This window comes from Triticum dicoccoides, chromosome 6A (assembly GCF_002162155.2).
Source record: "Triticum dicoccoides isolate Atlit2015 ecotype Zavitan chromosome 6A, WEW_v2.0, whole genome shotgun sequence".
In the NCBI taxonomy this organism is placed as follows: Eukaryota; Viridiplantae; Streptophyta; class Magnoliopsida; order Poales; family Poaceae; genus Triticum; species Triticum dicoccoides.
This window is the reverse complement of record NC_041390.1, coordinates 627,615,506-627,669,043: the sequence shown is the minus strand read 5'-3', so window position 1 is coordinate 627,669,043 and position 53,538 is coordinate 627,615,506. Positions and strand designations below refer to the sequence as shown.

The window sequence follows — 53,538 nt, the reverse complement described above, 5'->3', positions numbered from 1 at the left end:
CCCCCAACCTCAACGCCTCCCCGGAGCCCCGACCACGACCTCGACGCCGCCTGCCCCTCCCTCGTCGCAGGCACCCGAGGTGAGCACGCTTGCTCCTCCCTCTCCCCTACCTCTGCCTAGGGTTTCTACCTCCATCAAATTAGTTAGGGTGGAAACGAATCGGATGCGGATGCGGCTCAAATGAGTTAGGGTTCATGTAAGGGTGGAAACGAATCAAATTTCTAAGATGAATCATAAAACGAGTAAAATTTGACCACTTATTTGACTTTATAGTTGGATAATTGGAATATCCGCTACCACTTTCCACCCCTATAGGTTCATCAAATTAGATGGTAATTAGGGCAGTAGTTCTTAGGTACTAATTAGTTAGTAAGAACTAGGTACTAATTAGGTACTAGAATATTTTTATTTATAGTAAGTTTATTTTTAGTAAGAACTAGTTGAATTAATAGAACTAGTTAGTAAGAACTTGTTGCTATTTTTTAGTTAAAGCAATTTTCCCGCATGGACGTGGACGATGCCTATCCCGCATCCTCGTCGTCGAGTCGGCGGAGGACCACACCTGCTTGACCAGATGGGCCATGTCCGGGACTGGGCTCTGCCGGGGTGGTACTGGGAGGCGCTACCTAACGGGGGGCGCAGGTTGGTGAGGAGCCAGCCTGTCGTTGACCCGAACCTTCTTTGGTGGCGGTCGCGTGGGCCAGTGATGGTCCAGAGGCTCGAGGACTCCGCGGAGGTGGTGTGTCACCGTGTCAGTGAGGAGGACGCGCACGTCCGTTGCTACTTGTTTGCGTTGGAGCACAGGTTCTCCAATACCTGACAGGTTCTCCAGGGATCTCACTGGAGATATGATCCCGTGATGGTTCCTTCTCTATGGGTGTCCACCGCCCGCGCCGATACCCATCGTGTGCTAGGGTTTTAGTTGTACTAGTGATGTTATATGTATGACACTATTCGGGATGTATTAGTGATAATATTCGACGATGTACGGACGCATGAGATGATTTACTTTTGCTTATTGAATGCATGCTAATTTGAGTCTTATAAGATATTTTGAAATGTATATCTTGTGTTGCTCAATATCCAAGTGGCCGGTCATGTTTGCAGGTTACACCTCCGAGTGGCCTATGTTTTGCCGGAGTGTCGATTCATTTCCGTTCCGGCAAATTTCAGGCGCTCGATATATCCTATTTTAGCAAAGGTCATGCCGGATTTTTCCGTGAATTTTGGCATTGACTTTTGCCAGAATATGTAGGAAATATCGAGTGCCCCGGATTTGTGTGTTGAGTATCCTGGTAGTTGTCTTCTATCGATTTTCAATTAATGTTTTAACTATGAACATAGGAAATGTCTGATGACAAAAAGGATTTCGGTATTTGCAAATACTGCAAAGATGAGCGCGACCTGTGCGACCGAATCTTCCTAGATGATGATAGGCGCTTCAGCATCAAGCTGGACGAGAACTTCAAAGTGGATACAGTAAGTCTTCTATCGATTTTCAATTAATGTTTTATGTTGTTTTACCTAAGAGAGAGCAGCAGGAGTGATTAGCTAGAAATGAGTTTGAGGATGATGATGTGCTACACTATTACTATGATGATAAAATAGCTAGTGTTGATGGTAATGACTGATGATTATTATTAGCTAGTGTTAGTGGTGATTAAATAAATATTGTTGGTGGTAATGATTATGATGACGATTAAATAGCTTGTGCTGGCGGATTAGATTCAAGTGGAGGCAACATGTGGTGCACATCGAAAGTACTACTAGTCCAAACTAGATCAAGTTTGGATTAGTAGTATACTTTTGACATGCACCGCATATTGCCTCCACTTGAACCTAATCCACCTTCATTTGACACACTGTTATGGACATAATGATGTAAACCTCATAACTGGTATTGTACCAATATTTGTACGATGGCGCATAAATACATTAAAAAAAACAATACTAGTAGCGATGGAAAGAAAACACGCTGCCAGTAGTTACATTAGCAGCAGCGTAGGAGTGAACAAGCGCTGCAGCTATTTGTCCTAGCAGTAGCGCGTGCGGCACGCGTTACTGCTAAGCAATAGCTGTAGCGCCTTATTAGTAGCGCGCCTACCCGCGCTACTAGTGAGCACAAAAGCAGCGCTACTGCTAGGGTTTTCCCTAGTAGTGTCAGGTACTACTTAAGGTGTTCCTCCGGTATTCGGGAGTTGCATAATCTCATAGTCAGAGGAACATGTATAAGTCATGAAGAAAGCAATAGCAATAAAACTTAACGATCATAATGCTAAGCTAACGGATGGGTCTTGTCCATCACATCATTCTCCTAATGATATGATCCCGTTCATCAAATGATAACACATGTCTATGGTCAGGAAACTTAACCATCTTTGATTAACGAGCTAGTCAAGTAGAGGCATACTAGGGACACTCTGTTTTGTCTATGTATTCACACATGTACTAAGTTTTCAGTTAATACAATCTAGCATTAATAATAAACATTTATCATGATATAAGGAAATATAATAACAACTTTATTATTGCCTCTAGGGCATATTTACTTCAGTACCATATTACTTAATACTGAGTTTATGAGGACCAATCTTCACCCAGAGACATTAGTTTACCTTTCCAACTGCTAACTCTTTTTTGTGGTCTCTCCTCGACGTGTTTCCATTCAGCATTTGTGAGTCTCCGATAATGTATCGGTATCCCCAAATATGTGATCGGAAACTGACCTAACCCACACCCGAACAGTTCAGCGTACATGTCGGCCTCGTCTTGAGCCTTGCCAAAACAAAACAATTCACTCTTATGAAAGTTGATCTTGAGACCTGAGAGTTGCTCGAATGCTGATAAAATTAATCTCAGATTTCTCGCTTTCTCGAGGTCATGATCCATGAAGAGAACCGTATCATCGGCATATTGAAGTATAGAGAGACCACCATCAACTAGATGATTTACTACCTCATCAATTTGGCCATCAACCTTGGCACGCTCAATCATGACCGCTAGCATATCCGCCACTATATTGAATAGCATTGGCGATATCGAGTCACCTTGTCGCAATCCCTTCTTCGTTTGAAAATAGTGTCAACGTATTCATTGACCTTAATGGCAACACTACCTCTAGAAATGAAGCTATGGATCATAGTGCACCACTCTGTAAAAAATCCTTTCATTCTGAGAGTCTGTTGAAGAAATAGACATTTGACTTTGTCATAAGCTTTCTCAAAGTCTATTTTAGGTACCACCCCATTCAACTTTTTCCGATGTAATTCATGGACTATTTCATGAAGGATAACAACTCCCATCTAGGATGTTTCTTCCTTGCATAAAAGCAGTCTGTGAAGGACGGACCACGTGTTCAGCAACCGAATTTAGCCTAACTCGCAACCTTCGTGAGTATTTTAAAACTAACATTAAGGAGGCAAATAGGTCTATATTGTTGTATCTTTTCAACCTCATTAACCTTAGGTAATAAAATAATCTCGCCGAAGTTTAAGCGAAACAATTCTAGATGGCCATCATGTAGGTCGCTAAAGAAAAGTAGGAGATCCCGCTTGATGACTTCCTAGAAGTTCTGATAGAACTCAGCGGGAAAACTATCTGGACCCAGGGCTTTGTTGTGCTCCATTAGGAAAACCGTCTTTCTAACTTCCTCCCCAGTAAATGTGGTTGTTAGAAGGCCGTTTTCTTCATCAGAGACATGTGCGATGTTATCTGTTCGGGACTCATCCATTGAGAAATTTCCTTCCTCTAGGGTTCCGAACAATTTTTTATAATAATTAGTAATATAAGTTTTATGTTGCTCAAGCCCCTCAATCGTCCCCTCATCCTGTTGTAGGGAATGAATAATTTTCTTACGGTGTTTGCCACTGGCGACTCCACGGAAATATCTAATATTTGAATCCTTTCAGGATAAACTGAGAGTTACTATGTTGGTACCATTTGAGTTCCTCCTCATACAGCATGCTAGCTATCTGTGCATTCGAATGACTCTTGATCTCGATTTCATGCTCAGATAGAGGTCTAACCTCTGCCAAAGCTTCTAATTCATCAATTATAGATCAAAGACGAAGCTTCTCCTTTTTGACGATACCCACCGTGTGCCTAGCCTAACCACCAAGGAATTTGCGTAAAGCACGCACTTTGTTATTCCATTTGTGAATTGGGGTATGCCCGGCCACCGGTTTTTCCCACACCTCCTTGATCATGTCATGGAAACCATCCCGAAGAAACCACCCAAGTTCGAACTTGAACTTGCGTCTATGTTGTGGTCGTGGCAAACCAGTAGTTAAGAGAATGGGTGCGTGGTCTGATATAGTCTCAATACGAGGTAGAGCACGAACAGACACCATAGGAAATTTAGATTCCCAGTCGGTATCCATTAAAACGCGATCTAGTTTCTCATATGTCGGTTTCGGAAGACTGTTCGCCCAAGTGAATTGCCTTCCAATCATGGAAACCTCTCGCAGATCTAGACTGTCGATGACAGCATTGAAAAGGAAAGGCCAATGATTATCAAACCTACCACGGCTTTTCTCATTTGGAAATCTAAGCAAATTGAAATCCCCACCTATAAGAAAGGGGTAGGGATTATCTTTCGCCTGATTAGGAATCCTGGTTTGTTTAAGCAAATTGAAAAGGAAAGATGGGAGGAGAGGGAAGGTTAGGCTGGGGTACGGCGGCGTTGCCCGTGTCGCTAGTGGATGGAACGAAGACCGTCAATTAAAGTGCCCTACCATTTGAGCTACATCCCCTTATATTTTCATTGACATTAATTGTGCTTGAGGATAAATGTCCCGTTCCATCGTATGGTATGGTGCAAGCGCGACGCGCGGCTGAATTATCATAGTCGATCGATGATCTATACGGGTAACTAATTAAGTACAGTTAAATCTTTTCATCAAGCTCATGAGCTGTACGTAGTACTGTACAAAGAAGTGGCTATGCTAGCTTGCTGCCAAAGGCTTTTTTGATTGAGGGCTTTTTAAAAAAAAATTGTGTGGATTGCTTACCACATGTGTCACGTGGTATAGAGGGCATTTTTATTAACTCAAAATGTAACATCAAGCAAATAACTGCTAAAGACTTGGTGATCTACTCAGCTACTCTCCTGTTTGCTTGCCACCAACAAGAGTTAGAAGCTGTGATGGATAGTGACTCATGTCTGTATAAATTCAGGTGCCTTCATCGCATCTGCTTAATATTTAAACAGAAAAGGAGGGTAGTTGTTCAAGAACGGCTCTGTAAGATTTACCAAGCTGTTCAAACGAGGCACATTTCTTGATGTCTTGGTGTCTCGTGTTACATACATAATATATATTTTAGTACCTACACGATGAACCGTCGCGCCTTCTTTTACAAGGAAGGTGATGATCAATGTTCATGCCTGCGAAGTCTCGTTTATGTAACGGCTGCACTGAAGGTATACCAATGTCACACCGTCAGAGCTAAATGAGCATGTGCTAGCTGCTGCTTGCCTAGAACATCACGGCATGGAGGATGACCACGCAAAAGTGATGGACAGGCCGCTCGGTGTTGGCCACAAATTACACCAGCGATGTGGGGCCAGGCAGTGCCGGAGTTGAAGACGGTGAGGTTGTTGACGTAGGAGGGGCAGGACACAGCTAGCGCGCAGGTGCACACGCCAGAGCCACCTGACGCGGTGGACATCGAGGGTGTCGTACACATAGAAGCAGTTGCCGCTCCACTGTAAAGTACATCACGTACAGAACAGGTTAGGCTGCTAGTTTGGCAGTAGCAAAATTCAGTTTATTCATCATGAGGTAACAGCAGGATCTAGTGTACTGAAATCTTTTGGACGAAATTAAAGCATAGGAAGTAATTCCGTTAAAACAGATACAATACGTACCACTTTGAACTTCGAAATGTCTGATCAGATACTAGCTGTTCCTGCTGTAGGGACTGAAGATAGAAAAAAAAAGAACTGAAATCAAGGCAATGATTTAATGAGAAAGCACAAGAAATACTGTCGTGTATCAGTATGGCTTACCTTCATTTGCTTCATGGCGGATTAGTCGAATTTGCAGCAGCTCGGTCTCGGCGTCAGATTACTCCGATCAGGTGCGTGCATGCTATGCCGGAGTTGCAGATGGCGAGGTCGACTTACGAGTTGGGACTACAGGCAGTAGCAGAGCACACAGCTAACGGGTGGGCACACCAGAGGCATATGAGGACTGAGGAGGTTAGAGTTGATCCAGCAAGTGGCATCACAAGCCACCCCAATAGGGAGCACAGTTGGCGAGAAACTTGGATGATTACACCAAGTTCACAAGTCAACGCGAATATGTGATAGAAACCCCAAAAACCAGCATATGGAACAGAGGATTGCCACCTTTGACAGACAGAACGGCCAACTGACATTTCTGGAATTGCTGCTTCAGAAGATCTTCAGTCACGACTTTGAGTTGGTTATAATGCAGTCAGAGACCATGGCACGCAACATGTCAGCAAGGGACGGGAGGGTCGCCTGTTCGCCGGTCAGGAAGAAGCAGGCCACAGTGAGGGTGAGGGTGTCATTCCTCCTTATAAACTGAAGAATAAGAGAAGCTGAATTAAGGCAATGGTGATGAAGGCAACGCTGATTTCATCTTTATGGGAAAACAAAAAATACTCCTGCATATAGCAGTAGAGCACCTTTATTTGCTTATTAATGGTGGACCTGCCGGCCGAGTTCCCGGTGCAATTGCTCCATCCATACTCCTCAAACAAGAGAGGGCACAAATTGGATTTTTTTTCAAAACTATGACGTATTTTATAGCAAATTCGGAAACTATAGTAAAGAGTAGAGAAAAATCAAAACTAGTACCCCGTCGGCCTCGTGTGGGCCGAAAAGGGTGTTTTCGGCCTCCCTTTGGCCGAAATGGACTTTTCGGCCTTGGCTTGGCCGAAAAGGTACCTGGGCCGAAAAGACCTTTTTGGTTAGGAGTAGGCCGAAAAGTCTTTTTTGGTCAGGAGTAGGCCGAAAAGTCCCTTGGGCCCATCTTTTCACGTTAATGATTGACCGAAGTAGCATGGCTCCACTCTTCGGCTTACGTTAGGCCGAAGCGATTTTTTTAAAATTTTGGTATATAAATACTGTGCAACCATTGTCCATCTTAGACACTGAAAAAATATATTTTCGCGCAACCCTTTTCCCTCAATATTTCCCCGTCAACTCTTTCCCGCCATCCGTTTCCCACAAACTCCTTCCCGCCATATGTTCCTGCCACCCGTTTCCCGCCAACCCTTTCCCGCCATACCACAGTATACCATTAAATAAATTCTTCATATTTAAAAAAATGGGATAAAAGAGCAAGCGATGGAGTCAAAAACCTGACCTCACGCTGGGTATATGTGTTACCAGCCAAATAGGATAGCATATGGCTAATTTTATATAAAAAAATTAATTTTTTATATACATTTGAAAAAAGGGAAAAGATTTTAAGAAACATGATTTTTTTTAAAATATGAAGAATTTATTTAATGGTATACCGTGGTATGGCGGGAAAGGGTTGGCGGGAACATATGGCGGGAAGGGGTTGGCGAGAAATGGGTGGCAGGAACATATGACGGGAAGGGGTTGGTGGGAAACGGGTGGCGGGAAAATATTGAGGGAAAAGCGTTGCGCGAAAATATATTTTTTAATGTCTAAGATGGGCAATGGTTGCATAGTATTTATATACCAAAATTTTAAAAAAAAATCGCTTCGGCCTAACGTAAGCCGAAGAGTGGAGCCATGCTACTTCGGTCAACCATTAACGTGAAAAGGTGGGCCCAAGGGACTTTTCGGCCTACTCCTGACCAAAAAGGACTTTTCGGGCTACTCCTGACCAAAAAGGTCTTTTCAGCCCAAGTACGCACCTTTTCGGCCAAGGCAAGGTCGAAAAGTCCATTTCGGCCAAAGGGAGGCCGAAAACACCCTTTTCGGCCCACCCGTGGCCGACGGGGTGCTAGTTTTGATTTTTCTCCATTCTTTGCTATAGTTTTCGAATTTGCTATAAAATGCGTCATAGTTTTGAAAAAAATCCACAAATTGTGCCACCAATTGCTCCAGAGCAGTCCTGAATCATGATTTTCTTTTCCAGGGCTTTGGTTAGTAAATTGAGAGGAAAACCTGAATGATTAAACCAAGTTCACATGTTAATGCAATGCAAGTCCAAGAATCCAGCAGATGGTACAGGGGTTGCCACTTTTACCAAAAAGGCTTTCGCCCCGCTTTATATATAAAGCACCAACCAACCACAATATGATACAAACACACGCCACCACAACTCACACACACACACCCAAGGCTAGATACATAGGCGCTAGACGCAGCAACACCACACCCAGCCAGTACAATAGCTACCGGGATCCTCAACCGTGAACATGCCACCACGAAGAGATGAAGCTCCAGACGATGGACCATGAGCTCCAAGGCGGTGCCTTCAGGAAGGTTACGACACTTGAGTGCCGCCACCGCCCGAACCGAGGGTCAGGGTTTCCCCTGGAGCAACACGACGGGCAATGAGGACCGCGACGGCGCCTTCAAGAAAGGGACGAACTCGCCGCCGCTGGACTGCCCAAAGACAAAGCAGGTTTTCACCCCGGTCCACGCTCACTGCCCCTGGCAAAGGTACGGAAGCCGCACCACCACCACCGATCGTCATCCCCCCGGCCACCACGCCGCCCACACGGCCATGGCCACCGGGCAGCACCTGAGCCACGGCCTCCGCCCACGAGCACCGGGCTTCCACCACCAGAGCCGCCGCCCTGGCATCCAAGACCACCCCACCTCCTTCCACACGGATCATCGGACGCTGCTATCAGAAAGGCGAGCCCTTTGGGCGAGAATGGGGCCCAGCCGGCTGAAACAGGGCAGGGGAAAGCCACCGGCGGCTGCCTGGCACGCTGCAGCCACCTCGCCATTTCTCGAACCGGGGCCGGGCCGCCGTCACCACCTCTGGCAACAGCAAAAAACCCGTAGGCACCCTGCCAACCCCCGGAGCGCCCCAACCACCGTGGCCAGCCAAAGACAAGGAGCGTCGAGCCACCGTGCTCCACCCTCTGGCCACGCCTCCGACCACAGCTCCAAGCACCCCAAGCATCAGGAGAGGGGGGCTGAACCACCGCTACTGCGCCGCCACCCCAACCAGCCGACATGGCCCCGGTCGAGGCGGCCGCCCGCAGCACAAGCCTTCCGAGGCCCGCACCGCTGAGAAGTCAGATCTGGCCGAGCCGCCGCCAAAGTCGCAGCCGCCGTCCCCGACCACCAGCACGCACCACCATCCCCCACCTCCACCAGGCAGGGAGGACCCGGCAGAGGTGGCCGCCCGCCCACAGCACCACCCGCGGCCCTCGTTGCCATAGGGCCAGATCTGGCCGAGGCGCCACATCCAGACCCCGGGCACGGCCCGCCTCGTTGCAGCCCACCACGCCTGCCGGAGAGCCCCGCGCCACCCGCAGAGCCGCCGCCGCGTCCGCGCTCCGCCTCGCCCTAGTCCGACCGTGCCGGCCCTCGCCAGCCCCAGCCGCACAAGGGGGTGAGAGTCCCCACCGCCGCCGCCGCCGGCCGGGCTTCGCCCGGGCGCGCCCTCTGGCAGCGGCGGGAGGGGGAGAGGGGAGGGGGAGAGGAGAGGCGCCGGCGGCTAGGGTTCTTCTCTTGCCGCCCGCAGGGGCGCCAGAGGAGGGGGAAAGAATGACTACCTGACCTCTGGAAATTGTGGTCGGTGCAGCTCCTTCAGAACACACCATTGTTGCAGTTGTTCTAAATGCAAAGCTGCTAACTGCGAGAGAAACAATTGACCTTCGGTTGCGATTGTCTGCAGAATGAGTGAAATACTGAGGTCAGAAAACAGAGATCCAGTTTGTTCGTGAGGTAACAGCAGGATCTGGCATGCTGAATCTTTCGGACGGAATCAAAGCATGGGAGGTCGAGATGTCAAAACTAAAGTAAGTACCAGCATCCCAAATTACACCGGTGACGTGGGCACATGCCCTGCCGGAGACGAAGATGGCGAGGTCAAAGAACGAGTTTGGACTACAGGGGAATAGCAGAGCACATGGCTAGCGGGCGGGCACACCAAAGGCAGGCGATGTGGTTATCATCAATCGTTAGCATCTGGGATTTATTGTGTAAACACACAAGCGCTTGCCACTCTCCACTGTATAACAGAAGAAAGATTCAATTTATTCATGAGTTAGCAGCAGAACCGAAATCATAGAACCAGAAGTCAATTGTGTGAAAACAGGTACTGCATACCAGCATCAACCCCAGAGCCTGGACACAGAATACGATACCCCAAATTTAAGCTTGAGAGTAAACATTATTGCATATCAGACACTGTATATGTTTTGATGACTGTTCCTCCTTGTGGGCTGAAGAAAATAGGGCACTAAATTAAAAAAAAGGCAACGATGATTTCATGGGAATTAGAGTAAACATTATTGCATATCAGTAAAGCACCTTCTTTTGGTTCACAGCGAACTGGACGAATTAACTGCGTAATTGCTCCATGAATAATATTGGGAACCGAAGCATCCATGAATTAATCATGAGAATGCCTTGTTTGGCTTGGCCAATAGGAAGCACAGTTAGCGGAAAACCTGGAAGATTACACCAAGTTTACAAGTCATTGCGACGCAAACCCAAAAGGCCAGCATAAGCAACAGGGGATGGCCAGTTTTGACGGACAGAACGGCCAACTGACCTTTCCTCCAGTGCTCTTATTTTTTGGATGGAAGAGCTACGTCCTGAAGGAAAAATTGCCTACTGATAGAGCTTTTGCAATTGTTCCAGAGTCTGAGTAATTGCACTTTGTGAGTTTACTGCAGAACTGGATATATTGAAATCTACCAAAAACATATGAAATCAATATGTCAAAACTGATACGCACCAGCATCTACACGGAATAGGGTACCATGTCTTAATCTTCAGAATACATGATTGGATACTTGTTCCAACCAATGGGTGCAGAAATGAATTGGCAAATGGCCAATGGAAGTCAAGTACAGAACCTGTAGTGTTCCATAACATGGAAGTTAATTAGGATCATCTTTCAAACCTTAATGAAACATTACAATCACCTAATAGTACGTGACACGACAAAGATAGTGTCTCGTACCTCCTTTTTTAATTGATATTACAAATGAAGGACTGGTGAAGAAGAAATGCCCCAAAGTATGTGTCACAAACATACCTACACAGTCAGGATGTTATCATGATTTATTTTATAAAAATAAAGCTCGCAACATTGGAACACTCTGTACGAAGATTGTCTCTTACCTCCCTTTCTGTTTGATACTGCTCCAACATTGGAATTGTGAGAAAGCTACCATCAGAAGTGTTGTTTCTCTCCGAATGAGGCACAGTTTGCAGAATGAAATCAGGCTACCAACAGAACGATTAAACCTGCTGTCAAATGCTCCAATTATTCGGGTCTGCTGAAATTTCTGAAAAAAGAAAGATTGCAGAATGAATTGCCATAATATTGCAGATAGCAAATTCGTACATGATAACGGTGCTCAAAAGAGAAATCGTGCAGCTGCCACATCCATCCTAACTGTAATATGTCATTGCAGAAATAAGTGCACTGTAGTAAGAGAGGGAAGAAAACTAGCAATACTGTATATGATATCAAAAAAGAAGTTGTGCTCCTATGAGTTACAATGTGCAAACACAAATGCATGTGATTGGGCTACAGATTCCGTATGTAAATTAATGGGTGCATGCAGTGTGAATGGAAAAATGAACAAAGGAGCAGAAGTTGATTTTTGGTACTTACCTGCAGATTGACTTGAATGTGTGATCCTAATATAACTAGCTCCACAACGCTGACAGGATACATCTACATCACTGCAACTGAAACAAGTAGCCCATCAGGTCTCAGAAGCTACGCAAATGGGGAGGCATCACCTCAAATTAAGACTGGGGACAGGTTACGTACGTGTTTCTTAAGAAGTCTATCCAGAAGTCCGAAGACGGTTATCAATGCATTAATGCACAAGAGAGGCACCTGATCAATTTGAAATTTGGTACAGGCATTAATCCAGGCTAGGTACAGGCATTCCTACAAAAACAACTTGAGATTTGGTAAAAAAAAAAAGGCACCTGAGCAATTTGAAACAAAATAGTTCTCTTCTTTCAAAAAATTTGAAACAAAATAAAAAGGAACATAGTTCCAATAAGGGGAATCTGAGACCATATTCTTCTCCAATATAAGTTCTGCTCAAGTCTCGAATGAATAGAAGCTAGTGCCTGAATGGTAAGTGTTTACCTGTTGCTCACTTGTCAGCCGAGGAATAAGATGATGATGAAGACAAATCAATGTCCTCTCCTTAACCCTGCAGCTGCCACTCTGGACCTTTGCCATTCAATCGCCTACTATAGTTGAACTCGGGGGCCACCTAAATTTTTTCAGCAACAAGTGATGCATACATCAATCCATTATCATGATTTATAGACAAAGAGGGAAATGATATGAACTAAGCTAAGAGGGAAATCATGCCAATTGAGCAGGCACAGACAAACTCATCACATTTTTATTGTTTGGCATTTCTAATCGGTAATCAACCATGAAGGGACCAATTTGGTAAATCTAGGAGGCCAACGCACCACAAATCCCTAAGGATTCAGGGGAATGTGAGCTGTTGCACCTCCTAACATGCCGACCTATATCCACCGACACACGCGCACGAACAGCTCGGACGAATGGCACCGACAACAAATTAAGGCGCTGAGAGAGAGAGAGAGAGAGAGAGAGAGAGGTGTACCACGGTCGGGGGCTGATCACGACCAGCTCACTGCGATTGTGCGACCCCGCGACCATCCCCCGCTGGCCGCCATAGTTCCGCTCCACCGCCGCCCTCGCACCCCACCGTCGGCGACGGTCGAGAGAGAGAGAGAGAGAGAGAGGGGCGAAGATTCCCACCATTCCCAGATCCCCCGCGCACGAGCTCCCTGGTTAATTTAGTTCAGTATGTCTGCAATGGAAAGCATGTTAGAGCGTCAGGTCTTAGAAGCAAAGGCAGGCATATGGGGAGGCATCACCTCAAATCATGTTAAGACTGGGGTGGGTTAGCGTACCTGGAAGGGGGAGACAACACTTACAGAAAACCATGGGTCACTTTCTTTCAGTTTTCTGGCTTTTTCAGTTAGCTCACGACCGCAACGCCATACTCTCAGCTCTTCCGGTGAAGTGGGGAGGCCCTCCTTGGGCGGCAGGCATAAGATTTTCTCACAACCGAAGATCGTTAGTCTCTTGAGAGAAGAAAGGTCACGTAACCCTTGAGGGAGGGACTGCAGATTATAGCAATATCGAAATTCGAGATGTTTGAGGAAGGCGAGGAGCTGCAGCGCTTGCTCTTGCGCTTCCGTGAAGGTTGTTGCCCGCTCATCAGAACTGAACATCAATGTGTGGAGGCTTGCGGCAAGGTGGCTGCAGATGGGAGCAGTAAGCACTGCCGAGATGCTATCCACCAAAAATTCTTCCAGCTGGAAAGAACCTGCACGCACTAATTTGCTCCTTGCAATCTCTGACAGCAGATCCCCTGCAATAGACATGTTCTCTTGCTTCGAATACATAGCATCTACGGCAAATTTCTTGAGGTTGACTGTGATGAGAGGATTGAACCCATCCATTGTGAATTCCATACAACTTGACAGGGCCAGACTGGTGAGGGACGTGAGGTTTGAGAGCAGACCCATTGACTGCATGCTTGGCTCTAAGAAAATCCTAAGTTCCTTGAGGGAAGTAGGGAAAGGCTTGATGGCGCGAGCTCCTCCACCTGCTTCTCCCTTGGGCCACCGAGAGAACAACTTCCCACAATTGTATCCTGTAAATGATTGGAGCATCTCGAGGCCCAAGAGTCCTCCATCCTCCACAGGCAGAAGTTCAAGGCTCTCACACTCAAGGTTTTGGTTACCAGTTGAAATTTCAAGATTTCCCATGGTTACTGCGTATTTCCGTGCCCCTCGGTAAATCGCCATACCGAGCAAAAAATACCAGTTTTTTGAAATTTTTGAATTTAAACACTCGATTTACAGTAAAGTACGTAGGATCTAATTAATGCCATTAGAGTTGGTTCTGGCATGTCCGTAGCAACCTAGTTCCTGTTTTGAGAGGTCCCTGGTTTGAATATTCGTTCATTCACTTATTTGAATTCAAAATTCAACTATAAAATTCGCTCGAAATATTCTCGGTATTTCTCGGTATTTGTCGGTAACCGTGGTAACCACATTTACCCGTCCTCCTCGGTAAAATTGCCTCATTCGGTAACCAAAACCTTGCTCACACTCTCCCATGGTAAGCTGGGAAAGGGCCGGGAAACACTTCAAAATCTTTGAGAACAATTCTCCAGTAATACATAATTCCTTTATACCAAGTTTCTGAACTGAACAGATGACAACACTATCAGCCATTTCTGCAGAAAACATGTCGTCGCATTTCTTGAAATATAAACTTCTCAATGAATTTAGTTTTTGGAGGTCTGAAAATGAAATGTGTGACACATCTGTAATATGCATAACCTCTACTTTATCCATACTGTGGAAAGCCAAAGCACCGGCATACCCTTCAATGCACAATTCCTTACCATCATATAATAGCTCTGACCCATCATTTTTCACATGAATACATGTTATTGTGGAGGTGTGAGGCATGGGTGGGAACTGAGACAACTTGGGGCAGTTTTCGATATGAAGACTACACAGGTTGGTAAATAGGTCAGAGCACTCCATGAAGGGAAACAAGGTGAGAAGGGGACAACCTCTAAACTTGATGCTTTCAAGCCTTGAAAACAAATGGCTATTAGGTTCCCTGACCCACTCCACAAGCTCTGGCATATTCTCAAACTCAAGTGTCTTCAGGTGCATGAAGCTTCTTTCTGTAACACCACTAAAGCCAGGCCCGAACACACTCAACCCAGCAATATTTTTCAAAGTGAGACTACTGAGGTGTGGTAGCTGCTCAAAAGCTGGAAGAGGACACCAAGAAAGACCCTCCAGATGAAGAGACTCCAACCTTTTTGTGCTAATGTCACCACACAACCATCTAGGACAAGGTGCAACACCAGGATTTATAATGCCAAGCACCCTAAGATTAGGGTGTGGTTGAAGACCATCAAGAACATCATCATCTATGGTTTGGTGCTCCGTACCCCAAACTAATTTCAACCCTTTCAGATTCTTTTTATTCTTCAGTTTAGCAGCACTAGCTTCCCCCTTGGACGCCACAGTTTCAAGATTGCATATGCGGAGTTCTCCTTTTAGCTCTCCCAGTTCCCCCAGCTCTCTCAATTCAAACCCAGCACCCTCTTTCTTAACATGGAACTCTTTTAGCTCTTGTAAGCACTTCATCTTGCCAACCTCGGGAATATTTGAGTGGAGTTTTTTGGAAGAATTGAAATGGCGTAAATTCACAAGGCAGCTAATGTCTCTAGGCAACTTTCTACTACCATTCCAAGCTTGTAGGTCCAGGAATTTTAAGTGGTAAAATCTAGACAAGGTGCTAGGTAAAGTCATTTCTAAGTTATAGGGTGAACCAATCTTAAGGTATTGAAGGTGGATAAGTTTTGAAAAGTTGTTTGGCAGAGATGTTGGCATGTTGATTGCTATAAATAATACTCGGAGGCCCTTCAATTCCTCAAATGTGTCTTTCAAAACATTAGCTATGCTTGCATTACATAACCCAAAAATCATCAAAGTCCGCAAATTTGCAATGTCTAACCTACCCTTCAGTTTACCCATTTCTTCTTCAAAACTTTCATCATATGTATCATTTATGGTGATTGATAATTGTCGAATAGATTGTGGGATGTTATCAGCACTGAAACTTAAACTACTTATATTGACACATTCTTGTGACGACACATTACGGGATAGTTCATGCAATCAATCGTGCATCACATAGTATTGATCATCATACCTATCAACTCCCTTCATGAGAAAACCATTGTCTACTAGTTCCTCTAAATAATTATTATTGTTTTGGTAACTAGAGTCTATGATACCTATGGCAGTCCAAAAGCTAGTAATTTCCAAATTATAAAACTTATAATCTTCAGGGAACAGAGCAAAATATGAAAAACATTTTTTTAGTAGGAAAGGGAGGTAATCATAGCTAATTTTCAGAGAAGGCATAATATCATCATCATTTTTTGCATTTTGCCACTCATTCTTTTCAAGAACTCTAATCCAATATTCCCGAGAAATGTTATTCCTTAATAACCGACCAACTGTATTGGCTGCTAGTGGTGAACCCTTTAGTTTCTTAACAATCTCTCTTGCAACATCAATTAGGTCATCTTCATAATGCACAGGTTTGCTATGACCAAATATGCATACTTCAAAGAATTCCAAAAAGTCATTAGGCTCCAGACCATGCAGCTCTACTAGATCAGTTGTTTTCACCATATGTGCTATAGAGGGAAATCTAGTGGTGACAAGAACCATGTTGCCCTTTGTTTCCCCCCTTTTAAATGGAGCTAAAAGGTTATTCCAATCACTTTCACTGTTGCATTTCCAAATATCATCCAAGACAATTAAAAACCTTTTGGTCTTCAGTCTCTCTGCAATGGATTTCTGAAGCTGGTCTAAATTGGCTGTTTCAACACTGCAGTTGTGTTCCTCTTTTTCAACTGCAGGTATGCATCCAAGGATCTGCCGTGTGAGGTTTGGCACATCAAAATAAGTTGAGACACATACCCAAACCCTGACATTGAAGTGCCCCACAATGCTTTCATCATTATACAAGTGTTGGGTGAAGGTTGTCTTTCCCATACCCCCAGGACCGACAAAAGGCAGAACAAAAAGGGTTTCACCATCATATGTGCCATTGGTCAGAGCATTTATAGTTTTCTCAAAAATGGCACCCCTCCCGTACAGTTTATCTTGTGCAACTGTTGAACCCGTGTGGAGCCTTTTGGTGGTGATAGTTGTGTTGTTATTTGGGATTTTATTCAGCAAGTCGGAGACAGGATCACACAGGTTATGTATGCTCTCTATTACTGACTTGATTTTGTTGGACATGGCCACTCTATCGAATTTCAACTTCAGAACACAGCCACCATCATCACCGCTATCAGACTTGGTTGCATTGTGTGGGTTACTGGTAATAGCAATAGCAGTACCACAACCATCATCTTGTGTACGAGAACGTGAGCAAGAAAAGCATGGAAGCCAGTTACCAATTGTGTGGCGAGCAGCATGGCGACCATGGAGAGCATGGCCACGTAGGCCATCGCCCAGATCCGGGCCTGCCTCCTTGGTGCCGTCCAACTTGTCCTGGATCATGAAGTAGTGGAGCTCGTCCAGCACATCCTCAGCCTCATCAGCCTTGTTGCTCAGGTCCTCCAGTAAGCTCTGCAGGCCACGGTTGCTGCTCACATCCCTGTCCTGAGCCGCATCCAGCAGTCCTTGCATGTACTTGAGCTTGGTTTTGATCTGCTCGGAGTTGAAGCCGAGCTCGGTGCTTGCCACATACGAGGACACCAAGTCATTGGACAGCTTATTCAGCACCTTGCCGACGAGCCAGCTTGCCGCGCCGATCGCCGTCTCCATCTCCTCCTCTTCCTCCTCCGGCAAGTTATTAGTGACTGTGTGGTGAGAGTACTGCAAAGAACAGCAGGAAGTTGTAATGTGTGCGCAGTTTCGAGGAGGCCTCGATGACTTGTCTTATAGGGGTGGGTGTTATCGATGGCCTGGTGGTATTCAAGCCAGGCCGGCATAGTTAGGTGGACAGGTCCAGGTGGTTGTCACAGACAGACAGATCGACGCACAGGTTTACATCATCACATGGGGTAGCGAGAAATTTTCGGTGCTTGTCTGGTGGTCCGCGTCCTGCAAAGGACTGTACCAAGTTTGAGTTGTCACAGGTGTTCACACATGTGAATCTTTGGGTGGGATTAGGTGACACCGTGACAGCGGAATGACCTGACCCCTGTTTGCTGTGCAGTAAGGGCCTCGATCAGATAATCATAGTTAATCTGAGGCATTTCCACAAAGATGGAGAGCAAAGATGACGATGTAAATAAATCATATAACGCCACCGAACTATATATGAAGCATTTTACCGAAGGCAAAGACCAAAGAGTAGAAAAAGCATATATATAATCTACAAAGAAGATCTGTCAACAACAGTGTTAGTTGAGCTATTATTTTCCCTATGTTTGTGTGATGGCATTCAAGCCGGGCCTGCGTGCACAGCTAGCATTGTTGATGACAGGCTCACATGGTGGTTGGGACTTGGGACAAGCAGATTTAAGGATACATTTGATCATTGGTGGCAAGGCAAGGACGCTTGTCGCCCAGAAATCATTTGATGTACAGTGGATCGGTCCAGGGGCTGGGCCAGGCCAACGGAAGGTCGAAAAAGATGTGATGCAGGATCATCTCGGAGTCTAGTACCATGACCATGGCAGTGTTTCCCAACAGGAGCTAGATTTTTTTTACTGTGTTTTGTCATTACCCACAGCAAATTGCGTGTTAAAATACAACAAATTGATAGGAGCAGACTCCTAACCCTTACGGTCCTCTATGTCTTACCACAGCCGCTGCAGACTTCCGCTTGAGCCCGTTTGCCGCCGCCGTGTAGCCGCTGCTGCTCTGTAATTGGGGATTGAATGGGTGGCCGACCTCCCTTCGATCCCCTCCTGGCCTCCATCCGCTACGCCGAGAAGCCTGGACGGCACCCCTTGCCCTAGATCCAGCACGCCGCGCACCTCCTCCTGCCACGCCGCCCGCCGGCGACGCAAACGATGTTTTTTTTTTTGAGAAACAGAAAGGAAGGGCCTTTTGGAAAAGTGGATACGTGATGGGCCTCCATTCTAGGACTTATGATCCAGCTTTCTCCTGGGCTGGTGTGATTTGAACTCCATCCTAACCCACTGAAAGAATGATTCTACCTGTAAAAAAAACTGAAAACACAGGGCGAGTCGATGTGTTGTCGATCTTCCTGGTATCATATAATAATTTAGATTATTGAACTGTTGCTCTTAGCTCTGCTTTGCCACCGTAAACACTGTCATTCTGATGGCACCTTGCCACTAAGCTGTGAAGCCTAAACATACAAGACCAACTGCCCGCATTTTATTTATTTTTACAATCAACAACCACTTGATATGTTGTAGACATGTTGCTACTTTTTGGAGATCCGCAGCTTTGAGTTCCATCACCTTCAATGTTTGTAAAATCAGTCTCAATAATTAGACGCGATTTTTATGAGGAAAAGAGAGAGTGATCATTAGTTCTTTTTGGGTGGGAGTGATAATTAGTCGCGATAAGTCCGTGCGGGTGATGGCCCAACGTTGTTACATTCCATCGGGTTTTTTAGAAGAACACTGCCCTTTATTTCATTCAATAATGTTTAAAGGGATACAAATGTGATCCGGTGGATCAATAAGCCACACATGTCTACCAATACAAAGTGTAGTGGATGATCTAGCTAATCTGTGTGCCTCGTCATTACTTGCACGGTGTTCGTGGACAAACTCACAATTCTGTAGTCTCGTCTTTCTATCGTCAAACTCTCTAAGGATCATGCAGTACTCGCCTAAGTTCCGCTCGCTCTTTAGGTCCTTTTTAGTTGCAAGAAATGTGGCCTAATAATGATCCAAGGAACAGCCCATGTAGCGTCACACATAGTGTTTTTTTAAATTTTCTTATCGATCCCCCTGCCTCTTAAATGCCAATTAATTGTGCTCTATCATTTGAGCTACATCCCCTTATATTTTCATTAACATTAATTGTGCTAATTAATTAATATATATATACTAATTAACTGTGCTTGTGGATCAATTGTTGGGACAATTTAAGCAGAATAAAATATCTATTATTGATTTTTTTTAGAATGGAATTAGTCTCCCGTTCCATCCTACTAGTATGGTGCAAACACGACGACACACGGCTGAATTAGCAAAGTCGATCGATGATCTATATGGGTAACTAATTAAGCATACTTAAATCTTTTCATCAAGCTCATGAGCTGTACGTAGTACTGTACAATGAAGTAGCTGTGCTAGCTAGCTGCCAAAGGCTTTTTTGATAGAGGGCATTTTTATTAACTCAAAATATAACATCAAGCAAATAGCTGCCAAAGACTTGGTGATCTACTCTCCTGTTTGCTTGCCACCAACAACAGTTAGAAGCTGTCATGGATAGTTACTGCTCTCCTGTTTGTGTACATTCAGTTGCCTTCACGGCATCTGCCTAGTATTTAAGCAGAGAAGGAGGATATCTAGTTCTAGAATGGCTCTGTAAGATTTACCAAGCAGTTCAAACGAGACACATTTCTTGATGTCTTGGTGTCTCGTGTTACATACATAATATATATTTTGGTACCTACACGATGAACCATCACGCCTTCTTTTACAAGGAAGGTGATGATCAATGTTCATGCCTGCTAAGTCTCGTTTACGTAACGGCTGCACTGAAGGTATACCAATGTCACACCATCGGAGCTAAATGAGCATGCGCTAGCTGCTGCTTGCCTAGAACATCACGCAAAAGTGATGGACAGGCCGCTCGGTGTTGGCCACAAATTACACCAGCGATGTGGGGCCAGGCAGTGCCGGAGTTGAAGATGGTGAGGTTGTTGACGTAGGAGGGGCAGGACACAGCTAGCGCGCAAGTGAAAACGCCAGAGGCACATGATGCGGTGAACATTGAGGATCTCGTACACATAGAAGCAGTTGCCGCTCCGCTGTAAAGTACATCACGTACAAACAGGTTAGGCTGATAGTTGGCAGTAGCAAAATTCAGTTTATTCAAGAGGTAGCAGCAGGATCTGGGTGTACTGAAATCTTTCGGACGAAATTAAAGCAGAGGAAGTAATTCCGTTAAAAAAATACACTACGTACCAGCATCGATCGTGGATTCCTGAACACAAAACAGAATATCACTTTGAACTTCAGAATATATGATCGGGTAGCTGTTCCTGCTGTAGGGACTAGGGACTGAAGATATAAAAAAAGAACTGGAATCAAGGCAATGATCTAATGGAAAAGCACAAGAAATGCTGCCGCGCATCAGTAAGGATTACCTTCATCTGCTTCGTGATGAATTGGCCGAATTCGCAGCAGCTCAGTGTCGGTCTGAGGCTACTCCGGTGACGTGGGCACATGCCCTGCCAGAGTCGAAGATGTACAAGTTGGGCTACAGGGAGTAGCAGTAGCAGAGCACACAGCTAGAGGGCATGCACATCAAAGGCAGATGTTGAGGTTAGCATCGATCGAGCAAGAGCAATCACAAGCCACCAAGTGGAGCACAGCATGCTGGTGCGGAACAGGAGGGTGGCCCGGTTCTGCGAGCAGGATGGCGCGGGCCGCGGGAAGCGTGTCATTGAGAAAGTGGGATGCCATGGCTTGGTGCGTGTCGTTGCCGTTGGAGAATTGTTGTCTGCACATACAAGTGTTTGCCATGCCGCTGAAAATTAGGAGCAGAAAGATTCAACTTATTGTGAGTTGACAGCAGGATTTGGTATATTGAATGGAAATCAAAGTAGGGGAGTCAATTATGTGAAAACAGTTACTACGTACAACATCAATCAAAGAGTACGCACAATATGATACCAGCAATCTGAGCTTATGAGTGGCCAACTTACCTATCTCGAGTTCCTGCTTCAGAAAAATCTTCCTTTGCTGTTATTATTTGGATGGAAGATTTGCCAACTGACAGAGTCCTTCCAGTTATTCTGCAGAATCTGAATAATCGCACTTCATGAGTTAACTGCAGAACTGGATATGATTGAAATCTATCATAAGCCATCAAAGTATACGAAATTAATATGTCAAAACAGATATGCACCGGCAATTGTCCCCGAACACTGAATAGCATACCAGTCTTAAGCTTCAGAAATCAGAATACATGTTTTGATACTTGTTCCGACCAATGAGTGCAGAAATGAATTGGCAAATGGCCCATGGAAGTCAAGCACAGAACCTGCAGTGTTCCATAATATGGAAGTTAGAATCATATTTCAAACCTTAATAAAACATTGATATTACAATTGAAGGACTGATGAAGAACAAACATACCTCCTTTTTTTAATTTGATATTACAAACAAAGAACTGATGAAGAACAAATGCCACATAGTGTTTATCACAAACATACCTAGACGTTCAGGATGTTCCTGAGAGAAGGAAGATCATAATCAGAACATTATTTTCTAGAAATAAAGATCACAACATTGGAATGCTCTGTACGAAGAGTCTCTTACCTCCTTTTTTGTTTGATAGTGCTGCAACATTGGAACTGTCAGAAAGCTACCATCATAAGTGTTGTTTCCCTCAAGATGAAGCACAGTTTGCAGAATGAAACCATGCTACCAACAGAACGATTTAACCTGCTGTCACATGCTCCATTATTCAAGTCTTCAGATAGTTCTGAAAAAAGAAAGATTGCAGAGTGTATTGCCTTAATCTCCTAGCTAGCAAATTCCTGCTTGATGTCATTGAAAAAATAAGTGAGCTGTAGTAAGAGAGGGAAGAAAACTAACAAAACCGTATATGAAATCAATAGTCCAGCTTGCAAAAAAAGAAGTTGTGTTCCTATGACATACAATGTGTAAAAACACAGAAGCGTGTGAATGGGCTGCATGCGGTGTGAATGGAAAAATGAACAAAGGAGCATAAGTTGATTTTTGGTACTTACAGGCAGATTGACTTGAATGTGTGATCCTAATGTACCTAGCTCCACAACACTGACAGGATACATCTACATCACTGCAACTGAAACAAGTAGCCCGTCAGGTCTCAGAAGCTACGCAAATGGGGAGGCATCAGCTCAAATTAAGACTGGGGACAGGGTACGGACATGTTTCTTAAGAAGTCCAGAAGTCTGAAGAAGATTATCAGTGCATTAATGCAAAGAGAGCAAGGATTCCTACAGAAACAACTTGATCTTTTGTAAAATAGCACCCGACCAATTCAAAATGAGTTCCAATATATAAAGGGAACCCGGGGATCATATTCTTCTCTAATCTGAGTTCTGCTCAAATCTCGAACGAATAGAAGCAAGTGCCTGAATTATAAGTGTTTACCTGTTGCTCATTTGTCAGCCGAGGAATAAGATGATCATGATGATGAAGACAAATCAATTTCCTCTCCTGAACCCTGCATCTGCCACTCTAGACCTTTGCCATTCAATTGCCTATTAACTCGGGGGGCACCTAAATTTTTTTAGCAACAAGTGATGTCTACATCAATCCAGTATCATGATTTATAGACAAAGAGGGGAATCAGGCCAATTGAGCAAGCACAGAAAAACTCATCTGACTTGTATTGTTTTGGCATTTCTAATCGGTAAGCATTTCTGAACGCAACAACCATGAAGGGACAAATTTGGGAAATCTACGAGCCCAACCCACCACAAATCCCTAAGCATTCAGGGGAATGTGAGGTGTTGCACCTCCTAACATGACGACCTAGATCTACCGACGCACGCGTACAAATAGCTCAGACAAATGACACCCACAACAAATTAAGGCGCTGAGAGAGAGAGAGAGAGAGGTACCAGGGTTGGGGGCGGATCACGACCGGCTCACTGCAATTGTGCGACCCCGCGACCATCTCTGCGCTGGACGCCCTCGTGCCCCATCGGCGGCGATTGTCAGGAGAGACATGGTGGAGGGGGGCAGGAAAACCCCGAGATCCGAGAGAGAGCGGCGAAGATTCCACCATTCGCAGATCCCTCTCTCTCTCTCGCTGCTCCTCCCTAGTTTAGCCCTGCAATTGAAACATGTAAGACCGTCAGGTCTTAGAAGCTTCATCAATTTAAGACTAGGGTGGGTTACGTATCTGATCCTATTACAAAAACCATGGGTCACTTTCCTCCAGTTTCCTGGCTTGCCCAGTAACCTCAGGACTGCAGAACGACACTTGTAGTGTTTCCAGTGAATCGGGGAGGCCCTCCTTGGGCGGCAGGCATTGCATTTTCTCACAACGGTACATACTTAGTTCCTTCAGAGAAGAAAGGCCACGTAATCCTTGAGGAAGCGAGTGCAGATTCACACAATATCGAAATTCTAGATGTTTGAGGGAGGCGAGGAGCTGCAGCGCTTGCTCTTGCTCTTCCGTGAAGGTTGTTGCCCGCTCATCAAAACTGAACTTTAATGTATGGAGGCTTGCGGCAAGGTGGCTGCAGATGGGAGCAGTAAGCACTGCCGAGATGCTATCCACCACAAATTGTTCCAGCTGGAATGAACCCGCATGGATTGGGTTACTCCTTATAATCTCTGACGACAGATCCCCTACTATAGACATGTTCTCGTATTGATACATAGCATTTACAGTAAATTTCTTGAGGTTGACTATGATGAGAGGATTGAACCCATCCATTGTCAATCCTTGACAACATGTCAAACTTAGACTGGTGAGAGACGTGAGGTTTGAGAGCAGACCCATTGACTTCATGCTTGACTCTTGGAAAATATCAAGCTCCCTGAGGGAAGTAGGGAAAGGCTTGATGGCATCAGCTCCTCCACCTACTTCGCCCATGGGCCACCGAGAGAACAAGTTCCTACAACCCGATCCTGTAAATGATTGGAGCATCTTGAGGCCTGAGAGTCTTCTATCCTCCATAGCTAGAAGTTCAAGCCTCTTACACTTTTTGATGGTAAGCTGGGAAAGGGTCGTGAAACACTTCAAAACCTTTGAGAACAATTCTCCAGTAATGCATAATTTTTGCATGTAAAGATTCTGAACTGAATGGAGGACAACACTATCATCCAGTTCTGCAGAAAACATGTTGTTGCATTTCTTGAAATGTATACTTCTCAACAAATTTAGTTTCTGGAGGTCTGAAAATGATATGCGTGACACATCCGTAATTTTCATAACCTCTACTTTATCCATATTGTGGAAAGCCAAAGCCCCGGTATAGCCTTTAATGCTCAATTCCTTACCGTCATATAATAGCTTTGACCCGCCAGTTTCCACACGAATATCTGTTAGTGTGGAGGTGTGAGGCATGGATGGGAACTGAGACAACTTGGGGCAGTTATCAATATGAAGACTACACAGGTTGGTAAATAGGTCAGAGCACTTCAAGAAGGGAAACAAACGGAGAAGCAGACAACCTCCAACCTTGATGCTTTCAAGCCTTGAAAATAGACAGCTATTGGGTTCCCCGACCCACTTCTCAAGCTCTGGCATATTCTCAAACTCAAGTTTCTTCAGGTGCATCAAACTTCTTTCTGTAAAACCACTATAGCCAGGCCCAAACACACTCATCCCAGCAATATTTTTCAAAGTGAGACTACTGAGGTGTGATACCTGCTCAAAAGCTGGAAGAGTCCCCCAAGATACACCCTCCAGATGGAGATCCTCCAACCCTTTTATGCTAATGTCACCACACAACCATCTAGGACAAGGGGCAACACCAGGATTTATAATGCCAAGCACCCTAAGATTAGGGTGTGGTTGAAGACCATCAAGAACATCATCATTTATGGTCCGTTGCTCTGTACTCCAAACTAATTTCAGCCCTTTTAGATTCTTTTTATTCTTTAGTTTGGCAGTACTAGCTTCTCCTTTGGATGTCACAGTTTCAAGATTACATAGACGGAACTCTCCTCCTAGCAGTGCCAGTTCCCCCAGCTCTCTCAATTCAAAGCCAACTCCCTCTTTCTTAACATGGAACTCTTGTAGCTCTTGTAAACACTTCATCTTTCCAACCTCAGGAATATAGGAATGGAGTTCTTTGGAAGAAAGGAAATGTCGTAAATTCACAAGGCGATTAATGTCTTTAGGCAACTTTTCACTACCATTCCAGCCATTGAGGTCCAGAAATTTCAAGTGGTAAAATCTAGACAATGTGCTAGGTAACGTCATTTTGTTCCAGCGATAAGGTGATCTAATTTGAAGGAATTGGAGGTGTAAAAGGTTTGGAAAATAGTTTGGCAAAGATTCCGGAGTGTTCATTGCTATAACTAGAACCCGGAGACCCTTTATTTCTTCAAATGTATCTTTTAAAATATGAGCTATTGTTCGACCATGTAATCCAAAAATCATCAAATAACGCAAACTTGCAATGTCTATCACGCGCTTCAGTTTACCTATTTCCTCCCCAAAACTTTCATCATATATATTCTTTGTGGTGATTGACAAATGTTTAATAGATCGTGGGATATCATCAGAACTAAAACTTATACTACTTATATTGACACATTCTTGTGATGAAACACTCCGGGATAGTTCATGCAATAAATCATGCATCACATAGTATTGATCATCAGACTTATCAACTCCCTTTATGAGAAAACCATTGTCCACTAGTTCTTCTAGGTAATTATTCTTGTCTTGGCAACTAGATTCTAAGATACCAATTGCGATCCAAAAGCTAGTAATTTCTAAATTGTAAAACCTATAATCTTCAGGGAAGAGAGAAAAATATGAAAAACATTTTTTTAGAAGGAAAGGAAGGTAATCATAACTAATTTTCAAAGAAGGCATAATATCATCATAATCTTTTGCATTTTTCCACTCATTCTTTTCAAGAACTCCTAGCCAATATTCCCGAGAATGGTTTTTCTTCAATAACCGACCAACTGTGTTGGCTGCTAGTGGCGAACCCTTTAGTTTATTTGCAATACCTCGTGCAACATCAATTAAGTCATCTTCATAATGCCCAGGTTTGCTATGACCAAATATACATGTTTCAAAGAATTTGAAAAATTCATTAGGCTCCAAACTGTGCAGTTCTACTGGATCAGTTGTTTTCACCATTTGAGCTATAGATGGAAACCGTGTTGTGACGAGAACCATGCTACCCTTGGTTTCCCCCTTAGTGAATGGAGCTAATAGGAGGCTGACGCATATATACCTCCTCCTCTAATACCCCATGAAGAAAGGCATTCTGAGCATCAAGTTGACGAAGAGACCATCCACGAGTAACAGCCAGTGAGAGCAAAAGTCGAATGGTAGTGGGTTTAACCACCGGACTGAAGGTATCCTCATAATCAAGACCCTGACGTTGTTTGAATCCTTTAGCAACCATGCGAGCCTTGTATCGCTCAATAGAACCATCGGCATGTCGCTTAACCTTAAACACCCACTTAGAATCAATAACATTGACACCTGCCCTAGGAGGAACTAAACACCACGTGCCATTCTGAAGAAGAGCTTGGTATTCTTGTTCCATCGCAAGACGGCAGTGTGGAATGCTCATAGCTGCCTGAAAATGCCTTGGTTCACCAGTAGGATCCGCTTGTGCTTGCGCCATGCAAGTCGCGAGCCAGGCAACAGTCCCGTCCGTGCGCTTCTTCGGTTGAACCACGCCACTCTTGTTGCGTGTATGAGGACGCAACACAGGAGCGGGGGCAGGTTGTGGTGAAGGAGCCATTGACAGCGGCAAGGAAACCACCGCCTTAGAAGAGTCCAACGGCGAGGAAGCCGGTGAAGACGTGGCCGATGGCGACAGAACAGGGGACGACAGTCCACCGGAGGACAAAGCTGGCCCAGGCGACACGAACGGCCCAGGTGAGCTCAGCGTAGGAGACCCGGCAGGCGAGGCCGGCCCAGGCAAGTGCGGCGTAGTGGGTCGAACAGGGGAGGCTGGCTCAGCTGAGGCCGGCCCAGGTGAGGCCGGTGTGGATGCAGCCGGCGAAGGAGTCCCGGGCCCAGGCGAGGCAGTCCGCTGAGCCGGGGCACGGCCAGCTGGCGGGCAAGCTGATTGGGGCATGCAGGTGGCCGGCTGATCGTCGTGCGGGGTCGTGGAGGAGGGAGCCGGTGGTTCTTCCTCGTCCAGAAGCTGCAAGCGTGCACCTCTTCCAATACCTGCGCCATGGTTAGACAACAAAAGGGGCGAATGTGCAGCATCTAAAAATTGACCAGGCAAGGTACTGGATGGGTGCACAGGCGGTGTGGAGGCGGCAACAGATGCGGGTAGAGCAGAAAAGGGAAAAACATGTTCATCCAAGACAACATTGCGGGAAATATACACACGATTAGATGGAACATGAAGACATTTGTACCCTTTGTGAACAGAACTATACCCAAGGAAGACACATCGTTTGGATCTAAACTCAAGCTTGCGATTGTTATAAGGACGGAGGTGTGGCCAGCATGCACACCCAAACACCTTAAGGAATGTGTAATCAGGAGTTTGACCAAGCAAGAGTTCAAGTGGAGTTTTCATATGAAGGAGCCGTGAAGGGAGCCTATTTATAAGAAAACAGGCTGTGGTGAAGGCATCATTCCAAAAACGAAACGGAACAGATGCATATGCTAGCAAGGTTAGCCCAGTTTCAACAATATGACGATGCTTACGTTCAGTCGAACCATTCTGCTGATGTATGTGTGGGCAGGACACACGATGAGCAATCCCAAGTTTTTCAAAGAAAGTGCTAAGATTGCGATACTCACCCCCCCCCCCAATCCGACTGCACATGAATGATTTTACGATTGAGAAGACGCTCAACATGTGCTTGAAACTGAAGAAATACATCAAAAACATCAGACTTGCGTTTAAGAAGATATAACCAAGTAAACCGACTATAAGCATCAATGAAACTGACATAATATTCATGACCACTAACAGACAGCTGGGCAGGGCCCCATACATCTGAAAACACAAGCTCAAGAGGAGTTTTGACTATGTGGTTGGAAACAGAAAAAGGTAACTGATGACTCTTGCCTTGCTGACAGGCATCACAGATAGCAGCATCATTATTTCTAGACTCTGACGGTAGCTCATGACGGTGGAGAACATGGCGAACAATGGGTAACGCAGGGTGACCAAGACGTGAATGCCACAATGCAGGAGACACGCGAACCCCGCTGAAGACCTGAAGATCAGCAGCGGCAGCAGGCACGGTGGTGGGCGCATCCAGAGCATACAAGCCTCGGCGAAAACGACCTCTAAGAAGTATGTCCCTCGTAGCTCGGTCCTTAACAAAAAGATGAAACGGGTGAAACTCACAAAAGACATTGTTATCCTAAGTAAGTCTAGGAACAGAGAGTAAGTTACGAGTAACAGAGGGAACACGAAGAACATTTCTAAGATGCAAATTCCTAGAGGTGTTCGTGAGAAGTGATGCCTGGCCAATATGGGAGGTGTGCATACCTGCCCCATCCGCTGTGTGAACCTTGTCGTGGCCATGGTAGGGTTGCTGAACATTGAGCTTGCCCAGTTCATTCGTCACGTGGGCTGTTGCTCCAGTATCCATGGACCAGGAAGGATCAATAGGATATGAAGGCGTATGTCCCTGTTGCGCCATAAGAACTTGGCGATCATTGACCTTGCCGTTGTTGCCGAGGCCGAGGAAGTCGGTCTTGAAGCGACGATGTCAGCGAGAGGCAACATGACCTGGCAGACCACAGAGTTGGCACGGCTGGGCCGCTCCACACGCAGCACAGCATGCACGTGGACGGCCATCAATAGTGACCACAGAGGAGCCAGGACGCGAGGGCGGCTGCTGACCCGAGGATGTACTACCACCAGATTTGCCCCCCCCCCAGCCGAGGAAGCAGAAGGGCCGCGGCCACCTCCTTTGCCACGATACGCAGCGTTAACAGAGAGGTCCACGGGAGTGTCCGGGTGGTGTGCGTTGAGCCGTTGCTCCATTGAGAGGAGGCGGCTGTAGAGATCCTGAGGACGGATAGGAACCTTGCGTTCATTGATCACTTCCGCCAACGAGTCGTAGTCGCTATCCAGGCCCGCAAGGATGTAGGATGTGAACTCAGTGTCACGAAGAGGTTCGCCAATGGAAGCAAGAGTGTCAGACAGCTTTTTGATTTTGTTGTAGAAGACGGTCACCGACACGTTGTCCTTGCGAGTGTCAGCAAGTTTAGCGCGGATGGACATGCTCTGCGCAGTAGACTGCGAGGAAAAACTCGACTCCAGGATGTCCCACACCTCATGAGATGTCGCGGCAAAGAGAACCAGGCCGGCAACACCCTCGCCTAGGGAGGATTGTATCGCCGAGAGGATGGCCTGGTCCTGAGCAATCCACGCACGAAACATCGGATGATGCGGCGGCGGACACGGCAGGGTACCGTCGACGAAGCCCTCCAAGTAATGGCTGCGAAGCAAAGGTAGCACTTGCGCACGCCAGTAGAGGTAGTTATCCGGCTTGAGCTTGACCGGGAGGAGGTGCGAGAACAGGAACGACGGCGAGGAGATCGCAGCCAAAGTAGCTTCAAGATCCATGTAGGGCGGCGGCGCGGACGGGGGTTGATGTGGAGCGCCATACGCCGCAACGCCGTGGGACGACGGTGCACCGTACGCTGCCGGCGGACCATACAGCAAGGAGGCCGCGGGGGTGCCGGACCGAGGCGCGGGCGAAGAGCCGTACGGGGCACCATATAGAGGAAGGCCACCATAGCCGCCGTAGGCCACGTGAGGGGTATCGGCGACAGACGAGCCCGCTGCGGTGTAGATGACAGCAGTCGGATCAGACACGGCCGGGCGCATCATCGGATGCGGGGCGGCCGAGGGCGGCGGCGCAGGTACCAGCGGGTACGAGGCGACCGGAAGCAGGGTAGATGCAGAGGGCGACGAGGAGTAGCCGGCGTACTGGTAGGCGACGGGGCCGGTGTACTAGTGGCCTGCAGATCGCGTCGACAGGGGGCCGAGCGAACCCTCCGTCGTGTAGGGTGCAGCTCCTCCATAGAGGAGAGCCGCGAGCGACGGCGGTAGGAACGCATGGTCCGTGGCGACGGATCGGAGACCCACACCAGCGGCGGCAATAGTCGATGCGGCGGCGAGGGACGCTGTGAGGGCAGCGGCGGTGTCGGCGGCCGGATGCGACATGACGACGGCAGCTGGCGGCGGGGTTGGAGCGGAAGACGTAGGTTAGATCGGTAGGCGTGATACCATGTGAAACAAAGGGTTTTAGGGTTTGTGGCACACCTCCAAGCGTGGAGTGACCTTTGTATTATATAGGGGGTACATCATCGTGTACAAATACAATTACAACTATAACACATTTAGGCCCAGTATATACAGTCTAACAAGAAGATACAAACACAATGAGCACACCCCCGGCCTCTGCATAGTTAGGATGCACACAGCCAACACCAAGGCACGCTCACAAAAAAGCGCCAGCAAATAGCAAAGTCATACAAGACAAAAGCTATGCGTAGGCGAGGAAAAAAGAAAAAAAAACAAAGCGATCACATCACGATCGGCAAACTATAATAATGACCATATCTGCACCGATAATCTCATGACAACACGCGGACGACAAGGTTCTTCAACAACAACGCCTTAAGGAAGGGAGTGACATTCATGTGTCACCATCACCGGATCCAGCCACTCAAGGCTAGAATCTAGGTTTTCACCCTGAAGAATCATTCCAAACATTTCGAACAATGCCTTCAACAAGGTAACGACGTCAAAACATCGTCATTGTTAGGTATACCCAACTCGGGCCAGACCAAGGTTTTCACCTCAGAGCTCAAGACCGGGTGCTCAAGTAGCACCACCATCAAGGTCATTCATGTGTTGTCGCCACCACTTTTCCACAATCCCAGCAGTTACAAACGATATGGCCGCCGCCACTGCACAACAATCCCTCTGCATCAAGACATCGTCCATTATTTGCTTCTCGCCACCAAAGTGAACCACCAGATCTGCATATATAAAACTCTCACAATATCTTTTGATGGCGATCACAATCCGCGGCGAGGCCGTCACAATCCCGAATCCAATCCCCATGACCTAGTCAAAAGCCAGAAAGCAGATCCACCACACTGGACCGATAGCCGCCAAACACCGGCGCACTCAGCCAGGAACTCCGCCTAGACATGCCACTCGGCCATGCAGCTGGCCACCAAGATCTAGGTGGACCCCAACAGCTAGTACCATGGGTTGCAGCTAGCCGGTGCATGCATGCTATGAGCCTATGAACATGAATAGATCCGTAAAAGAAAAGAATAGATTGGGTCTTCATATATAGCTCCTCTCCATTGACAACAAGACGAGAAGGTCAATCTAAACATAATTTTTGGCAGAGGAAACACAACTAGTTTCCTGTTCGTTTTTCCTTTTTATTACAGTCAACGTGTACTCTTCCTAGTATATCGGTCGGAACTCAACACAAGAAGCTCAACGGAGACGACTTAAATGAATTTTCTAGACCATGGGGAAAACACACGTGTACACGTGTACGCTTGCACCTAGTATGTTCGTACGGAATACGGTCTCCGAACTCAATCAATCAAACAGATCCTCGATTCGTCGGCGCGGATCAACGTACGGCCGCCGGTGGCGGCGCCGTGTATCTAGCTAGCATCCTACAGAGCGCGCCACTGATGACGTCAACGCACAACTGGTCCGATCTCCCCGGTGATCTCCTCCATGTGGTCTACGTCAAAGTCCCCGGCTTGCTCCACCGCATCCGCTTTGCCGCCGTTTGCAGGTCGTGGCGAGCCTCTGCAATCGTGCCGCGGCACACGGCTCCGCCCACTATACCGTGGCTTCTCTTCTCCTCATCGTGCGACAACAGCGTCAATGACATCAAGACGAAGAACATATACTGTCCCGAGGATGACCAGTTCTTGCACATCCCTCTCCCGAGCAAACTGATTGGAAAGCGGTTTGTGGGAGCTTACGACGGTGGCTGGGTGGCCACGCTGGGACACGACATGCAGCTTGCGGTCGTGAAAAAGAGGCTTCCGTCCAGCCCCATTAGTCGCGAAACTGTAGGAACCGCGACTAATGAAGTCTTTAGTCGCGGTTCGGCAGATGAACCGCGACCAAATGCCTGGGCCCAGGGCGCTCGCGGGCTTTAGTCGCGGTTGGCCAGGCCAACCGGGACTAAAGGTGCCCAAAGGCCTTTAGTCGCGGTTGGCCAGGCCAACCGCGACTAAAGCTCCTCCCTTTTAGTCCCGGTTTGTGGCACGAACCGGAACTAATGGGGTTGAGACCTTTAGTCCCGGTTCGTGCCACGAACCGGTACTAAAGGTCCCATTTTCAAACTCTAACCCCCCCCCCCCCGGGATCGCCTTTTCAGTTTTAAAAAAAATAAAAGAAAATAATGGAAATGTCAAAAAAATAAAAGAAAATAAGTTTCTCATGTGATATGTGGTCTAGTTGTTGGGAAAATTTGCAAATGTGAATTTTGACTTTATTTGCAAAATCTCTCTGAAATTTGTAAAAATGGGCATAACTTTTGCATACTAACTCGGATGAAAAAGTTTTTTATATGAAAAATCATCTACTCGAAAAGTTACATCCAAATTTAACAGGGGGAACCCCGTTAAACATTTTCAAAATCCTCAAAAACCTAATAGAAAAAAAGTTACCGGGCTTGTAAGATCTAGAGTGGAAAAAATTGAAAAATATTCAAACAGTGGGCAAACTATGGTCAAACAATGGTCAAACTAATTATTCTAGAATATTAGTGTTACTAAATAATTATTTTAATTATTTCAATTTTGGTCAAATCTGGTCAAACTGTGGTCAACTGTGGTCAAACTGTGGTCAAACAATGGTCAAACTAATTATTCAAGAAATATTAGTGTTACTAAATAATTATTGTTTTTTAAAACAATAGTTTCAAACTCAAACAGTGAAATGTGTCACTTCATGCTCAAGCAAAATTCCTGAAGGTTAATAGGATTGACATCTTATTATTGTCAGGAAAACAACAAGTGCAGACTTGAAGCGTGGGAGAATAGAACCCGGAAGTTAAGCGTGCTTGGGCTGGAGTAGTGAGAGGGATGGGTGACCGGTTGGGAAGTTAGATGATTTGGAATGATGAGGGGTGATAAAAGAATAAATTGAGAAGTGATGAGGGGTGGTCATTAGAGACTAGAGGTTAAAATAATTCAGAAATTTGAAAAAAAAAATTCAATTTTTTTTTCAAAAACCTGTGGCGGCCTTTAGTCGCGGTTAGCCACAAGAACCGCGACTAAAGGTCGTCCGCCCCGACGGCCACCTGGCGCCCACGTGGACGGGCCTTTAGTCGCGGTTCTTAAGCAACCGCGACTAAAGGGGGGGGGCCTTTAGTCGCGCCCGTTCTGTCGCGGTTGCGCAACCGCGACTAATGGCAGTTGCGAACCGCGACCAAAGGCCCTTTTTCCACCAGTGCCTCTTCTCCGGTGTTGAGGTGCCACTCCCTGCAGAGGACATGAGGACAGTCTTGTCGGGCGACTCAAGCAACATAGTTCAAAAGGTTATCTTCTCGGAATCCCCCACCATAAGTGGATGTATGCTGGCCACCATCATCCCCCAATGCGGCATCGCCATCTGCCCGGTTGATTGTAAGGACAACATGTGGACAGTGAAACAACTTGATCGTCCGAGACTTAAGGACATCATATTCTACAATGGATGACTCTATGGCCTTACCTTCTTTGAGGACCTAGTCAAGTTTGAAATAGGTGTGAACAAAGACGGCAGGCCGGTAATCACTTGCAAACCTCACCGGCTTCCGATCCAAAAGCTTAGTGACCTTGCCGTGTGTCGAAACTACATCATTGAGTTGCATGGCAAGCTGGCGATGGTTGTGAGGAATTTTTGTGTTTCAACTTGCTAACGAATCAACTTTAACGACGGAGTGCACTCATAGGTGGGAGGAGGTAACGAGCTTGGGTGACAACGCCTTATTTTTAGGGGAGATGTGGTCCAAGACCGTGTACACGACGGCTGCTGGATGCGGCGGGGTGCAGAGAAACTGCATCTATACCGACGATCTCGCAAATTCAACTTGCTTGGATGACCAAGTTGACCATGTATATGACGACGCCATGTGGAGTATCAAATCAGCTGCCTGTTATGTAGCTAATCACGCTTCATGTCGCATATGGGTTCTCCCTCCAAACATCTAGCCGATCAAGAATGGTCTGAGGTGGAAAGTTCTGGAAACACAAATTATGTGTGAGGTGGGAGATGTTTGGTTCTAGCTGTTGGTCTGCGTTTTGGCTGTAATGATAGATATTTGGTTTCGTTAATGAAATCGAGGGGATCCTCCCTTTCTTTTAAAAAAAAAAAGAATGGTCCGAGGTGGCATCTTTTTTATTTTATCCCTGGTGTCTAAGGCCAACATTTAACATAAATTGGAACATATATGTTGTGGAAATACCAATAATATATAAATATGCATTTTATTATAAGATATATATGCCTTGTTAAAATAGTCGCGCAATTTGTGCAGCATGGTTTGTATATTGTCTCGTGACATACAATTTTTTTTGAATTATTCATTCTTGGTTTAGTTATGTTGATTAATATCTTTACGTGTTTTGAACGTGATTAACTTTATATTCAGATTGAGTTCTTATGTGATTCAAGCATGCATGCAAATCATATAACGGTATGACTGTAGATTGTGTAGTAACAACAATCCTGACCAAAACACAAGCATGTTGTACTGTTGTCATCAACTTGGATGACCACATAACGTGATGTCCATAGCATAGCTCATGCTACTCCCACGTGCTACTCACAGAGGATCATGGCGAAAATGTGGTCCAAGTCGGTGTATGTGCCGTCGGTGAGGCGCAGCGAGGTGCAAAGCAACTGCATCTACTCTGACAACGTGACATACATGGTGAAGTTGGACGACCACGGTGAGCATATATGTCCTACACTAGGCGAAAGCAGTGAGGATGCCATGCGCCGGATCAAATCAGCAGGAATTATGACAGTCCTCGTTCTTTAACTGGCATGTGGATCCTCCCTCCGGATTGCTAGCCGATAAAGCGTAGTCTAGCATGGAGACCTTCAGCTTTATTCCTAGCATACATGGTATTAAGGTCAAGCTTCACCCTAATTTGGGTCATATAGATCAGAGAACTAGTGGTACGTACAGAGTAACGTTTGACTCAGAGTTATATATAAGCCTTGTTAAAATTGCCGTTTCCTATCTGTGAGATTATTTGTTCGATCTTGGCTTATGTCATTCAATGTTATGCTAGTCGATTTTGGGATTCCTTTTATACATGTATCGCACACTGCCACATATATAGATTCAGATTGGATCCTTATAGTTATGTAATTTAAACATGCGTGCATACGCAGAGCACTAGTGATGGCTACGGTGCAGGTTGGATCAAGGGTATATTTAGACCGAACCTCTGATCTATATTTTGCTACCCGATGAGTTTTCAAACTGTTAGACCAAATCCAATGGAAGGGAGTGCCTAGAACTCATCTAGATGAGATATAATTTGGTCTCACTCACCTGAAAAACAAAAACAGATACAAAGTAGTACTACAACCTACGTCAGCACACACGCATCTTATAATATCATCCAATGGCTATAAAGGTGAACGAGACATAACTAGAACTCAGCTAGATGAGTTATAGCAAAACCGATAATTGATTACAAAGAGGGCCTTCAGGCATTCATGCTTAGTTAGGCCCGGACGCCTGGTCCTAAAAATCCAAGACTATGTCCCGTTGCCTCCACTACATATACCTTTGCCATCAGCTACATGATGGGTAGATCAGCAGCACACGACTCACGAGATCAATCAGAAAAGACGGCCAAGTAAGTGTGCTCCTATCGTTTGGATTTGAGCGCGTACTTGTCGTTGGCGGCTAGATAGCTAGGCCCAGGCCGGCACGAGATGACCTGGAATAGCCTACGCACCAACCAGCCTGAAAGCAATCTCTCCAATCATGCAATGCAAGCAATCCACTAATAAGAGTTCATTCAAGAGGAAGCAAAGAAAGAGCAGGCCCTACTACTGTTGCGCCCACACAAGGCCATCAGCTAAGTTCTCAAAGCACCAATCGCATCAACAGGAGGCAAATCAAATCTTAGTACACGTCGTGGTGATCTCTGTCACAAGCCCACAGGGACATGTACACATCACCACACACTTGATTGATATAATTTCACAGTCGTTTTCCCTCTTTATGCTCTTGACACATACAACACATTCAGGGGGATAAGGATTGGAAAACACATATGATACATACTCACTATATATGCTCCATTCGTTCATCATCACGTTCAGGCCAACAGTTGTTGATTCTTCCTGCTTCCTTGCATCCATCTATAATTCCAGTACCAGGTCTGCATCATCAAAGTCACAAAGACGTACAGGTCGAGTGTAAGTACAGCGCATACAGTGGTATCTGGTTGGAGATTCTCCAAATGATAGTAAGGAACATATCTCTCACTGTCAAGTGTCCATTTTAGTGATGGGGTTACTATGCATGCTAGCTAGCTAATTCTTGAACATTCTCCAAAAATAGTAGGGAATATCTCGCTGTCAAGTGTCCATTTGAGTGATGGGAAAGAACAATTAATTACTATACATGCGTATGCTAGGTGGTTTCAAGAATGAATGATGGGCATGCACCAGCACTAATAATTTAGAAAAAAAACACTGTTAATTAATTGCACTCACAGTCTGCGTCGGTCTTTATCCATTTTAGTGATGGGATTACTGTGCATATGCTAGATTGATGTAGCTGGCTAATTCTTGAACGTTCTCCAAAAATAGTAGGGAATATCTCACTGTCAAGTGTCCATTTCAGTGATGGGAAAGGTTGTTACTGTACAAGCATGCTAGGTGGTTTCGAGAATGAATGAAGGGCATGCACAAGCACTATTAGTAACACTGACTGACCCACTAGAAAGAGAAAGAAAAGGCAATATTAATTAATTGCACTCACAGTCTGCGTCGGTCTTGATCCAGTGGCCACTCTTGTCGCCGTTGAGCTCCTCACCGCCGTCGTCAACAGGGGAGGCGCTGAAGGAGCGCTTTGTGCAGCAGCAGCCGAAGCTCAGCCTGCGTGGCCCAGTCTTCTTCGGAGTCGGTGAGGGCACCGACTCGTCGGTGGCACCGCCACCGCCGCCGTTGTCTGGGGTACCCCGCTTGCGGTTCTTCTTGGTCAGCATAGTGCTTTCAGGGTAGACTTTCCTGTGGAAGATTTTCAGGATCTGCAACACATATGAGCAAATTAACACTTCTTCCTTTGAGTGAACTCTCCCTCGAAAAATAAAACATATATTCCAATTTAAAGCATCATGTCAAAGGATCAGGCCAGGCATCTTTCTTAAGTGGCTTAGGATAAACTGACAAATGAAATGGTCCATCAAGAAAGTTGGGATGCATAAAGATAGCATTCGACAGGAGTTTGCAAACAAATTGCCATGTCAACTCAATGCGCCCACTTTTACCAACAAGTTGACAATACCTAGTTGGCACTTGACAGCGGTACGCATTGATTAGAAGCTAGATTGGAATGGACGTTTCCCATGGGAACATAACTAATAATTATGATAATGATGGTTGAAACGAAATGATTTTATTGAAGCAGTGGGATATGGAGGAGCCTCGAATTGCAAGGTCTCTTCTGATCAGTAATTGGACTCTCAGTGTTGCCTTGATCTTATGTTAATTCATTAACTATAAGTGCACATTGGTCGGACCAATTCCCAACTCATTTCTATGGATTGATTCAACATTGCAATTTTCGTCGTGTTAAAATTTTATTTCATGACATATTTTTTACATTCAAAAATACATACACATTCCCAAATAAATTCAATATATATTTCAATTTTGTTAACTAGCTAGGTAACTGCTTAAAATGTTCAATTAAGCTATAATTGAACCACTTGTGTTTTCAATGGAACATCTTACTAAAGTTAAGATGGAAATATAGTGCAACGTATAGAGTGATGTGATCATTGGGTTACTCAACTCAAACTAAAATATGGTCTGTCTATGTCTTAGGATCGGTAAGTACATGATGCACTTTTCATTAAACCAAAGTTGCATTTTCCAAAAGGTAGTTGAGACTTAGAAACATCTCAATGGATTGAGAATTTACAAATTTTATTAAAATATATTGACCAGTCATACTGAAGGTAAGACATATATAAAATGGTAAAATCCCAAAGAGAGAAACTCAAAAATAATGTAAAATCCATTTAAAATAGCATAAAAATGCTGAACTTTTTTGTGGTGCGATATGATCGAATGTGTGATGCTCGTACCAAATTTGATGGAGTGTGGACATTCGAGGAGCTCATGTCAAAAAAGAAAAAAATTGGGTTTGTGAGAAAGTTCAAAAAATGCATTATTCATAGCCAATTTTGTCTTTTTGGAGCGAGCTCCATGCATATTGTTTGCCCACAAATTTTTGAACGCGCCTGACGCGCTCAAGCACGTTTCATGAAAAAAAATCAGATTATATAGAATTTTTATTGATTTTACTGTTCACCTCGCGTAGATAAAATTATTGGATGTCAAGGAATTAACAAAGCAAAAGTAGATTAATTTACAACCAAAGATCAATTCATTTTTCAATTTTATAGGTGATGTGCTAAAGGAAACAAGGAACAAGAAGGTACCTTTTCAAACTTGCTCTTTGCCGTTGCACTGGTTGGCACTCCGTCCCCGCCGGCACCTTTCTCATCCTTCACCCTCAACTTCTTCGTCCTTTTGTGACCGCCATCTCCACCTTTCCCTGCTTTCCCTTCTTCCCTCTCCCCACCATCCTCACTCTCCTGGACAGCAACTAGGGCCCCCTTCTCTTCTGTGAAGCGTGTACGCATGAACAGTTCACCGAGCGAGGCACGACGCCCACCACCGTTTGGCTTCTCTGGCCACGATTCAGTGTCGCTGCACACTGGGGAGCCGAGTAGGAAGCCCTGCAGTGGGCAATCGACGCCCATGGCGAAGCTTACCCGCGCCGACGGCACGTTGCTGCCCCCGAGGACCTTCTCCAACTCAGCACTCACCAACATGAGGTCGTCCTCCGTGGTTGCGACGTCATCTTTCTCCGCGATCGCCTCGACGGTGACCATCACCTTCTCGGTGGCGGTAGCCTCGAGCTGGGGGAAGGTGAAGGTAGGTGTGGCGGCACCATCCTCAACATCACCATTGTCAACTTCCTCGATGGTGCCATCGATGCCGTCAAGGTCAATGTCGACGCAGTCTTCATCATCGACGTCATAGTCTCTGTCGCCCTCGTGTTCTCCAGGAACATTAACGGCGGCGAAGCCTAGCGTGCCAATGGTGAGGAGGCCACTTCCGCCGAAGGTGAAGAGGTCGTCGGCGTTGACCGGCGGTGAAGGATTGTTGGCGTCGAAAGCATCATCACCGTAGTACTCATCGTCCGGTGAGGCTAGTCCAGCGATGCAGTTGCAGGCCCCACCTGCAGTGAACACAGTAAGAGCCAAGCACTTGCTGAATCATTTCAACATTTTTCTTTTCTTTTGGTGAGATAGACCATTTCAATTGTTAATCATGTGGCATTCGTAACTCCATGTTCAAAACAAAATAGAGACGCCAATGGACATGCACGTATAAAGGCTTGACGCCGCCTTTGATTGTTAGAAATGACGGAGCAATGGTCCTAAGAGCACACTGAACTTGCTTTGATTTTGCTAAACAAAATTTATGATTTATTTAACTATAAGAAAAATTGGCTAGCCAAACTATGAGACAGAGCAACACTGGTTGCTCACAGTGATGCCAAACAGGTTCCTAGGTCACCAATCCCCAGTTGTATAATGGTCGACAACGTCGTCGTGCGTAGGGCCAATCATCTCTGTGAGAATATGCCCTCGTGATCCAGGAATACACACGGGCATTTGGAAAGAGAAGAAAAAAATAGACTGAACAACGTTGGTGTTGGTTGGAGTATCTGTCTATAAAGAAACACTCCGTACTATCTATCTATGGAATGATAGGGGTGCTCAAGCTGGAAAGGAGTGGCATGTGTGTAGGCCGGGCTTGCCATGCCCAATGCAGCCAAGAGCAAGATGGCAAATCAACGTGCATAGATTTCCCTGGGTGGTCCATAAATATACTGTTCAAATCTGCGGTGTGCAATTTGTACACTAACGGATGGTCCATAATGATCCACCCTTCATGTACCAATTATCCTATCAGATTATGCATGTATTGAGATCCAATGGAGGAGGAGCTCTGTCGAAAATATATTAAGATAAAGCCCACCTGGGTGAGACACCGAAAATTCACTTTCGACGGGAGTCGAACCCCGGTCAGAAAGGAAGCACGACTGCGACCTTACCATTGGGCTATTGCTCGGTTCTCCAAGTTATCCATGTATATCCCAATTCAATTTTTGAAGCCGCTAAAAATGTCATTGATGCTTGCGCCTCATTTCTAGCCGTATATATTTGGTCCGTGGTAATTGTTTATTTGCACCCTTGGGCTAGTGCAGAGCCTCAAAGTATCGTCCTTCCACTATCTAAGAAGAACTTGGATGTATCTTCAAAACCACGTAGAAACTATTTAGTATGATGGATCAGACTGTCGTACTACCAGTATATATACTTGGCTCATAGCATTGAATTCGTACGCTAACCAATTCATACAAAAGTTCAAACTAATAAAAAAAAGGTGGGCAATATATTTTAACATGTATTAATTGGTTATGTGCACCCTTGGTGCAGTGCAGAGGCCAAAAGTGGTGTCCTTCCAATATCTAAGGAAAACTTGGGTGTATCTTAAAAATCATGTGGATACGATTTACGTGGATCAAACGGTCATACTACTGCCATCTATTAGACCGGGAGCATGACCAAAAGATCATTATACAAAAAGCAGCCCTTTCGGCGAGTAAACGAGTGCATCGATCGATAGTACAGCGAGCGTACCTCCGGCGGTGTTGAACTCTTTGAACACGTCGTTATTACTTCGCAGCTTCCGGTGCATCCAACCAAGGAGCTGTTAAAACCAAGAGCACAAGAGGGATTGATGAACGGAATTGCTATTTGCATTAAGAGAATTAACTGAAGAAAACTTGACGTTGATGAAAATGTTTCATCAATGAAAAACACAAGTCACCGACAAATTAGCGCTCGTCACGGACAAAATGAAATGGAGAATTGCGAACAAGAGGAGAGGGTCGTGGAGTTAGAATCGCTATAGCCAGCATTGAACCAGTAAAGAAAGAAAGAAAGGAAGGAAGAAAGAAAGAAAGATCCTGGGGGATCGAGGAAGCAAGGGAGGGAGGCGCTGACGGCATACCGTCATCTTGGAGAGGCTCGGACGAGTAGGTGATCGGAGAGGCGGAGAGGGCGAGGAGGGCTTTAATAATGGAGGAGGAAGAAGAAGAAGAGAAGGTAGGCACTGCAGATGCGAGGCAGGAGAGGGTGATCGGGTGATGGGTAGCAGTCGGTAGATGGAAACATGAGGAAGGCTACAAATGGAATGGCCGAGCAGGGTCCCGTCCGTCCCTCCCATGTATGCTTGCTAGGCAGGCTGGCTAGCTAGCTACTGTAGCCAGTACTTCGCCCATGCACGCCCACATCACATGTACTTTGTCCGGCATCTCACCGCAACGTGCGCGCGTGTCAGACTCATCAGTCAGTGATCTCGCTCTCACTCTCACTCCAGCAGATGGTACGTGCGCGATCGTGTGGTGCTTTTGCTTTTGCTGTCGAGCTATATCCAGGTAAAAAGTAAGTCGCGACGTGGGCGGAACTGGGAAAGGGGCAGCTGGTTAGAGCAACTTCAACGCGCGGACCCAAATGAAAACATATGCTTTGTCCGCTCTTCGTTCGTTTGGATCGGCTCGTCCGTCCCCTTTTCCGTCTACGTCCGCCGTGCACCCGATGTGCAGACGCATTTTTCGTCCTCGCAACCGTGTTGCGGCTATTTTTGGCTCTTTTTGCAACATTGGAACTCAAACAAAATGCAATATCTCATAGTTTGACAACCAAATAAATATCTCGTAGTTTACAGGTCAAATAAAAATTAAATTGTCTCAAATAAATTTGAAAGAAAAGATATCCGATACATCTATACTTGTTGTCAATGTGAGCCCACATATGCTCAATTAAATCTCATCTTGCAGTTGACTGTGAGTTCCCAATCATGCATTTGATGATGAAATTCGGTGAAACTGTGCAAACATTGCCGCTCCTTCATGCTGAGGCACAACATTTTCACCCTGAAACTGAAACCCTTGGTCGTAGTTACGTTACGGGCGCTTATCCTCTATGGTCATATTGTGCATAATCACACAAGCAGTCATCACCTCCCACAAACTTCCTGGTGCTCCAAGTTCTAACGGGATACCGTATGATGCACCATCGATATTGAAGAACACCAAAGTCACGCTCCACATCCTTCCTAGCACTCTCTTACTCTTGGGCAAATCTCTTTGTTGTAGTGCTGGCCATTGATCTCAACATTGACCTCTGGGCAGTTGCCTTCTGCAAGCCTTGCAAACACCGGAGAGCACTAAAGCACGTTGATATCGTTGTGAGATCCAGCCATGCCGAAGAAAGAGTGCCAAATCCAGAGATCTTGTGAAACCACGGCCTCAAGTATGATAGTGCAAGCTTTGACATGGCCCCTATATATACTGTCCCTGCCAAGTAGAAGGGTGGTTCTTCCACTCCTAGTGCATATAATCTATACTACCAAGCATCCCCAAAAAAGCCCCTGCTGGCATTGATTGCCAACAATCAGGTTGTATCTGCGGCAGTTGGCTCTCTCAAGTACTCCGGGCCAAGCACTGCTATCACAGCCTTGCAGAACCTATACATGGAGTCTAGGCACGTGGACTCGCTCATTCAGACATACTCATCAATGAGATCACCGGGAACTCCGTATGCAAGCATCCTCCTTGCACTCGAAATACTTACCGTACGCCATCACCCCCTCCCAGATATGGTTGAATACATGTCTAGCCATCACCCTCTCAATGAAGAGCGGGTTGGGAGACTCGAAGTAGTCCTGCTAGTGTAGGCAATAGAGATGGCAATGGGTACCCATTACCCGCATACCCTGCGGGTAAAAACCCTATTAGGGTAAGGGTATGGGATAAATATTTACCCATGGGTACTTAAAGGGGAAAATATCATACCCATCGGGTCGAGAGGGTACGGGTATGGGATCGTACAACCCATGCCCGCGTACCCATGTATCCATCTAAAATGTTGACAAGTGGGTTTCCTTTAATATTCTAACATATTAACTTCCCCCTAATCGCACTAGTAAAAACTCTAATGTGGAGTTAAATTATCTCTATAATTTGTCGTGAATTTTTGAACTTAGTGTATGACTATGTATTGTTATTTATGATTATGTGTCGTTGTTTAACATTTTCATGGGTTGCTTTCCGGGCAATTTTTTTTGAGAATGTTTTTTTGCACATTGTTGTTTAAAATGTGTTGCTATTAACTATTTATGATTATATGTTGCTTTTCACAACTATTTTCTACTCAATTTTTTTGTAGTAAATGGGGGTATTTTTACCCGCGGGTACCCATATACCCTGCCGGGTGACGGGTATGGGAAAAAGTTGTACCCTTGACGGGTATGGGTATAGGTGGTAGGTAAGTTCAGGGTGGGCGGGTAAGGGTATGGGAAGGCTAAACCCATACCCATACCCTGTGGGTGCCATCCCTAGTAGGCAATGGCCCCTCTCTCGTTTGCGATCCAACGACGGACTGTGCCCAGGATCGACCCCTGAAGATCGGTCGCTACCTACTAAGGTGGTCATGGACGACCAAAGAAACAGTCATAATCTCCTCATAATCGGATGAAGAATCATCTGAATCGCAAATGAAATTGTGGAAAAAGTACTCGTTGCCGGAGTCCATTTGTACCTTGCGAGCAAATTAACCGTAGAACAGCTTGCGGGCGTCGTGGAAGAAGCCAGCTGGTGAAGAGCCTCATGCCTCTTCAAGACCAGGTAGCAGGCCTGTCGGCGATCGGCAAGCATGGCGGTGTCTGGAGAGCGAGGTTGTTGAGCTTGAGTACTCGTCGCAGGGGGGGTGGCTTGGTGGCGTCGACGTTTGGGTGCGGTGGCGGGGAAAACGGTCTACCAAATGCCGAAGAATGTGGCTGTCGGGAGGTGGTGTGCTGCTAGGGGAGGTATGTGGGTGCAGACGGCTGGCCTGGGCACCGGAATTGCGTGATGGTGATGGCCAATGAGGAAGCGGTGAAGTCTGACGCCCTTCTCTTCCACATGGAATCCATTTAACTAGTTTATTATCGCTTAGGATTATCAATATCTATGTGACAATAAACATTTTTGTGTCTGATTGTATGAAATTTTAGACGATCATTGTAGGAAATTTGTTATTCAAGTTTCTATGTTTGCTAGTGCTATGTTCAAGTTTTATCTACGTAAAATGTTGATCACGTTTCATAGGTAGTATAGATCCGAGGGGCCAAATTTGAGGGAGACACTTGCGAACACGAAGAAACGAGCGATGGCCGGTCGCTCTTCACTGAGGCGCCCGAACGTGTTGGTGGTCGCATAGGAGGTCACACTTGCAAGTTGCGGTTGTAGATGCTTTTACCCCTAATGGCCGCGGCTGGACGTGGCTGGGGACGTGCCGGGGCTTCACCTCCACCCCCCTTGTCTCATGCATCTCAGGCGGTCGCTCGTGCCAACGTTTCGCGGGTGACTTCAAACCAGCACTCGCCGCGGGCTAGAATCCGGCGCGGCGGAGGACTCTATGCCGGCGGCCCGACGAAAAGGGGGTGGGTGGGAGTGGGACGGTCTCCGTCGGTCGGGAGTGCACGTGTCGATGTGGATATCCAGTTGTGGAGTGGGCCCGAAGCAAGCCCGGCCCAGGTCCTCTCAGCGCCAGCCCGGCCCAGCTCCTACGCCTCCGACGAAACATATGCGACGGCCTCGCCGCCGCCGGAGGGAGGCGCGGCCATGACACAGCAGGCCAAGGTTCCTTGGCAGCGAGGCACATGGGGTGCAGGCGACCGTGGCACGCCAGGGCACCAGCCGTGCCGTAGCTGCTAGCGCTCCAGCCTGCAAGCGGACGCGACGGGTGGCCCGGGATCCGACGCCGGAGCCCGGAGGTGTGGTTGCCAGCGCTCTGCAACTCTTGCTGATGCTGCAGCCACGTCCTGCTTCCGCGGGTGGCTGCTCCGGCCATCTCCTCATACCCGGAGGCTCTGTGAACGTGCTCCAGCTTCCCGCGCCGACACACCCGACACGTGCTCGACGAAATGCCGCCACGCCGACGCCGCCGTGGGGCTGCCCGGGTTCGCCTGGGAAGCGACGCCGAGCGAATCCGAATACTCGGCCACTGTCATGCTCGATGGGACGCCGGGCGTGCCTGCCGACAAGGCGGACATCTCCGAGGTGCTCACCGCCACCAGCGCGGTTGGAGGTTTCTCCCTGTTTCTAGAGCTATGCGTGGATGCTACTGCCTACTAGCCTGCTAGCCTGCTAGTACAATAATGGCATCGGAGTTCCAGCTGTTTCTTATAGCAGAATTGATAATCCAGTCGGCGCAGGCGCAGTGTGCAAATACTAGTGATTGGATACGTTGTTAGGTTGACACCTTTGATCTGCTGGTGAACCATACAAACAGAGGAGGAGAACCATTTGCTGGACACGCCATGGTTTATTAGCACAACCTGCTAATGGATTCAGTTGTTTGGGACGGCAGCAAGTCGGTAGTTCAGCAAGCACTGACAGACGTTCCCAGAGAATCTGCAGCCACTTTTATGTTCAGAATTTTGTGCATGTACCAAAAAAAGAACGGTCGCTCGCCGGATTTCATAACTCTGCCAAGATTCAGGCTCGCATGGCGTTTTTCGAAGTGGTTCAGTGGTGCAGCTCAAGGACCACGGTTTCTACAAGAAAATGGTGTCTGGATGTATGGTTTCGGTCAACACTGATGCAAAGAATGTTGGGGCTTACAGCATTTCCTGGAAAGAAGATGCAACTGCGACACGGTGGGATCCTGGAGTCATGAAACTTATTTGTCACGGTACACTGGACGCCTCACTACTGGTTTTTCTATGCTGCTTCAGTGGAGAATACATATTGTTGGTGTGACATTTACAGCGGCATTTTCCTACTCCCCGTTTGATGGTCTTGTGTCCTCCATCTTCGGCAATGTTGTGCCTTGTAGCCCTTTCTACAAGTGATCTGGTGTTTGTGATACTAGTTAGAGATGTGGAGGTGGACAGGTACATCCTTGCAGAAGAACACATGGCAATTATTCTATTTCGGTTGATGAAACTAGCTCAAGAATGTTATTCCTTTCTGTGACTGGCATTTCCAGAGTGTGCGGTTCAGTTCATCTTCTGATTCAGTCACAAATTAATCGTCCATCCATCGACGGGAAGGTACACATAAAGCTGCTTAATTAGGATCCAGTGAATCAAGGACCAGCATACAGACATGCTTCAGCTAGCAGCTAGTCATTTGCAGAAGCAGCGTCTGTGCGAGGAAGCCGGTACTCCTCCGGCTGAAGGGCCACCGCGAAATCCGGCAGAGCCGGCACCATGTCATGTGTCCTGTCAACATTGCTGTAGAGGTCCTTGTTGATGCGGACTTTGCAGTTGGAGTCCTTGTGGATCTTGTCGTGGAGGTACTTCATCGAGCCCCATAGGGTCGGGCTCCTGCAGTAAAATTCAGAACAACATGAAAAACACATACAGATAGCTAGCATCGATCTCACCTTGCTAGGTAAATTAATGGCAAATTTTTGTTTTTGGTAATATGTGTAGATTGCCTTGAAAAGGGGGATGTGGTGTGGAAGGCCTCGCAGACGGCCCTGCTCTCCCTCAGGGACTCCTCCGCGGACTGCAGCGCCGCCACGGCCGCCCGGTGGGACTTCTCGGTGTTGCCTTCGTCGAGGATAAGCCCGTGGTAGTAATACGCCGCAGCCTGCATGATATAATTACTTTTTTGCTTAGTGACAAAAATTCAGTCATTTTATCATTTCAGAGTTCAGAGATATGAGCAAAAGCCTGCATATGTACTTTTGCTTCCATGTGCTTCCACTTGACAAAGAGCCTGTGCTTTTCACCCCAGCCGTCGAGCAGAGGTATGTCCGCGATGCTTTCATGTGCCTGCGGATGAAACCATCATGATTGTACATATTTTAGAACTAGGAGGGATTATATATTTTTCTATGTTTTATTTGTTTATGAAATTATATTATGCTTCATGCGAAGATGAACAGTACATATAGCTGGCATTTTCAAACATATAGCAGAACTCTGGCATATATACAAATATCATTACCCGAATAGAAGATGCAAAATAACCAGAAATCAGTAGAAATGAATCAATGATGATGCCTACCTGCTGCCAGCACTTGACCATCTCACATGCCAGCCTCCTTTTGACAGCCAGGGTAGCCTTTGGACTGTCAATTGCCAACCCAAGTTGAACATCAATTGCCTGGCACACACATAGATACCATGGTCGATGAACTAACCGAGAAGCCGACATCTCAACTGCATGCTATCTTACTTGCACCAGGCATGATGAATCATGTGATCTCTCTCTGACTCTCTCTCTAGTTACTATCAGATAATAATATGAAAAAGAAAAACGTTGTTGTTACCTGACCGAGTGCTTGCATGCAGGTAGCTTTCAGGACCCCTTCAGACAGGTCCACGGGAAGACCTTTCCTACACGAAATGGCAGTCAGTACTCAGTCCTTACTGAACAATAACTGAAGAAAAATGGAAGCTTGGAGCATTGCTCATCCTGCCGGGCTGGCTAGGGCAAGCGGCAAGATCACCACCTCTTTTCGGGCGACATCCTGGGAAGAACATTCTGCATGGCGCACTCCAGGTGCCCGGCCGCCTTGAGGAATATCTCGACAGAAGCCCGTTTGTTCTCTGGGAAGTGGAAAGTACAAGGGCACAGACATTCAGAAAGATTGAAACATATACTAGTACTTGTTTGATTCAGTCGCAGTGGGAATTAACCTTCAGATACTTTGGCATGGTATCCTTCAAGAGACGTCTTTGGCAGTAGCAGGGAGTTTGCTTGTGATAAACGGAGCATGGCCATCATGTGCAGAACCGACAGCACCTCGTACCAGGCGCTGGGCAGTGCTGTCTCCTGCAAACATGGAGACAGGTTAATAATCTTCAGGTTTCATCCTTGCAGAAGACAAAGATTGGCTATATCTGTGCAGTGCAGACCTCTGCATCATCTTCTTGGTTCATCCATGCAAACTGTATCTTGTCCTCGAGCTCGCTCCCTGCCAAGAGTGGAGTAACAATGATGGGAACGCAAAATAAGTCTGAATCTTCAGAGAGAGATGGATCAAGCACAAGGTGTACAGGTTAAAATGATGAACTACCATCTTTTGCCATCCCCAGAATAACTGGCAGGTACTCTTCCAAGGCCTGCACAAGATCAGCCGACGTTGACGCCCCTGCAAGCACAAGATTCAGACCGTCAAATGCAAGGTTCAGACTGCCAGTTCCCAATTTCAGAATGTTACATGCTATAGATTCAGACTGTCAGTAACCAAATTCAGACAAACACTAGCACTATCAAGAAGTGCGTAACACTTTAAGCATGGACGATGACTAACCATGCTGGGTGGCGGCACGCCTGCGGGGCTTGGTGACGGCGAGCGCCTCGCGGGCGGCCATGTTGGCGATGCGGTCCCTTGACGCGGCCAGCCGCTCAGTGAGCCGCCTGGGGAGGCTGTCGGCGAGCGGCGGGGGCAGCTCCAGGGGCTCGGGGACGCGCAGCCCCGGCACGAAGACGGCCACCTCGCCGATGCTGGCGGGCCGCCTCCTGATCAGCACGCTGGCGTCATCCGGCTTGGAGCTGAAGCACCCCATCTGTCAAAACCTATCTCCTGCAAACATTTGCAGAAGTGAGATCGTGAACTGATTGAGAGATGAAAGTTTTTGCTGGACAGAGAACAGAGCAGAGGTGCCACCTCAGAGCTCCCTGGTATGAGCTGAAGCTGCAGCAGGAACAATGGTGGTGCAACTTGCATGAGGGAGAGGTAGGAAAGAAGAGGAGAATGTGAAGCATGGGTGCTAAATAACTAAAGGTGCGGTGATTTTTGGTCAAATTGGACGCCAAGTTGCCAACTAACAAACAGAGGGAAGGAGACCCCAATTTATGTCGCTCACGAGCCTCACATCCACGTCCAACAGCTAAGCAAAGTGGCCGCAGGCAAGGATCACGAGCATGGATCACAGCCGCGTCTCACAACTAAATTTCTCGCCTTTTTTCCTCTTCTCAGCGTCCATTCATGAAGACCTGTCAGTTCTCACCTTCCCAATAGTCCAAATGCAGAGGAAAGCTAGCAAGTTGCGCCGCGACTTTTAACTAGTCTTATAACCGTACATATTCATACATGGTAATGATGTACAAGTCAACTGCATACGAGATCCAAAAATTGGAAAAGAATTCGTGCTTCTTTTGAGAAGTACTGTAAGTGTTAGGAGCATTTCAGTTGGAAGTCGTCAGTATGCTGGTCTGAGCTGAACCACCAGAAAAAAGAGGCTGAGGCTGAGGTGGTTACTTGGCTAACCTGCTGTGGTCACTGCCAGTCGACGCTGCCGGCCCTCGACGACGACGAGGAATGAAGACGGTGGAGGAGCAGGCGTGTGTCGCCTGGGAAGAGAAGCTCCTGGAAAAGAAAATGGCGCCCAACACCAACAGCTGGGAGGGAGGTTTGCTTTGGCCTTTTTAAAGCAGGGAGAAGTGATCGAGTGATGAGTCTGACCAGCGGGCCCCTCCCATAATCCCTGCGGTTTTCTTCTTCGGTTTATCGTTCCTGACTGGTTCGATCTGGTTGCGACGATGATTAGGAGGCCTCGCCGGCAGGGTTGATGACGATAAGACCATGGCTTGATCCAGTTTAAGTCCAGTGCGTTGCATGCAAGTAGGCCAACTATATGCGAGTGACGTGAACGTCGAGGATGGACACACTTCAAGCTTTGCCATGCCATGCAGACCAATGCAAGTTTTCTCCCTCCACCTTAATTATAATTAATTAATTTTGTATGTATATGCAAGCAAAAGGTTTTGAGCGCATGCCATATTGCCAGCAGTATAAATTATGGTATATATTGTACACTTGGCGTACGGTTTGAGCTTTCTTCATTGTAAAACAATGGTAGTACGCCAGAATTTGCTAAGTTAGGGTTCAGAATGATACTTGGTCCGGCCCCTGGACACATGTCACTATATATGTGATCGAACTTAAAATAAGACCGACGGCTGTCTCAAGGAATGGAAAAAAAATACGCAGGCTACTTGATGCAAGTCATATACCTCCCGTTTATTAAATAGAGAAAAGAAACGTATTGATATCTCACCGCCGAGTGGGTCCCGTGTGATTATAGAGGCTGTCAATATGGCGATTCTGACTTTGCGCTTGGCCTCGACGGCCTTCATAATCTATATAGAGTGTGTTTCATATGGATACAAAGATTGTTAATATGGCAACTCTGCTAGAGTTACTTTAACTACATGAATGATTGTTTTTTATTTACTATATAAGCTGCGGGGCGCCGGTCACTTCAATTCAGTGCGTGCGATATGATAGCTGCGTGCCCCCTAGAACTGTAATTAGCGGCGACATGATAGCTTTGCGCCCCCTAGCTAGAACTACAATTAACGTTGATTGTCTGAGCGATAACTACGGGTAGTTAATACCAGTGGATGGAGATGTATCATATCATGTACTCCCTCTATTCCTAAATATAAGTCTTTGTAGAGATTTCAATACAAATTACATATGGATTTATAGATGCATTTTAGAGTGTATATTCATTTATTTTGCTTCGTATGTTGTCAGTATTGGATCTCTGAAAAGAGATATATTTAAGAATGGAGGGAGTATGTACTAGCTGCACGGGATCACTCGCAGTCGTGCAAGCTAGTCATGTTCTATGTATGCCACAGCTACAGTTTCTGACTTGGTCATTTTGAACCGCCGGATCAAAAAACGGGTGGTGATGATCATTTTACTGTATACAAGTATTGTGCAACACTGTGGCATTTATTCCATTAATCTTGTAGCATCGAATCTGTGTCGTTAATCTCAAGTCCGGTGACTTGCAGAGCGGTAAGTCAGTGCCATTGTAGCATTGTGACTTAGCCACGCCAAGTCAGTGAATCCCAAGCGGTTAACTCTATCCATCTTACGTACGGCCGCAGTCGCACGGGATGGTCGTCGCATCGTTTGTCCATCGACGAGCTTGAAATATATCGATCGCAGGGCAAGAGCTTGGCTGGAAGCTAACTTAATTTGACATAGTTCGTTCTATAATTATTTTACCAAAACTTGTATAGTCTTATGTGTTCAAATCTATAGCATATTTTGGCTTGTCTAAGAGAATTCAATCACACTTTTCTAAACGTATGATATTTACTTGACACAAAAATTATAAGCACCCACCTAACTTAGTAGAACTAGCCTAACACGAAACGTGTCAATCTTTTTTTGTTTCTGAAAAAAAAGGTTAAAACCCCGGCTTCTACATTAATCGATGCGTACAACCATCTTTATTAATTGTTCAACAAAGGTCTGATAAAAACATACATCAAGCCACCCGTAGCCACCATTCATACCTACAAACTCGATACTGTGGAGTGCTCTCACTTCCCCATACCTAAAACGGGTGCGCCTGCCGAACAGGCATGACACAGGGTAGCACCTGTGCACCAAGCATGACTTGACATCTCTACCGAAGGTCCGTGCAAGACGAAGCTGCTCCACCTCCTGCCTCTTTCGTCCAACGCTACTCCATAAACGATGCTCCTAAGAGAGAAATGACACCACAGTGCCACCATTGTCCGATCCATAAGACCAAATCCTAGGGTTTTCCTAGAGCAGCACGAGTGGGTCGACAGTAATTACACGGTGATGCCTTCATCAAGGTAATTAACAATGCAGAACACCGTCATCGCACGCTGTCGGCTCGGTCTCCACCGACAACTATGTCTCCCCGACTCGCGACGGGGACTCGATGACGGATCTCGAGATCCGACCACCCAGCCTTCAGGCCGACCACCTCCAACGAAGGAGATGACCACCACCACAGAGCCCAGGGCCGCCACCTCAGGTGTCCGCGTGATGACGGAGGAGAACCGATCTGGGGTGGGAAACTCCAGATCCGGCGCCGCGAGCCGCCATGGCCGGCCCAACGCTGCCCCCGCAGCTGTGGTGGCGCAGCCACCGCCAAAATCCCATCGGGCCGGTGCCCAATCGTGCCAACTCCGCCTCCACGCCGAGCCTAGGGTCGCTGTCGCGTCTCGGCCAAAGACCCCCTCGCGGAGAGAGGAGGATATTCCGCCGTTCGTTGGGCGAGCTTCGCTCACCGGTCTCCTCCGACGGCGGCGGGGAAGCAGGCAGGGAGGGTCGGGGCGGAGGCGCTAGGGTTCACCCGAGGCGCCCCTGGAGGCGACACGAGTGTGGCTGTTGACGAAATGCGTCAATGTGTAGCTAGGAAACAAACAATTCCTTAATAGTTACTTTTTCTTGGTAAAGTTCGCAATAACAAGATATCAATAAACACATATGATGAATAATCATCATATTGGACATTTTGTATGAAGATTCAGTGGGTAAACTAATCTATCTGCGCCCAATGCATGGATCTACGATGTGACGAGTAACAAGGGGAAGAAGTTGATGAGGGAGCGCTGCAAGCTAGCCTCGACTGGTCGACAAGTTTGCACGACATGTAATGACCTCCCCACACGCAAAAAAACACATGTAATGACCTCCCATTATGCTTATAGGAAACACCGATGTGGAGGCTAACACGCTCCTGGATTTAGGACGAAGGACATGAGAAGAATCATTTAATCATATGGAGGCATGGAGAGGATAATTGAGGACAATTTCAAGAGGACACCAACTCAAATGAAAAAATGGGGCTAGTACGACAATGACACGAGACAACAAGTGCG

General features: G+C 46.3%; 4 protein-coding genes and 1 pseudogene across 4 annotated transcripts; all 5 read right to left on the bottom strand.

Moving 5' to 3' along the window:
- Positions 1 to 5,041: 5,041 nt before the first annotated feature.
- Positions 5,042 to 6,970, bottom strand: LOC119318676. Its single transcript, XM_037593261.1, has 4 exons — positions 6,652 to 6,970; positions 6,008 to 6,547; positions 5,867 to 5,919; positions 5,042 to 5,704 (listed from the first exon to the last, which is right to left on the bottom strand). The coding sequence occupies exons 2-4, from the start codon at positions 6,020 to 6,022 to the stop codon at positions 5,431 to 5,433; spliced, it is 342 nt and encodes a 113-aa protein (XP_037449158.1). The 5' UTR covers positions 6,023 to 6,547; positions 6,652 to 6,970; the 3' UTR covers positions 5,042 to 5,430.
- A 986-nt stretch (positions 6,971 to 7,956) lies between these two features.
- LOC119318677 lies at positions 7,957 to 17,604 on the bottom strand (annotated as a pseudogene).
- Positions 17,605 to 20,124: 2,520 nt separating this feature from the next.
- Positions 20,125 to 27,311, bottom strand: LOC119316185 (putative disease resistance protein RGA4). The gene is made up of 12 exons (XM_037590514.1): positions 26,907 to 27,311; positions 23,484 to 26,800; positions 23,011 to 23,139; positions 22,785 to 22,853; positions 22,623 to 22,699; positions 22,189 to 22,409; positions 22,006 to 22,101; positions 21,808 to 21,910; positions 21,573 to 21,671; positions 21,012 to 21,394; positions 20,830 to 20,925; positions 20,125 to 20,672 (listed from the first exon to the last, which is right to left on the bottom strand). The coding sequence occupies exons 1-2, from the start codon at positions 27,309 to 27,311 to the stop codon at positions 23,777 to 23,779; spliced, it is 3,429 nt and encodes a 1,142-aa protein (XP_037446411.1). The 3' UTR covers positions 20,125 to 20,672; positions 20,830 to 20,925; positions 21,012 to 21,394; positions 21,573 to 21,671; positions 21,808 to 21,910; positions 22,006 to 22,101; positions 22,189 to 22,409; positions 22,623 to 22,699; positions 22,785 to 22,853; positions 23,011 to 23,139; positions 23,484 to 23,776.
- Positions 27,312 to 36,685: 9,374 nt separating this feature from the next.
- Positions 36,686 to 42,005, bottom strand: LOC119318674 (protein LAZY 1-like). The gene is made up of 5 exons (XM_037593258.1): positions 41,883 to 42,005; positions 41,510 to 41,579; positions 39,233 to 40,038; positions 37,546 to 37,813; positions 36,686 to 36,940 (listed from the first exon to the last, which is right to left on the bottom strand). The coding sequence occupies exons 1-5, from the start codon at positions 41,886 to 41,888 to the stop codon at positions 36,921 to 36,923; spliced, it is 1,170 nt and encodes a 389-aa protein (XP_037449155.1). The 5' UTR covers positions 41,889 to 42,005; the 3' UTR covers positions 36,686 to 36,920.
- A 4,554-nt stretch (positions 42,006 to 46,559) lies between these two features.
- LOC119318673 lies at positions 46,560 to 50,280 on the bottom strand. Its single transcript, XM_037593257.1, has 11 exons — positions 50,147 to 50,280; positions 49,187 to 49,459; positions 48,950 to 49,024; positions 48,789 to 48,847; positions 48,570 to 48,705; positions 48,383 to 48,479; positions 48,200 to 48,266; positions 47,935 to 48,033; positions 47,610 to 47,699; positions 47,360 to 47,514; positions 46,560 to 47,246 (listed from the first exon to the last, which is right to left on the bottom strand). Exons 2-11 carry the CDS (start codon positions 49,440 to 49,442, stop codon positions 47,042 to 47,044), a joined length of 1,239 nt encoding a protein of 412 aa, XP_037449154.1. The 5' UTR covers positions 49,443 to 49,459; positions 50,147 to 50,280; the 3' UTR covers positions 46,560 to 47,041.
- Positions 50,281 to 53,538: the final 3,258 nt, after the last annotated feature.

Coding starts and splice junctions, on each gene's coding strand:
- LOC119318676 (XM_037593261.1), bottom strand. Junction 5,705..5,866: donor ACATTTCGAAGTTCAAAGTG/GTACGTATTGTA, acceptor TGTACTTTACAG/TGGAGCGGCAACTGCTTCTA.
- LOC119316185 (XM_037590514.1), bottom strand. CDS start 27,311: ATGGCTCCTTCACCACAACCTGCCCCCGCTCCTGTGTTGCGTCCTCAT. Junction 26,801..26,906: donor ATGAGGATACCTTCAGTCCG/GTGGTTAAACCC, acceptor ATGGGGTATTAG/AGGAGGAGGTATATATGCGT.
- LOC119318674 (XM_037593258.1), bottom strand. Junction 40,039..41,509: donor AGAGTTCAACACCGCCGGAG/GTACGCTCGCTG, acceptor TGTTCACTGCAG/GTGGGGCCTGCAACTGCATC. Junction 36,941..37,545: donor GATCAAGACCGACGCAGACT/GTGAGTGCAATT, acceptor TTGATGATGCAG/ACCTGGTACTGGAATTATAG.
- LOC119318673 (XM_037593257.1), bottom strand. CDS start 49,442: ATGGGGTGCTTCAGCTCCAAGCCGGATGACGCCAGCGTGCTGATCAGG. Junction 48,848..48,949: donor TCTGGGGATGGCAAAAGATG/GTAGTTCATCAT, acceptor CACTCTTGGCAG/GGAGCGAGCTCGAGGACAAG. Junction 48,480..48,569: donor CCATGCCAAAGTATCTGAAG/GTTAATTCCCAC, acceptor TCCACTTCCCAG/AGAACAAACGGGCTTCTGTC.